We start from the raw sequence: 72,089 nt of genomic DNA on the forward strand, positions 1-72,089 counted from the left end.
GCCGCCCCGTGCCCACTGCGGCCCAGCGCATTCAGCAGCTTCCCGCTCATGACAGGCAGCTCAGGCCGCGCCGCTGCTGGGACGCTCTGTCACTCAGTCTGTACTTGGATCCAGACTTGGTCCAAGAGCCATTTCTCGAAAGAGGAACTGTCTGTCGAAGAGAGCATGTTTCGCTCGAAAACCCCAACAGTTGCACTGTAATTCTCTTATCTGGCTTTGTCAGAGGCTTAATACAGCATTTCCATTTGCAGCAAGTGACCTTCCTGCACTGGTACAGAGAAGAAAGCCTTTGCCAGACCAATAGTGGCGTGACTGGATGCCAGAGGATGTGTTAATTTGCTCCAGAAAAGATAGCATGTTTGAGAGAGTAGTTGTAATTAGTGTCACAACCTGATTAAGTTTATGATAATGTACTGTTTCTCTCCAAACTTCATCATTCTTCTGCACAAGACAAACAGGAGACATTTATTGGAATGCGATAGGAATCATCACCCTGTATCTTTCAAGCTTTTGGTGATAATGTTAATCTCTGAAAATTCCCCAGGGTTGTAGCATTATTAACTTACTACTTTTAGAAAGGGGACAGTCCCAGGGACTTCCTCTTGGCCCTCCCCACCATAATTACCCTTGCGTGAACACCCAAGAAGTAAGAGTTCGACCAGTTGCCAAATATGCATTTGGAACCTTGGGAAATGACCACAAGGCTAGGTTTACAGACCCTCTGAGCCCTCTGGGAGGAAAACTCAAGCCCCACTTCCATTCATCATCGGCATTCCTAAGTCCCCACACTCATTGCTGGGACCTAAAATGTGGGGGTCATCTCAGAGCTAGTGTCCAAAATTCTGCAATATCTGGAGATTTTCCTTTCTCCAGAGTATATAATCACCCTGATAAATGAATGCATTTCCTTTTGGGAAAGTTAGCAGAAAATTTTACAGTTTTACATTTTTGTTACAATTGCACTGGGTTCGCTCTTTCGCTCAGGCCCGTGGTGCCAGCAGGATGGGCAAGTGTCGCGGTCTTCGTACTGCCAGGAAGCTCCGTAGCCACCGACGAGACCAGAAATGGCATGATAAACAGTACGAGAAGGCCCATTTGGGCACAGCCCTGAAGGCCAACCCTTTTGGCGGCGCCTCTCACGCCAAGGGAATTGTGCTGGAAAAAGTAGGAGTTGAAGCCAAACAGCCAAATTCTGCCATCAGGAAGTGTGTCAGGGTTCAGCTAATCAAGAATGGTAAAAAAATCACTGCTTTTGTACCCAATGATGGTTGCTTGAATTTTATTGAGGAAAATGATGAAGTTCTGGTTGCTGGATTTGGTCTCAAAGGTCATGCTGTTGGTGACATTCCTGGAGTCCGCTTTAAGGTTGTCAAAGTAGCCAATGTCTCTCTTTTGGCTTTATACAAAGGCAAGAAGGAAAGACCAAGATCATAAATTTTGATGATGAAAGCACGATAGTAATAAATTTTCATATACCAAAAAAAAAAAAAAAAAAACAAAACAGTCGCACTGGGTTCTTCCTCAAAGGTCCCAGCCTCCTTTTCTTTTAAGGGATCTTGTAAACTAGTTTAGATCTGAGGACTAAGTCCATGACTCTCTACTGTGAATATTTAAATCAGATACCTGTTCAACTAGATTTAAGTTTTTTACATTTTGCAAATGGACTAAGGATTTATTAGCCTGGCAATCCATTTTGGTCCCAGGGACACTATGATCAAAAGTCTCTGCCAAAGATCTCTGTGGATGGAGTCCTTCGGGTCAGAGCTGTGGCCTGCTGTCCAGCACAACAACCTTGGCTGCCTCATTTCTCTGGTGGCTAAGTGCTATGTCACTGGCTTCTGCAATCCCCAGTGACCTTCTGTTACTATGACACTTTCATGTCTAATCCGAAAAGGGACAGACTTCACTGAGATGGTCAAGGATGCTGGTGCTTCCCTTACTAACATATTTTCAATAATTTCAAGATGAGATTGTCCTCTTGACTCTGCTCAGGACCCTGGTAAGAGGTGGATGAGCCAGTGAAAAATGGAACACCAGTAGTTCACAGAAAGCAGTGGCAAAATAATTACAGTTTTCTGGAATGAAGTGTTTGTTTGCCGGAAAAACCTTCAAGAGACTACTAACTGCTACAGTAGGATTTCTGGAGGGAACAGGGACTATAAGATCATAGTATGGGCTGGGCAGCACGGAGATCAAAACAGTCCATCCTAAAGGAGATCAGTCCTGGGTGTTCACTGGAAGGACTGATGCCGAAGCTGAAGCTCCAGTACTTTGGCCACCGGATGCAAAGAGCTGACTCACTGGAAAAGACCCTGATGCTGGGAAAGATTGAGGGCAGGAGGAGAAGGGGACAACAGAGGATGAGATGGTTGGATGGCATCACCAACTCGATGGACATGGGTTTGGGTAAACTCCAGGAGTTGGTGATGGACAGGGCATGCTGCAGTCCATGGGGTCACAGAGTCGGACACAATTGAGCGACTGAACTGAACTGAACTGAAGGGCTGGTGGGTAGGACTTCAGGTTCTCAGTTCAAGGCACAGAGAACCAGAGATCTTCTAAGACTGCCCTAAAAATATCTCATAGCCATGTGGCTGGTGTATAAATATTTTTTATTCTATAGGCTGCACAATTATAACCCAAATGGAATTCACAGGTGTCTTATGTAAAAGTTTGTGGATTGATTGAGAAAAGCAAAAATTGGAATGAGGACATTTGGGTGAATTCCAGTGACTCTGAGACTCACCAGCTACTGAGTCCTGCTGAGATGCCCTCCCCCCCCAGCTTAAAGGTACTGATGATCCCGCTTTCACAGGGATCCAGATTCTCTTCCTGGCCCAGCTCCACCGCTCATTTATAACTAGGGTCAGAGCCTGGCAGGTCCTGCGAGGACATCAGAAACCTGAGAAACATCACTGGGAATGGGAACTAATGGTTTTAGATGCGAGATGGAGAAACGTCACTTTGAGAACAGGCAAAGGTATTAGCTCGGGTGTAACTACCATTGACGGACAGGACCGTAGCTATTCTAGATTCATGGTTCAGTTTGAGTGACTGCAAAGAGCCCCAAGAAGAGCTCGCCTGATTGGTTAACTGAAGTGAGGACCCAGCAGTGGTCTTCATTAAAGAGAATTTGTATAATAAGAAGAAATTCAAAGAATTAAGAAGATAAAATTGTTGGCATGGATTAATCATCAGTCCTTATTCCCTCTAAACATTCTATTGTAACAACAGTCTCTTGAAGGATTTTCCGCAAAAAACACTTCATTCCAGAAAACTGTAGATAATTATTTTGCCACTGCTTTCTATAGACTACTGGTATTCCATTTTTCACTGGCAATGAAGTCTTAACTGCTTTCTAATCTAAGGATGTCAGAGAACTAATCCAAGATTCCTGTTTTTGGGGTTCTGCATCCGGGAACTCAGAAACCAAACACTGCTTCGTCAGTCAGGTTTCTGCCAGGGAAGCACTTTCCTCTACAGTTTACAGAAGAAGGTGTGGTTTAACATAAAGGGAATTACAAACTTACAACATTTCTAGGAGAACTACAAGGTTCATGGAAACACACTGATGGCTTTAAGGAAATTTGGAAATCCGGGTATGATAGTAGGTGACTGGTGATTACAGCCCCATAAAGAATCCAGGTAGAAAATTCACAAGAGCTCACCCAGAAGCATCTGTAAGGTTCATGTCCATGATCAACTCAGACATCTAACAGCCACTCAGGGGGAGAATAATGGCTGTCTCCTCTTTCACCTTCCAAATTTTGTGCAAGATGCCTTTTATTGGTAGAATCTAAAGGATGCAGTGAGGGAGCTTAAGCGTTGTGTTTTCCAGACTTCCAGGCACTATAATACAGGGAAGAGTTTAGATGGATGGAGATCACGCTGAGTATAAAACAGTCAATATTTGACACAGCATATAACCACCAGCTTCTCAAAGAGACTTTAAATGTGGCAACAAAAATTAGTATATGAACTTTCAACTTTTCCAACTGCCTTTCCAATAAATAGAGGATTATAGCTTTCCCGTGATCTGTTTCTTCTTTCTCCTCACATTTCTGAACCAGTTATTTCGCGCCTTTAGGATGAGTCTAAGTAGGTAAGAGGTAGATAGAGAAGGATTAAAGGATCAGGGCAGTGACTGGGGAGGGAGACTTCGGGAGACCGGAGAGGAAGGCTCAAAAGTAGCAGCAACATGAGAGCTTGGGGTGGAAGGAGAAAAGGACGCTTAGAAGCACTTAGTGAAATATATGTGCATTTCACAAATGAAGGACTTTAATCGTGCTGAGATTCCCATGTCTGCTGCGTTTTGTTTGTATGCTTGTTTGCCGCAGAGACTCTCCAAGTGAGAGCCACAGGCTCCTGAAGCTCCCCAAAAGCTTTTCAGCATTATTTTTGTAGTAATACCAAAACATTGTTTGGATTTTTCACCATGATGAAATTTCTACAGATGTGCAAAAGCAACGGTGGGTAAAACTGCTGGCAATTTAGCAAGATTCAAAGCAGGCACCAAGCTGTTCTTGCCTGAGTCAGTATACTCTTCACCACCATGTACCCGCATTCTAAAAATAAAATGCAAATGCCACTTCCACTTAATAATATCCTTGATGAAGTGATAAATATGTTAATTTATTAAATATTAATCCTTGCATATATATCATTTTCATATTCTGTGTAACAAAATGCCAAGTACATCTGGAAAGTGCTTCTGCTGCATACAGAAGCATGATGCTGCCTCGAGGAGAAGCACTTCTGTCACTGAGTGCTGAGCTGAACTAACCGGTATTTTACAAAGAACATCATTTTTACTTGAAAGAATGACTGACAAACCATCATTATTCAGACTTGAGTATTTGGCAGATATGATCTCCAAAATGAACAAAATGAGCGTGTCATTTCAAGAAAAACAATTTACACTGTATGTTGCCAATGACAAAAATTCAAGGCTTTATGTAAAAATTAACATTTTGAAAATCTTTACTCCAAACCATGAACTTGGTAGTTTCCCCAATATGTATTTGAAGACTTTTCTAAAGTAATTGGTAGGTGAAAAAAAAAAAAACACTAAAAAAAAGTAGGGAAAACCACTAGACCATTCAGATATGACCTAAATCAAACCCCTTGTGACTATACAGTGGAAGTGAGAAATAGATTTAAGGGGCTAGATCTGATAGACAGAGAGCCTGATGAACCATGGATGGAGGTTTGTGACATTGTACAGGAGACAGGGATCAAGACCATCCCCAAGAAAAAAATGCAAAAAAGCAAAATGTCTGTCTGAGGAGGCCTTACAAATAGCTGAGAAAAGAAGAGAAGTGAAAAGTAAAGGAAAAAAGGAAAGATATTCCCATCTGACATGACTGGGCAACTTCACTTTCACTTTCACTTTCTTTCAAATAACAGGGAGGGAACACAGCCCCACCCATCAACAGAAAACTGGATTAAAGATTTATTGAACATGGCCGGGTCCACCAGAACAAGACCCAATTTCCCCCTCAGTCAGTCTCTCCCATCAGGAAGCTTTCATAAGCGTCTTATCCTTCTCCATCAGTGGGCAAACAGGTTGAAAACCACAGTCACAGGAAACTAACCAATCTGATCATGTGGACCACAGCCTTATCTAACTCAGTGAAACTATGAGCCATGCCATGTAGAGCCACCCAAGACGGCAGGGTCATGGTGGAGAGTTCTGACAAAATGTGGTCCACTGGAGAAGGGAATGGCAAACCACTTCAGGATTCTTGCCTTGAGAACCCCATGAATAGTATGAAAAGGCAAAAAGATATGACACTGAAAGATGAACTCCCCAGGTTGGTAGGTGCCCAATATGCTACTGGAGAAGAGTGGAGAAATAACTCCAGAAAGAATGAAGAGATGGAGCCAAAGCAAAAACAATACCCAGTTGTGGATGTGACTGGTGATAGAAGCAAGGTCCAATGCTGTAAAGAGCAATATTGCATAGGAACCTGGAATGTTAGGTCCATGAATCAAGGCAAATTGGAAGTGATTAAATAGGACATGACAAGAATGAACATTGACATTTTAGGAACCAGTGAACTAAGATGGACTGGAATGGGTGAATTTAACTCAGATGACCATCATATCTACTACTGTGTGCAAGAATCCCTTAGAAGAAATGGAGTAGCCATCATAGTCAACAAAAGAGTCTGAAATGCAGTACTTGGATGCAATCTCAAAAATGACAGGATGATCTCTGTTCGTTTCCAGGGCAAACCATTCAATATCACAGTAATCCAAGTCTGGGCCCCTACCAGTAATGTTAATGAAGCCGAAGTTGAATGGTTCTATGAAGAACTACAAGATCTTCTAGAACTAACACCCAAAAAAGATGTCCTTTTCATTATAGGGGACTGGGATGCAAAAGTAGGAAGTCAAGAAACACCTAGAGTAACAGGCAAATTTGGCCTTGGTGTACAGAATGAAGCAGGGCAAAGGCTAATAGACTTTTCGCAAGAGAACGCACTGGTCATAGCAAACACCCTCTTCCAACAACACAAGAGAAGACTCTACACATGGACATCACCAGATGGTCAACACCGAAATCAGATTGATTGTATTCTTTGCAGCCAAAGATTGAAAAGCTCTATACAGTCAGCAAAAACAAGACCGGGAGCTGACTGTGGCTCAGATCATGAACTCCTTATTGCCAAATTCAGACTTAAATTGAAGAAAGTAGGGAAAACCAGTAGATCATTCAGGTATGATCTAAATCAAATACCTTACCATTATACCATGGAAGTGACAAATAGATTCAAGGGATTAGATCTGATAGACAGAGTGCCTGAAGAACTATGGACAGAGGTTCATGACATTGTACAGGAGGCAGGGATCAAGACCATCCCCAAGGAGAAGAAAGGCAAAAAAAAAAATAAAATAAAAAAATCCTTACTCTCACTAATTCAAATTTTATTTCAAAAATACAGATGATCTTAATTAAAAGGTTATTCATGGTAACATACGATGAGTTTAATCATTTTTCAATAAATTAATCAATAATTATTTTTAAAATGCCTCAGTTTTCTTTTCAGATACAATAAATTATGGTAGATATAACTCACATAAACAAAAGATTCCTGGGGTCCTCAAGGTATTATTAGTGGAAAGGAGTTGTGAGGCTAAAAAGTTTGAGAATTATTGGTTCAAAGCAATACCACTCTAAGACCAAGTGAAATGGCTTATAGAATTAGATATGTAACATGAAATCTGAGACACATTTGTGTATAAGTGCTTTTCTTATGTTAAAATGTGTTGTACACATCTGTTGGCATAAAAATCTAGGATACCTTAAAGATTGCCATGACTTCTTTTAAGAAAGACAGATTGAGTCATGTTATATATACAAATTAAGTTAGAAACAGATAAACAATATAGGATACTGGGAAAGTACCTGACTTTGGAGCCAAATATAAACTTAAATCCCAGTTCAGTTATTTTACTCTATTATTGTATATTTTTATACTCATACTTTTACTTAACCTCTTAGTTTTAATTTCCTTATTGTAAAACAGAAATAATAATACAGATATCATGGGAATTAATATGTTTAGGCAGAATTATGCTTAGATATTACTTAGAATATAGGCTAACATGCTTAAGTGCGTGATAAAAATTACAGGAGTTCAAACAAGATTAGTTTATTTCTACTTCTGTTAAAAGTCTAGTTGGTCCAGAATAACTAGATATTTCTGTCCAACACAGAGAGTCAGGAGCCCAGATAATCTTCATGGTGTTGCTTCTGCATTCCCTGGGTTCTTATTCTATATGTGTGGCCAAGCTAGTTTATGGACACATCTGCATGTCATCCAGCAGGAAAAGGGCAAGAGTGAGACAACAAAGGAAAAGAAAATTTTATTTAAGTGATGTGATTAAATAGTTTTATTTATTAATGTGCAGAAATTGCACTTTGCACCGCCCACATTCTTGTAAAAAGAACTTAGTTGCACGGTCACCTACCTTGCTTAAGGAAGGCTGAGAAACATTCTCAGGGTGGAAAACCATGTGCTCGTCTGAAACTTCATTACTATTGAAGAAGGAGAGAATACACTGGAAACCAACTATCAGTTTGCAGAAGCTAATTTTTTTAAATACCAAGTGTAGCACCTGCTAATTCAGAGGTGCTCAGCAATTGGTGTCTATCTTATTAGAAGAATAATACCATAAACAAATGTTAATAAGTTAAAAGTTCTCAGAGTGCTTTCCTGCAAAGCCTTGTTTTTAAGTGGAAACAGAAGCTTGGCATAAATATACATTTCTTGTCTTAATATCAAGGTTCATAGCCCTAGGTTGCGCTTCTTCCATTCTCTTGCAATGTTTGAAAATTTTACCATTAGGGTCTAATTTCTTTGAATACATGGAGAGTGAGCAATACAATGTTATTATGAGCTATTGCCATCTTCCTCCTGTCCCACTCCCCTCCCTCTTTCCCTGTATTCTTATAAAAGTCCAAAAGAATACATATGGAGAAGCAAGAATTTCACACTTGGTAGGAGAAGTGAGGAAAGTAAGCAAGGTAGGCCAGGACCCCCTTTATTAACTCAAGACAGATACTTGTCAGAACAAGACAGGAGTCAGTCTGAGTGGGAAGCGGGGGAACTGAGCCATAGTTCAGCCCTTAGAGGGTATGTTTTAGCAAAACTACATGAGTGTTAGACACAAATGGCCAACTGGCTCACGAAAGGATGTTCAACATCACTAATCATTGGGGAAATGCAAATCAAAACCACAATTAAATACCACCTTACCCCTGTCAGAATGGCTATTACCAAAAAGGAAACAAATAAAAGTGTTATAGAGGAGGAAGAGAAAAGGGAACTCTTGTGCAGAATTGATAGGAATGCAAATTGCTGCCGCTACTATGCAAAACAATATGAAGGTTCCTCAAAAAATTAAAACTAGAACTACCACATGATCCAGCATTTCCTACTTCTGGATATTTATCCAAAGAAAACAAAAATGCTAATCTAAAAAGATATATGCACCTCCACGTTCATTGTAGATTATTTATGAAAGTCCAGATACAGAAACATTTTAAGTGTCAACTGCCAGATGAATGCATGGAGAAGATGTGGTATACACACACACAGCGGAATATTGCTCATCTATAAAAGGAGGATGAAATCTTGCCATTTGCGACAACATGGGTGTAGCCTGAGGGTATTACACTAAGTGAAATAAGTCAGACAGAGAAAGACAAATACCATATGATTTCATTTCTATGTGGAATCTAAGAAAGAAAACAAGTGAACAAACAAAACAAAACACACAGGCACGGAACACAGAATGGCGGCTGCCGGGGACTGAAGACGTTAGCGGGCCGGGGAGAAGGGTGAGGGGCCAGGAGGCGCAGACGGACAATAAAACGAGGTCACGAGGACGCAGCGGGCAGCACGGTGGCTGCAGTCAGTGACAGCGCGGTGCACACTTTAACGGTGCTCAGACAGCAAGCCTCAAATGTCCCCATCACAAGAGAAAAAAAATCCTTTGTAACTTTGTATGGTGATGGATGGTAACTAGACACTGTGGCGATTTTAGCTATATATATATATAAATAGTCATTATGTGGTACACCTAAAAGTAATATAATGTTATACGTCAATTATACCTCAATTAAGAAAAAGAATATCAGGTGCTCCTGAGGGGAGAGAAGGCAACAAAGGGGACCCTAGAAGTGCTGAAATCAAAGTAGCTATTTCACGACTTTTTTCCCCAGAGATGGCCATACCTCAGAGGCTTTGCTGTAGCCACATTTAACTAGAGACAAATAAGGTATATGAAACCTCCCAGGGCTTCGAGCTCTTAAAAAGCTTGTGCATTTTCTGGTTCTGCAGTTATTTAATTATGGCAAGCAAGAGGGTTATAAATTCAACAACTTTGTGATTGAGATTAATGTGCTCAGAAGTTAACCCTTGTCCTTCACGAGCAACTGCAAAGTGAACAGTAGACATGCAACATTCTCTAAATTAAATCTGCCTGCTTGGTGGCCTAGAATTTAACCTTTCCAATGGTTGATGCCAGAGCCAGATTAAGCGGTGGCCAGTTAGGATATTATCTGAGAGTTGAAATCTGTAAAGGGTGGTAAATCATTAGTAATAATGCAACAAAATGGGCAAACATGATTTTGCATTCAAGCGAAATTTCTTTCAGGAAGGTTATTCGGCTATTACAAGGAATAATTTGAATATGCTATTCAGGGTTGATGTCAACGCCAAAGACTTTGCTTAGAAGTCTTTCCATCTTCGTTTAAACTGAGGCTTCAAAAGCTGAGACTAAAACAAAGGCTACAGGTTTCAAGTTGTGCTCACAGTCCAAAAGTCCACAGTTATAAAAGTCCATCTTTTATAACTATATGGGACATTTAAGGTTTACTGTCTGAGCAACTTTAAAGTATGCAATGCAGTATTATTGACTACAGTCACCATGCTGTACATTATATCCATGACCTTTGTTTTATTATCAGTCTATACCTCTTGACCCCCTCAACCTTTTCTCCTGCCTGGTAACATCTTTTATAAGTTCTAAGCCAGCGTGCAAAGAAGGCTGACCAGTTTTGCAGACAGGCACACACCTGAGGATATAAACAAGTTTGGGTTGAAGGTGTTGGGGAGTGGACGGCTGTGGTGGGAAAGCGGGAGCCCTGGGGCCTCACACTCAGTCATGCTGGGGTGTGCCACTCCGACCTCAAGGAGGAACTGCAGGAAAACTGCTTAGAAAGTTTGACTTGTATCACTGAAGTCTGTCAGGAACAGAGACTGGAGAAGTATAGAGACGAGAGAGTGCAGCTGGCTTGTTCTGTCCAGCAGTTACGCAGCCTCTGGGTAGCGGCAGGTGAGCAGAAGCCCTAGGGTCACCACGGAAACCGCCAGACTGGCTTGCCGCACTTCCGGAGATCTGGCGGGCAGCATGACAGTGAGCCCCAGGGGATTCAGATACACAGATTCTGATCGCGCAGCAAAGCCAGGGCCACCACGGTGTCGGCCCTCCAGCCCTCTCTTCCACAGGACAGGAGATGACACCAAATAAGAAGGGTGATGTGGGTAGCAGCCAATCTAGTGCTAAGGAGTCAACCCTGAACTGTAGCCAAACGGTGTTATGGACTAACACAGGAGAGTGAAAAAGCTGGCTTAAAACTCAACATTCAGAAAACTAAGATGATGGCATCTGGTTCCATGACATCATGTCAAATAGACGGGGAAACAGTGGAAACAGTGAGAGACCTTATTCTCTTGGGCTCCAATATCACTGCAGATGGTGACTGCAGCCATGAAATTAAAAGACGCTTACTCCTTGGAAGAGAAGCTATGATGAACCTACACAGCATATTAAAAAGTAGAGACATTACTTTGCTGACAAAGGTCCATCTAGTCAAGGCTATGGTTTTACCAGTTGTCATCTATGGATATGAGAGTTGGACTATAAAGAAAGCTGAGAGCCAAAGAACTGATGTTTTTGAACTGTGATGTTGGAGAAGACTCTTGAGAGTCCCTTTGATGGCAAAGAGATCAAAGTAGTCAATCCTAAAGGAAATTAATCCTAAATATTCATTGGAAGGACTGATGCTGAAGCTGAAACTACAATACTTTGGCCACCTGATGTGAAGAGCTGACTCACTGAAAAAGACACTGATGCTGGGAAAGACTGAGGGCAGGAGGAGAAGGGGACGACAGAGGATGAGACGGTTGGATGGCATCACTGACTCAATGGACGGGAGTTTGAGTAAGCTCCGGGAGTTGGTGATGGACAGGGAGGCCTGGCGTGCTGCAGTCCATGGGGTTGCCAAGGGTTGGACACGACTGAGAGGCTGAACTGAAGGAGGGAGAAGAGAAGCGGTAGAAAGCCCTGTTCTTGGCTGAAATCAGGGAGTTGGATGAGAAACAGTCTTATGGAAGTTTCTCACAAGACAGGAAGGCAGATGAAAAAATGTGTTGGACGGTTCTTCACATGACTGTTTATCTCCCCTTGTTCTCAGAACCACAGGGCATTCGGCCAAGACTTGGATAAGACTGTGATCAAGCCTTTGCCCATGTGGCCTATGTGGAGAACAGGCTGTCAGGGTGCTGAAGTGAAGCTTACCCAACTGTGCCTTGGTATGACACATAAAAGAAGGCTGCTTTGGGAACTGCTTTGGATTTTGCCTAAAAAGACAGCTTGCAGGATGGATGAGATTCCCAAGAGTAGAGATAAACAATGTGAAAATGATCAGGAATCATGAGATGCAAGTGGGAAGAGACTCATCCCCAAATTAAGTGAAAGACAGTTGGATATTTTCAGTATGTAAATATCAGAAAAACATTCCGAAGCACCCAGCAGGGGGAAAGTCAGCTGTGAGCATGAAGGAAGCCCAGAGACCACACGACGTCCTATCACCCAGCAGCAACACAGACCTTCCCTACTGCCTCGTGTTTCTGTCTAACCCCACCCCCAGAGCAGAAGTCAGAGTCAGGCTGGCTGAATCGGAGAGCTTTAAAATAAGAAGTCAGAACATAAAGAGTCTGATTGTGCATACATTTCACCACCATCGGCATTCAGCTGGAAGTAGCCCAATACAGAGGAAGAGAAGCTTTCCATTTGATTGAAGTTTGCAGCTTTGACTGCTATATTGGAATAAACATTTTAATTACTGATATTGTGCTTTGACTAGAAGTTCCTGGAGGACTTTAAAACATTGTCTACAAGTGAACATAAAAGCCAAGATTTCATCAATTGATAGGGAAAGAACTAATGCACACAAAGGATTTAAGGGAACTTGAGGGGAAAAAACCACTATTTTCTCTTTGTGTCTTATTGGGTTCTACCTGTTTTAGCATCAAGGCTATATCCAAGAGAATGCCTGAGTAACAGGAGATGGTGCAAAGTCGACTTTAGTGCAAGGTAAGTGTCTTTCTGCCAAGTTGGGTGTGTAAGTTTGGGCAGGGACTGAATTACCCAGGGAGACAGGAAGGACGGAGCCTGCCCCCAGGCCAACCTTGTCCACCTTTTCCCCAATAATCTTCAAAGAGGAAAATGATATTTAGGAAATACAGATTTGATCAAAACTACAATGAGATGTCACCTCAGACCAGCCAGAAGGGCTATCATCAAAAAGCCACCAACAATCAATGCTGGATAGGGCATGGAAATAAGGGAGCCCTCCTACACTGTTGGTGGGAATGTGAATGGGCACAGCCACTATGGAGAACAGTGTGGAGGTTCCTTAAAAACTAAAAATAGGGCTACTGTACGACCCTTCAATCCCATTCCTGGGCTTACATCTAGAGAAAAACATGATCTGAAAGGATACACACACCCCAATATTCATTGCAGCACTGCTTACACTGGGCAAGACAAGGAGGCAACCTAAATGTCCGTTGACAGAAGAATGGATAAAGAAGATGGGGTACATACACACAATGGAATATTACTCAGCCATTAAAAAGAATGAAATAATGCCATGTGCACCAATATGGATGGACTAGAGCGTATCATGCTGGGTGAGATGGGTCAGGCAGAGAGGGAGAAATGTTGCATGATGCCCCTTATATGTGGAGTCTAGAAAGAAATGTTACAAATGAGCTTACTTACCAGGCAGAGGCAGACTCACCGCCTTAGACAACAAGCTTATGGCTCCCTGGGGGCAGAATGGGGAAGGACTAGTTAGGGCTGGGGATGGATGGACAGGGATGCACGGCTGTATCTAAAATGGATCACCAGCGAGGACCTCCTGTACGCACGTGGGACTCTGCTCAATGTTCTGTGGGAGCCTGGATGAGGGTGGAGTTTGGGGGAGGATGGATACATGGATGGCTGAGTCCCTTCAGTGTTCACCTGAAACTGTCACTTCGTTTGTTAATCAGCTATGCCCCAATACAAAATTAAAAGCATGAAAAATGAAACACAGATTTGAAGGAGTGCCAAATTATTAGTTTCTTAGCTGTAGCACATAAATTGGTCCAACACTGGACCAGGACTTTTCCTCCGAGCTGGACGAAGAATCAGGTTGGAGGTAGCTACGTGGAATAAGAAGAGCCAGAGCCCCCGCTTTTCCAAACTTCGCTGCCTCTATGGACAAGTCACCTGGGCTTTCAGAAACTCGGGGAACAGTGCTCTCTTCCTTGGAAGGCCGCAACCCCAGTACAGAGAAGGTGTGTTATCTGGACGCATGGTATCCAGCAGGTTTCAGTGCTTTTAAAAATATGAAACAACTGTCACACACAGCTTCAGGTTTCATGTGACGATATGGTCGACTGCTTTGAAAAGACTATTTGTTTAAACTAAGAGAACAATTTGTTATAATCAGGCATCATTTAATGATTCTTAGCTCTGGAAAAACTTGTGCCTAGGTAAACACTGGTAGGTGTTTCATGGCTGAATGAAAACCTTTTTTTTTTTTTAGTCCTGAAATCTATTTTTAGGCCACTAAAATAGTGTTTACAAGTCTCAAAAGATCTTATCATTGTCAGGATGCTTTTCTCTTCATTCCATATAACCAATATAACTATTCAACATTCGTTTTCTAAATGCCAAGACTAATATACCTCAAATAAAATAGAAGCTAAATATTGACACAAATTTATTAGAATATTAGAACTAAAAAGAGACTTGACTCACTTGTTTGGTTCATGCAAGTGAATGCCCCAGACCAGGAATTTTCATTTATTTTTGTGACATCCATTTAATTGAGGGAATCACAAGAGGATTTCAAAATATACTCTAATTTAATTAACTTTAAAGAGACATGCCTTAACATACTCTTAGCAAAATGCTTTGCTATAATAAAATAAAGCAAATAGAGAAGGTATCTACAGTCCAAAAGGTTGGATCTCGGTGTCCGAAACCTGTCAAGGTGGAAAGTTGTCTACGTATGGTTTCCAGAAGAGGAGAGCCAAGAGGTTAACCCTTTTCAGTAATTTATTAGGTGCCTATTGGAAAAGCAGATAGTCCCCAGGGTAGACGCTTTGTCTAGTCTCCCAAGTGCTGCCCAGAGGAAAATTCACACACTGCATTCAGATATAACGGGGATAGACAGACGCCTGTCTGGGGCATGGTAACCCAGAGCCATCACCACACCCTTTCAGGTGAGGATGGGGGCACGGTGCTGACCGCTGGGGAGGGGCAGGAGAAGGGCCCCCGTCGACTTGTGCTCACAAGGAGGAGAGGTTTGGACAGGAGGCAGGCTGGGGGCTGGGAGCTGGGACTCTTCACTGGAGCATTCGAACCTAAACACATGTCTCTGTGAGCAACAGAATAAAAAGAAGCTGTAAGAGGCTAAAATAACTGTGTGCGTATGAAGAAGAAGACACAGAATGCCAGGAGCAGGGCAGACCCTGCACACAGCACCGCCAAGAGGCCCGCCCCACCGTTCTCCCCGCCGGCAGCCCACTGGATTAACCCGCGGCCTTCCCCGGGGAGGGAGCAGGGGACTCTGTGTGGTTTTGCTCCCTCGTGTTGCAGCAGTCCCAGTGGAGCCTCCCCTGAATTCCTCATCAGTGTATATTGATTAAAGGATCCGAGACCCAAGTCAGTATCAAACACACAACACCCATCAAATTGCATGCATACTACCACAGTGAACCTCAGGAGACTCCATCCTGTGTCAGACACTGCTTCTGTTCTTTCAGACGCGTCCTTGATGTTAACACGACGTTGCTGCGTGAACACTGTTTCCAGGCCCCGAGTCCCTGGACCATTGGTTCTGGATCTGGACTCACTTGGATCACTCTGGACCTCCTCCTACCTGGAAACAATTACAAGGAAAGGAACCGAGTCATCTAAACCTCTCCCCAAATTCAGGCTCTTTCTCCTTGTTACTGGAAGGCAATTGTAACTCATCTAATGCCTTATCACCATATTCACAGTGTCCGCACTGTCCCAACTGTATGTCTCCAGGAATCCTCTGAATTTCCCTTCTGAATTCTCGTTGGATGTTTATACTCTGTTCGCTGCACCAAACCTTCACAGAGCCACTTCTTACTAACTTCTGCAAACCCACCAGGTGTGATGATTCTGGGGGGGTTTCCTGAAGACCTGTGGGCTCTGAGGAGAAAACCCACTCACATCGGGGCCATCCCACCACCCACACAGCCCCCGCCCTGCCTGGCTTCCTTTTTCTCAGACTCTCCTCTAGCTGTCATTCCCGAGCCTGCCTTCCTTCCATGGGACACGCTCCATGCTGCGTGGAGCCCAGGACTAGCTCGAGTCCTCCATGCCCGTCCTGACTCCTTATTCTCCGTGTCCCTCTCTTTCAGTATCAATGCCTCTGTTTCCCTTCCCGGACCCACTGCAGGCCGGTTCAGGGGCCCTGGAGGCCCTGGGGGAAGAGCCTCAGAGCTCACCCGGCCGGTCATCCACCCTCTTCCGCTAGCTCAGGTGGCTGGAGCGCTCCCTCCGGAGCTGCAAACCCGAGAAGTCGCCTGTGAGGCTCTCTCCTTCCTTTCCTTTCTAACGTGTTTCCCCTCCATTCTCTCAGCTCCACATTTACTCCCTTTCTACTTAAGTCACTAGTAAGTCAGAGAGGCTCCAACCACGGGAACCCGGGAGACACCGAAACACATCTGCTCTCGTCTCACTCAGTGCCTGGCAGAACCATTTTCTCCGGAATTCTGACAACTTTTTTTTTTTTTTTTTTTGCACTGAAGTATAGTTAATTTACAGGCTTCCCTGGTGGCTCAGTGGTGAAGAATCCACCTGTCAAGCTGGAGACGCGAGTTTGATTCCTGGGTCAGGAAAATCCCCTGGAGGAGGAAATGGCAACCCACTCCAGTGTTCTTGCCTGGAGAATCCTACGGACAGAGGAGCCTGGCGGGCTACAGTCCATGGGGTGCAAAGAGTCAGACTCGACGGAGCAACTAAACAGAAACATAGTTAACTTACAATGTTAACTTCTGCTGTAGAGCAGAGTGATTCAGTTATACACATATATATATATATATATATTCTTTTTTCATATTCTTTCCATTATGGTTTATCACAGCTTATTGAATGCAGTTCCCTGTGCAGTACGGACCTTGCTGTGTATCCATTCTATATATAATAGTTTACATATGCTAACCCCAAACTCCCAGGGAGTTTTGGGAGTCTGACAAATATGTTTTTCATCTTGTTATATAAATATCAGGAAAATTATCACAGTTCTCAAAATTAGCAGGTCTTCTTTTTTTTTTTTTTTAAGAAGGGTAAGAGGAGAAAAAAAATCCCTCAACTATTATTTATGAGCTTTCCACAGGCAGAGGGAAGGAGTGAAAGTTGGTATATAAACCACAGGTAAATATATTTAAAGTTGCCCACAGGACTTTAGTATTTGTCCAAGGTGGGCTGAGATACGCAACTGAGAGGTATCCTAAAGGCATGATTCCCTGAACGATGGAAAGATTTTCCTTGAAGTTAAACAGTGGTTTGGACACAATTGTTCTTTTCTACTTGAAGCGTCGGCCCGCTGGCCCTCATTACTCTGTACAGCCTTCCTTTTTGTCATGTGATTAATCCAAACAACTTAATTGCATCTTCCTGTCAGCCAGGAAAATCCCTTGTTAATATGTTAGTGACTTCATTGTCCTCAATTTCTCTCTATGTAACTAGGTTTCTGAGTAGAAATTATCAATCAGGTTAACTGAAAATTGTGTCAAAGAAAATATTATGCAACTCTCATCAAACGATCATCCACTTTTCCTGCAAGAGTTCTAATACTAAAGCTAGGTTTTCATTTGGTCTTGCATAAAAATACACTGAGAAACTTAACAGAATTCCAAAATTTTGGCCTGGCAAGTGTCATCAAGGAAATATTTCCAAGAAAAGGAAATGTTCAAGCAATATTTATCCATGAGATATGGTTGTGCATAAGTGGTGAGATGGTAGTTGCCAGATGAAGCAAGTTATTTGTGTTTTCACATAATGTGAAAGGCGTACTATGAAGAGAAATTATTATATAAATATGATGTACTCAATAAAAATGGAAATTGGCTTGAATTACACTTCAAGTTGGTCTAATATTGTGATTGATTATCTTGACTGTAACAGAACTGAGTCTTACAGAGTTAAGGCGTTCTAAAGCAGTCTATAGGTTGCCATGGAAACTCACCAAAATATATTCCGACACTACTTGGGGGCATTTCCATTGCACCAATTGACAAGTGCCTGATAGAGAAAGGCTGTTCAGTCAGTGGCTTACCAAAGTAGTTTGGGATTGGACCTCAGAAGAAAAGATAATTATTAATAAGAATGTATATCTTACTTGCATTTTTCAAACTATTTAAGACACTCAAGTTTGATATTCTTCAAAAACTTATGAAGTAGGTCAATACTATGACTGCCCTCTTTATTTAGCTGAGAAAACATGGAAAAAATAGAATTATGTGGCTAGAAAGCATTTTCAGGCCATGGTCCTTAGGCAAGATTATAATTAAGTCATCACAAATAAACCGTCCGGCATTTTATTCTGAGAAATTTCTAGCTTATTCACAACATCCTAATTAAAAAGAATTTTCCTTAATTAGTCAGTCTATATCTTTCCAAGTAAAATGTAAGCACATTTGTTAACAACAATAAAGATAAATAACAGAATTTCCATGTACTAAGCACTGTGTATATGTTAAATAATCTGCTAAACTCTTCCTCCATTATAGTATGTTTGTCTTAAAGAGTTCTGCGAAGCAGGCCTTGTTACTGCCATTTATGGAAGTGAAATCAGACACAGAGAGGGTAACTAATTTGCCCAAGTTCACTATTAAGTGAAAGAAGCAAATTTGAAACCAGATCTGATCGGCTCCTAAGCCTCCTGAGAATTTAATCATTTTGCCCCACTTCCTGTTGCCATTTTATACTTGCATCCAACACGTACTTGCTCTGCATTGCACAGTTACAGGCAACACATACATAACATCTTCTGAAAGAGCAGTGGGCTAAAAATAAAGGTCCTGGGGTTAGAGAGCGCTGGGTTCAAACTCAGACAGAAACCAGTTTGTACTTACTGCTCTCTGGTTATGGGAAGGATTTCAGAAGAGTAAATAATGAGGTCAGCCTTGGGGCTTAGTGTAGGGACTCAGAACAGGTGAGTGGTCAACCCATCCTCCCCAGCTCTCACATCCCCTAGGCCACCCTTGACCCTTCAAGCAGTAAGCCAGCCCAAAATGCAAACAGTCATTCATGCACTCATTCCTTCATTGAGCAACGCCTACTGAAGTCTTACTGCTGGACACTGCCCTGGGCACTGCTGATGTGATATTCAACAGCTCAGATCAAACTCTAGCTCTTCCAGGGCCGTTTCCTTGCTAGAAACTTTCCAGGGCTCCACCCCACCTACAGGATAATATTTGCATCCATCATCAGGGAACACTGAGTCATTCCTGACTAGGACTCTGGAATGCAGAGATTTACAATAAAGCCCATCACCAACTCAATGGACATGAGTTTGGGTAAATTCCGGGAGTTGGTGATGGACAGGGAGGCCTGGTGTGCTGTGGTCCATGGGGTTGCAAAGAGTCGGACACGACTGAGTGACTGGACTGAACTGCACTGAACCATAAAGTCTGGGGCACCTGGAATGTTGGGAGGAGGTAGGCAGGACAGGAGAGAGCCAGAAGGAAGGCAGGCGTCTGCAGGGCCCGGCAGGACCGCGGGCTGGATTGAGGACGTGGACTTCCGGCCCCAGCAGTGAGCTCCACAAGCCCTCCCCTCCCGGCCGGGGCTCCCTACACCCGCGCCAGCGCCAAGGGGAAGGACGGCGCCATGCACCCTCACCTGCTCCCCTAGGCCCGACGCAGGCCCGCACACAGGAACAGGGTCATAGACCTTCCAACACAACGGTCCTAAGATCTGTGCAAACTTAAGTTTCTAAGTCCAGTTTGGGTCAGATTTTTCTCTTTTGGAAATGAGGTCATCTTGCAACACCAAATATGGCCCAGAGACATGCAGCATTGACTACATCTTGGTCAAAATAAAGACTCCCAGGTCTCACCCAGAACAACTGACTCAGAGTCTGCGTTTTAACAAGATCCTCAAGTGATATATATGCACATTAATGTCTGAGATGTGCTGGCCCAGATCATGTTTATAACTGATAATAATTTTAAGACAAAATATAAGGAACTCTAGAACGTTACACTCCAGCCGTGCCCACTGTTTTCCGTAAATATCAGGGGATAAATACAAGGCCGGGGCCTCCCGTAAGCCGCCACAGGATAGGTTCTGAAATCCTGTAAACCTCCTTGGAAATATTGGCACCCGAGAGGGGAGGGCTTTATAGCTCCTGACAAAGTTAGGAGGCTGTAGACAGAACATATTGCATTTGTCAACCTGGAAACATTAAAGAAAGTTTGTTCTTTTGTGCAATCATTTAGCAATAAGGTAAGGCTTGCCAGCTAGATTTATTGGGATATTGGATTTTATGTTTCTTGTATCGAATAATATTTTTTACATTGTTTATGTCTAAATAAATCTGTCTTCTATTTTACATTGCCCTGTTGTATTCTGCCTACAGATAAAGGGTTCAGGGAGCATAATTTGCTCTGCCCTTGGGACATGCAGCCGTACGTTAAAACCCAGTCACGTGGCGACTGCAGCAGAGAATTTCAATGTGCTCTGAAAAGTTGCACAGAAATAGTGAAGGAATAAACCTCAATGAGAAGATGTGGTTTCTGATCTTGTCTATCTAGTCTGTGCCTGGCAGACACTGATTATCAGCAATATTCACATCCAAAGATGATAATTTTAAAGTAAAATGTAAATGCGCTAAAAACCGCACTTACGATCTAATCCTCGAAGCAGCTGCTTTGTGACATCCATGGCTGTATGACCATCAGTCTATGCTTTTGACCTTTATTTTTTGGTATATATACAAGAATTGAACCAGTAAGCAACTGTGAACATTAAAAAAAATATGATCGGATTAGAGTTTTAAAATTACTTAGAATATTGCAAAAGAAGTCATGACTATTGTGAGGCAAATTAATGTAGGTCCTTCTTTGTGCTCATAAAAGAAATAGAAATATGCTCTCATCGTGAACAGACAGGATAAAATATGTCCATTTGTGTTACAGTCTTTATCCGTTAGTCTGCTTTATGATTTGATTTCATGTTTTCATTGTTCCAAAGCAATTTTCCAGATTGAATCTTAAAAGGATTATAAACCACAGAAGTCATTTTAAATTCCACATGGACTTAATACACCTCCTGCAATTCTGTGCATTTGTCTTTTAAATTTTATTAAAAATTTTGTTGACACTTTCCCTTTCACTTGTTTCTTACAATCCATTTTGTGTAAAAAACTGTCAAACACTGATGGCTGTCTTATTTATGTGTTTAAAAATATATGCCAATCAGCATAATTTCAAACGTCAAATATGCTAGAGTTTTATATTTTTTCTATATTAAAATATTCCCCCAAATTGAAATCATTTGGTGATGCAACAGAAATAAATAAAAGCTTAAGTTCAGAAAACGGTGTCTAGAGGATTTTTTTTTGCTCCAAAATCTCCTTCTGACGAAAGGATGGATGTGTCTTTCCTTTCTGTTCTAAAGTAGAGCTACTGTTGACAGCACTGGGGAATTTAAGGGATCAGTCTTCTTGGGCCCCTCTGAAAGACAGTCTGTGTTTGAACTGGAAGGGGAAAGCTGAAGAGTAATGAATTCTTCCATGTGGAGAAATAAGGGCAGGTATAATAGTATTTCAACAGACCTAGGACATTTAAGCAAGTTGACCAAGAGGGCCACTAATTTTTAAACTAAAAGCTTAGCCTTTTCAAGATAAAATGAATAACCAGTATTTCCGTCAACTCTTCTCCTCTCCAGAGTTCAGGCACAGGAATTCATGACTCAGTTACTCTCCTATTCTTACTGTGTGTCCGAGGCCCCAGTATGAGTCCAGCCCATGGCTGGGGGCTCAGCCACGTCCAGGAGGCGGCTGGGCTTTCCAGAGGAAATGCAGGAGCCTCAGGGGACTAACTTCATTGTGAAGAATGGACATTGTGAAGAAGGACAGCGGACAGAACCTTCATGAGGAGGACTTCACGGAAGTCCGCACTGGGCGCACACGTTGCCCTGAAGACAAGTCTTACAGGAAACGGCGCGCGTGCACGACCGAGCCTGTCCTCTTGCCGCTCCAACACCGGCCTCCACCCCTGTCTCTTCCGGAGGTTTACCCAAGGCCCGAGGAGGAGTCAGCCCTCGGGAGGATGGGGGAGCCGCGCCTCCGGCCGCGGAGCGGAGGAGCACCCGAACAGGAGCAGGGCACTTTCCTCCCTCCAGGTGAGTGGGTGTTGGAGGACGGTGGTGGGCAAAGCGGAACACTGGCCGGGAGTTCAAGGCAGCAACAAGCTGGGTCTCTTTTAAAGACAGCTTTCTGAATGTTTTCTATTCTGAATGTCTTATTTGAATTATTTACTGGCTGCACTGGGTCTTCGCTGTTGCTCAGGCTTTTCTCTAGCTGCCTTGCACAAGCCTCTCATGGCGATGGCCCCACGTGCAGCAGAGCTCGGGCCCTAGCGTGCCGGCTCAGCAGATGTGGTGCACGGGCGCAGCTGCCTCCGGGCACGCGGGGTCTTCCCAGACCAGGAGTCGAACCCGCATATCTTGCGCTGGCAGGCAGATTCTTTACCACTGCGCCACTAGGGAAGCCCAAGGTATGTCTCTGCGGTGGCCAAGGGTCCATGGAGCCAGTGTCAGAGGCAGAAGAGGCCCGCTGAGCTTCTGTCTCATTTTAGAGCAGTAGATTTGCATGTCTTACTTGCTAGCTTGTTGAACACAAAAATGGAGTAAAGCCAGATATTCAATCTGCACTCTGCAGTTCTCAAAGCCAATATCTTATGTAGGGAATAGGCGGGCTAGTCCACTGTGGATTCTGTTACCCTTGTGGGGAAAAAATCTTTCAGGAATAGTGTTAGTTTATTTGTGACTTTATTGGCCTTTATTCAGCCTTTGGTGCAGAAGCCAGCAGATGGTTTTTTAGGTATAATGTAGAAACCTGATTATTGACACAACACCTGCATATTCACACTGCTCTGAGAGTCCGCTTTGATAAAAACCTGCTATATGAAACAAAAATTTCCAGTAGAGGAAAATACACTTGTGTTCTGTTCTCCTGTCTCACCTTCTTTTTAATTTTTAAACACCATGTTTGCACGGATTCTTGCAGCCCATGTAAGAGAGTGCACTTCTCTGATCTTGACAGCAGACAGTTTCCAAATTGATAGCCCAGCTGTCTGACACAAGCCAGAAGCGGGCTTTTGTTCTGTCTTGGACTAGATCGTCCCAGTTTTTCCAGCCCCTCTGATGGACATTGTTCTCAGCAGTGCTACTTGTTCAGTCGTAAGTCACATCCGACTCTCTGAGACCTTACGGACTGCAGCAGGCCAGGCTTCCCCGTCCTTCACTGTCTCCCGGAGTGTGCTCAAACTCATGTCGGTTGAGATGGTGATGCTGTTTAACCATCTCCTCCTCTGCCACCAGCGCGTCTAATGGTACCCAAATAAGTCCCAGCAGACTTTACAATGGAGGTGAGGCTGTCTAGGATGTGATTATGCAGTAAGTGTTTTTATTTGATAAAGAGTCTCTATCAAATAAGCAAAAATCAGAGCTTATTTTCTACTTTGAACTTGTACCTACTAATACATGCATTGTTTTTCTCAGATACTAGAGACATTTTTTCTGCTTTAAAAATAAAACTTAAAATTAGAGCAGTTGTAGGAGTAACCTTTTTGCTATGTTTTCACAAAAGATAAGATTTTTCTAAAAATATGAAAAGCACAGTCAAAATATTGAACTCACTACTGATGTTCATATACTCCCACAGTATTCCACACGTGTTCACCCCTTAAATTTGCCCTTTCTCCACAGGACAGAACTGAGGGCACTCCTTTGCACATGCCTGGTATGGATGGTGAGGGGACCAAACACAAGTCTCTGCTAGGATGGGCAACTGCCTCCAGCTGGTCACACCTCACTGCCACCCCACTGCCCGGACACCAGTTGAGAGGTGGTGCTCGCCAGCATCACAGCCCCAGGACCACCGGGAGGCCAGCCTCTGTGCACGTGGGAGGGGATGAAAAGTGCTGTTCATCCACAATTAGACGCTCAGGGGACCGTGTGGTTGGTATCTCCTGCACAGTTAGGAGACTTGAGGTTGCCCTGCTTTAAAGGTGGGCTTTAAGAGGAAGCCGGTTCACTTAATGTAAGAAAGTCATTCTTCACCAATTAGCAATGATCTCATTTTGTTTAATGTCCGAGGACAAGATTGTGAATATTTTCCAGGAAGCAGAATCATCTCCTACAGAGTTTCCACGGTAGAAGCCGTAAGAATAGACATCAATCTGACTGTCCAACTCCCAGAGGCACCATCGTGCTGCAGCCTTTTCCAAGGGAGATGGCTCTCACAAAAGGACCTCAGTATAGGTAGCATTTTAGAGCCAGGATGAGAAGGATCTTAGAGCTTATCTGGTCTTATCCCTCATTTTACATCTGAAGAAACTGAAGTAGTATAGATGATCAAATAAGGTAATTCATGCAGATTGCTTACCACCCTAACATGTGCTTAACCAATATAGCTATTATTGTATTGGTCTGCTGTTTGCTCTCTCTTTAAATATATATCCTTAAGAATATATATATCATGGACCTTTTTTGGATCTATTTCATTTACTTATATGAAAGCATCACCATTTTCTAAAGTAGTTCTTAACTGATGAGCATTTATGTTATTTCTGATGTTTTAAATTTCAAACAATGTGTAATGAGCATCCTTACAGAAGTATATTTCCATACCCATGTATTATTTCTGCAGGCTAGATACCTAGAGGTGGGATCCTTAATGTGTGTACTTAAGGTTTAAAAATTATTGCCAAATATTTCTCTAGGCCTATTCTATTACTTTCTATTCCATCAACCATATGTAGGAAGAATTCCCCACAACCTTACTTGCACTGGAAATAGTCAGTCAGCCATTTAAACTTTTTTTTTTCAATCCAGAGGTTAAAAAAACAATGTGGTTTTAATTTGTATTTCTACCATTATTACTGAGATTGAGCCTCTTTCCATGTATTTGCACAGTGCATTTTCCTGTGTGTTTCCTACCATACCCTTTGCTTATTTTTCTGAGGCGTGGACCGAGGAGCCTGGTGGGCTGCAGCCCACAGGGTCACAAAGGGTCAGACACAACTGAACGACTGAGCACAAGCTCATACACCCTTTCCTTATTCGTCTGTAGCAGCGATGTATTCAGTAAACACGTGTTGGGTGTCCTTATGTGCCGAATGCCCTCGGACTGGGGATGGACCAGAAGCAGTGACTACGTACAATGAACACTGTCTATGCACCGGACAATGCTCGGTGACTCAGAGAAGTGCTGTGAGCTCAGTACTGCTGCCATCCCCGCCGCAAGCTTAGTACTCCTGCTGTCCCCGTGAGCTCAGTACTCCTGCTGTCCCCGCCGCGGGCTCAGTGCTCCTGCCGTCCCCGCGAGCTCAGTACTCCTGCCGTCTCCACCGCGGGCTCAGTGCTCCTGCCGTCCCCGCGAGCTCAGTACTCCTGCCGTCCCCACTGCGAGCTCAGTGCCCCCGCCGTCCCCACGAGCTCAGTACTCCTGTCGTCCCCGTGAGCTCAGAACTGCTGCCGTCCCCGCTGTGAGCTCAGTACTCCTGCCGTCCCCGCGAGCTCAGTACTCCTGCCGTCCCCGCCGCAGGCTCAGTGCTCCTGCCGTCCCCGCGAGCTCAGTACTCCTGCCGTCCCCACTGTGAGCTCAGTGCCCCTGCCGTCCCCACGAGCTCAGTACTCCTGTCGTCCCCGCGAGCTCAGAACTGCTGCTGTCCCCGCTGTGAGCTCAGTACTCCTGCCGTCCCTGTGAGCTCAGTACTCCTGCCGTCCCCGCGAGCTCAGAACTGCTGCCGTCCCCGCTCCTGCCATCCCCGCGAGCGCAGTACTCCTGCCATCCCCACAGTGAGCTCAGTGCCCCTGCCATCCCGCCGCGGGCTCAGTGCCCCTGCCGTCCCCACTGCAGGCTCAGTGCTCCTGCCGTCCCCACTGCAGGCTCAGTGCTCCTGCCGTCCCGCCGCAGGCTCAGTGCCCCTGCCGTCCCGCCGCGGGCTCAGTGCCCCTGCCGTCCCCGCGGGCTCAGTGCCCCTGCCGTCCCCACTGCAGGCTCAGTGCCTCTGCTGTCCCCACTGCAGGCTCAGTGCCCCTGCCGTCCCCGCAGGCTCAGTGCTCCTGCCGTCCCCATGAGCTCAGAACTGCTGGCGTCCCCGCCGCGGGCTGAGTGTCCCTGCCGTCCCCACTGCAGGCTCAGTGCTCCTGCCGTCCCCACTGCAGGCTCAGTGCCCCTGCTGTCCCGCCGCGGGCTCAGTGCCCCTGCCGTCCCTCCGCGGGCTCAGTGCCCCTGCCGTCCCGCCGCGGGCTCAGTGCCCCTGCCATCCCCACTGCAGGCTCAGTGCCCCTGCCGTCCCGCCGCGGGCTCAGTGCCCCTGCCGTCCCCGCAGGCTCAGTGCCCCTGCCGTCCCCACTGCAGGCTCAGTGCCCCTGCCGTCCCCGCAGGCTCAGTGCTCCTGCCGTCCCCATGAGCTCAGAACTGCTGGCGTCCCCGCCGCGGGCTCAGTGCCCCTGCCATCCCCACTGCAGGCTCAGTGCCCCTGCCGTCCCGCCGCGGGCTCAGTGCCCCTGCCATCCCCACTGCAGGCTCAGTGCCCCTGCCGTCCCGCCGTGGGCTCAGTGCCCCTGCCGTCCCTCCGCGGGCTCAGTGCCCCTGCCGTCCCGCCGCGGGCTCAGTGCCCCTGCCATCCCCACTGCAGGCTCAGTGCCCCTGCCGTCCCGCCGCGGGCTCAGTGCCCCTGCCGTCCCGCCGCGGGCTCAGTGCCCCTGCCGTCCCGCCGCGGGCTCAGTGCTCCTGCCGTCCCCACTGCAGGCTCAGTGCCCCCGCCGTCCCGCCGCAGGCTCAGTGCCCCTGCCGTCCCCACTGCAGGCTCAGTGCCCCTGCCGTCCCCACTGCAGGCTCAGTGCCCCTGCCGTCCCGCCGCGGGCTCAGTGCCCCCGCCGTCCCCACTGCGGGCTCAGTGCCCCCGCCGTCCCCACTGCGGGCTCAGTGCCCCTGCCGTCCTGCCGCGGGCTCAGTGCCCCTGCCATCCCCACTGCAGGCTCAGTGCCCCTGCCGTCCCGCCGCGGGCTCAGTGCCCCTGCCGTCCCTCCGCGGGCTCAGTGCCCCTGCCGTCCCGCCGCGGGCTCAGTGCCCCCGCCGTCCCCACTGCGGGCTCAGTGCCCCTGCCGTCCTGCCGCGGGCTCAGTGCCCCTGCCATCCCCACTGCAGGCTCAGTGCCCCTGCCGTCCCGCCGCGGGCTCAGTGCCCCTGCCGTCCCTCCGCGGGCTCAGTGCCCCTGCCGTCCCGCCGCGGGCTCAGTGCTCCTGCCGTCCCCACTGCAGGCTCAGTGCCCCCGCCGTCCCGCCGCGGGCTCAGTGCCCCTGCCGTCCCCACTGCAGGCTCAGTGCCCCTGCCGTCCCCACTGCAGGCTCAGTGCCCCTGCCGTCCCCACTGCAGGCTCAGTGCTCCTGCCGTCCCGCCGCGGGCTCAGTGCCCCTGCCGTCCCCACTGCGGGCTCAGTGCCCCTGCCGTCCCCACTGCGGGCTCAGTGCCCCTGCCGTCCCCACTGCGGGCTCAGTGCCCCCGCCGTCCCCACTGCGGGCTCAGTGCCCCTGCCGTCCCCACTGCGGGCTCAGTGCCCCCGCCGTCCCGCCGCGGGCTCAGTGCCCCTGCCGTCCCCACTGCGGGCTCAGTGCCCCTGCCGTCCCCACTGCGGGCTCAGTGCCCCTGCCGTCCCCACTGCGGGCTCAGTGCCCCTGCCGTCCCCGCGGGCTCAGTGCTCCTGCCGTCCCGCCGCGGGCTCAGTGCCCCTGCCATCCCCACTGCAGGCTCAGTGCTCCTGCCGTCCCCACTGCGGGCTCAGTGCCCCTGCCGTCCCCGCGGGCTCAGTGCCCCCGCCGTCCCGCCGCGGGCTCAGTGCCCCTGCCATCCCCACTGCAGGCTCAGTGCCCCTGCCGTCCCCACTGTGGGCTCAGTGCCCCTGCCGTCCCCGCGGGCTCAGTGCCCCCGCCGTCCCGCCGCGGGCTCAGTGCCCCTGCCGTCCCCACTGCAGGCTCAGTGCTCCTGCCGTCCCCACTGCAGGCTCAGTGCCCCTGCCGTCCCCACTGCAGGCTCAGTGCTCCTGCCGTCCCCGCGAGCTCAGAACTGCTGGCGTCCCCACTGCGAGCTTAGTGCTCCTGCCGTCCCCGCCGCGGGGTCAGCGCCCCTGCCGTCCCCACGGGCTCAGTGCTCCTGCCGTCCCCACTGCGGGCTCAGTGCCCCTGCCATCCCCACTGCGGGCTCAGTGCCCCTGCCGTCCCCGCGGGCTCAGTGCTCCTGCCGTCCCGCCGCGGGCTCAGTGCCCCTGCCATCCCCACTGCGAGCTCAGTGCTCCTGCCGTCCCCGCGAGCTCAGAACTGCTGGCGTCCCCACTGCGAGCTTAGTGCTCCTGCCGTCCCCGCCGCGGGGTCAGCGCCCCTGCCGTCCCCACGGGCTCAGTGCTCCTGCCGTCCCCACTGCGGGCTCAGTGCCCCTGCCGTCCCTCCGCGGGCTCAGTGCCCCTGCCGTCCCGCCGCGGGCTCAGTGCTCCTGCCGTCCCCACTGCAGGCTCAGTGCCCCCGCCGTCCCGCCGCGGGCTCAGTGCCCCTGCCGTCCCCACTGCAGGCTCAGTGCTCCTGCCGTCCCCACTGCAGGCTCAGTGCCCCTGCCGTCCCCACTGCAGGCTCAGTGCTCCTGCCGTCCCCACTGCGGGCTCAGTGCCCCTGCCGTCCCCACTGCGGGCTCAGTGCTCCTGCCGTCCCGCCGCGGGCTCAGTGCCCCTGCCGTCCCCACTGCGGGCTCAGTGCCCCTGCCGTCCCCACTGCGGGCTCAGTGCCCCTGCCGTCCCCACTGCGGGCTCAGTGCCCCCGCCGTCCCCACTGCGGGCTCAGTGCCCCCGCCGTCCCGCCGCGGGCTCAGTGCCCCTGCCGTCCCCACTGCAGGCTCAGTGCCCCTGCCGTCCCCACTGCAGGCTCAGTGCCCCTGCCGTCCCCACTGCGGGCTCAGTGCCCCTGCCGTCCCCACTGCGGGCTCAGTGCCCCTGCCGTCCCCGCGGGCTCAGTGCTCCTGCCGTCCCGCCGCGGGCTCAGTGCCCCTGCCATCCCCACTGCGAGCTCAGTGCTCCTGCCGTCCCCGCGAGCTCAGAACTGCTGGCGTCCCCACTGCGAGCTTAGTGCTCCTGCCGTCCCCGCCGCGGGGTCAGCGCCCCTGCCGTCCCCACGGGCTCAGTGCTCCTGCCGTCCCCACTGCGGGCTCAGTGCCCCTGCCGTCCCCACTGCGGGCTCAGTGCTCCTGCCGTCCCGCCGCGGGCTCAGTGCCCCTGCCGTCCCCACTGCAGGCTCAGTGCCCCCGCCGTCCCGCCGCGGGCTCAGTGCCCCTGCCGTCCCCACTGCGGGCTCAGTGCCCCTGCCGTCCCCACTGCGGGCTCAGTGCCCCTGCCGTCCCCACTGCGGGCTCAGTGCCCCTGCCGTCCCCACTGCGGGCTCAGTGCCCCTGCCGTCCCCACTGCGGGCTCAGTGCCCCTGCCGTCCCCACTGCGGGCTCAGTGCCCCTGCCGTCCCCACTGCGGGCTCAGTGCCCCTGCCGTCCCCACTGCGGGCTCAGTGCCCCTGCCGTCCCCACTGCGGGCTCAGTGCCCCTGCCGTCCCCACTGCGGGCTCAGTGCCCCTGCCGTCCCCACTGCGGGCTCAGTGCCCCTGCCGTCCCCGCGGGCTCAGTGCCCCTGCCGTCCCGCCGCGGGCTCAGTGCCCCTGCCATCCCCACTGCGAGCTCAGTGCTCCTGCCGTCCCCGCGAGCTCAGAACTGCTGGCGTCCCCACTGCGAGCTTAGTGCTCCTGCCGTCCCCGCCGCGGGGTCAGCGCCCCTGCCGTCCCCACGGGCTCAGTACTCCTGCCGTCCCCACTGCAGGCTCAGTGCTCCTGCCATCCCCGCTGCGAGCTCAGAACTGCTGCCGTCCCCGCTGTGCCGTTACCCTGAGACACGAAGAGGCTGCAGGACGTGCCCAGGGCCACCCAGCTTGTGAAGAGCAGAACCAGAGCGCCCGCCCAGACCCGGGGAGCTCTCCTCACGGTCCTGGGAACTCTGGATGCAGACAGACTCAGGAACGTAAGCAGGGGTGGTTGCTTGAGGGAAACCGTTCTCCACGGGAAGGGCCCCAGTTTGAAACTGATGCTGAGGGCCATGAGGGAGTAAAGCTGAGCACAGCCCAGCTAAGAACATTAGCTGCTTGTTAACAATGGCCACAAATACCTCCCAGTTGGGCTGTTTGAGCTGTTTGGGGGGAATTCTTGGAATATTTTTGGCGAAGATGTAAATCAAAAAATTATATCATCATATCTATCAGTTATTTTCATTTATGGTTTCCAGATTTTGTTTCTTAGAAGAGCATCTACGAAATTCAGATTTTAAAAATTTACCTAATTTCATTTTGATACTTTGTTACCTTTTTATGCATAGATATTTAATTTATATGGCATTTATTTGGGGGCTGACTCCAGAGAAACCAAATAAGCTTTTTTCTAAGTAGAAATGAGTTCCATCTCATTCACTGCCTTTATTACTTGTAGTTGCTAAGTTATTTGCTGCTTAAAGAATTTAAGGTTGAAAGAAAGGCATTGATAAAAAATTCTACCTCAAAGGGTTTTGATACTGCAGTTTCTTTGAGAAAATTTTAATATGTCTTTCTACAGTTGGGCATACTACTGAGTACATGTAGGAAAATCTAGAAATCAGCAACCAGTTGATTTCTTCTTGGGCCAATATGTTGAAGAGAAAGAATTTGGACTTTGGAATCAGACAACTTGAGTCCCTTGGACTGCAAGGAGATCCAACCAGTCCATCCTAAAGGAGATCAGTCCTGAATATTCATTGGAAGGACTGATACTGAAGCTGAAACTCCAATACTTTGGCCACCTGATGTGAAGAGCTGACTCATTGGAAAAGTCCGTGATGCTATGAAAGATTGAGGGCAGGAGGAGAAGGGGACGACAGAGGATGAGATGGTTGGATGGCATCATCGACTCGATGGACATGGGTTTGGGTGGACTCTGGGAGTTGGTGATGGACAGGGAGCCCTGGCGTGCTGCAGTCCATGGGGTCGCAGAGTTGGACACGACTGAGCGACGGAACAGGACTGAACTGAACTCGAGTTTAGATCCTGGCTACAGAAGCCTGGAACACTGCAGTTCGTGTGGTGGCAAAGAATCAGACACAACTTAGCGACTGAACAACATCACTTATTGGCCAAAGGACGTTTAGGGATTATTTACCCTTTGTGTGCATGTCTGCTCAGTCGCCTCTGTCGTGTCTGACTCTCTGTGACGCCTTGGACTCTAGCCCACCAGCCTTCTCTCTCCATGGGATTCTCCATGGCAAGAATCCTGGAGTGGGTTGCCATGCCATTCTCTAAGAGATCTTCCCAATCCAGGGATCGAACCCGTGGAGTCTCCTACATCCTCTGGATCACAGGCAGATTCTTTACCACTGAGCCACCTGGGAAGCCCAGAAACTCAATTTCCTGGACTGCAAAAATAAGGTGGGGGATATCTACTTTATGAGATAAAGATAATCAAGATAATGTGGAGGGAAAAAAGAACAACCAGTTCGGTACTTGGGCAATAACAAGCCCCTCAATAAACAGTAGTTTGGTTATATTTACAATGTTGATTGTCATATTATATATAATACAGAAATATTTGTCTCCTAATCCATTCAGATGTTTTTGTCAATTAGACAAGGACATTAACTATTACACACTTAATCAAATAAATGAATTCATACACATATATCTTATTTGACTGATAAAAAATCAGTACCAACTTAAAAGCTCTGGTGCTGTAAACAATTAGTGTAGCTGACACATATGTAACAAATGTGAGGGGGAACCCAGGGGAAGAGAGGCATCAGCTAAGTGGTGAAGTCAGGAAACAAAGGCCTTAGGGAAATAATACACATGCCAAATCATATTGTTAATGTCTAAAGTAACTCCCAGGGATTGATACAAAAGCTAGATACAAATGGTCATATCTCAGACTTTCCACAGACTGTACTCAAGGGTGAAGGGCTACGTAACCTGTCAGTTAAACAAAAATAACCAGAGTAGATTTAACAAGAAATGGTAGAGGCTTCCACTTTCACCCAACATAGAGGGACAGGGACCAGAGATACTCTCCACATTAAACAACCAGAAAAGGAACATAGATGAAGAACTCTGGATGTGCGGTGCCCAAGGACAGCGACCCTTGAGAGATGGGCAGCCCAGCTTACTGCCTTGAGGGCGTTTCCAGGCCATGGTGCAGGGAGGGGACCAGCGAGACTCCGGCGGCTCCCTGGAGTTGAAGAGATGGAGCTGGGAGTCCAGAGACGCCAAGGTAATCAGCTGACGTAGGCGCGTGCACCCGGGGAGAGTTGCACAGGTGGAAAGTCCAGAAATGTGGAGAGGGTCTTCCTCAGATGAGGTTTTCGCAGAGCATGCTTGTGCAGAAATATTTGAGTGAAGAGAACCGTTCAAAAAGATTAGAAGTAAGAGAGTCTGGCACTCGTGTAGATCTGGAAATAGTGTCTGTTCTTATTACCAGATTGGAAAACCTCAGAATTCATGGAGAACTAGACAATACACAAGAAAGCCTTGCCTCAGGACTGGGGTAAGTACCCCTAGATTGGATGCTGTCTACTAAACCTTAGGAGTGGGGATAAATACCCCTAGATTGGACGCTGTCTACTAAACCTTAGGAGTGGGGATAAGTACCCCTAGATTGGTCGCTGTCTACTAAACCTTAGGAGTGGGGATGAACACCCCTAGATTGGACGCTGTCTACTAAATCTTAGGAGTGGGGATGAACACCCCTAGATTGGTCGCTGTCTACTAAACCTTAGGAGTGGGGATAAACACCCCTAGATTGGATGCTGTCTACTAAACCTTAGGAGTGGGGATAAACACCCCTAGATTGGTCGCTGTCTACTAAACCTTAGGAGTGGGGATGAACACCCCTAGATTGGACGCTGTCTACTAAATCTTAGGAGTGGGGATGAACACCCCTAGATTGGTCGCTGTCTACTAAACCTTAGGAGTGGGGATAAACACCCCTAGATTGGTCGCTGTCTACTAAATCTTAGGAGTGGGGATAAACACCCCTAGATTGGTCGCTGTCTACTAAACCTTAGGAGTGGGGATAAACACCCATAGATTGGATGCTGTCTACTAAACCTTAGGAGTGGGGATAAACACCCCTAGATTGGTCGCTGTCTACTAAATCTTAGGAGTGGGGATAAATACCCCTAGATTGGTCGCTGTCTACTAAACCTTAGGAGTGGGGATAAACACCCATAGATTGGATGCTGTCTACTAAACCTTAGGAGTGGGGATAAACACCCCTAGATTGGTCGCTGTCTACTAAACCTTAGGAGTGGGGATAAACACCCCTAGATTGGACGCTGTCTACTAAATCTTAGGAGTGGGGATAAATACCCCTAGATTGGACGCTGTCTACTAAATCTTAGGAGTGGGGATAAATACCCCTAGATTGGACGCTGTCTACTAAAACTTAGGAGTGGGGATAAATATCCCTAGATTGGACACTGTCTACTAAATCTTAGGAGTGGGGATAAATACCCCTAGATTGGACGCTGTCTACTAAATCTTAGGAGCAAGACCAGAAAGGATCAAACAATTGTCAAACAACTACATTCCAGAATAAAGCTCAAGTATTCTTGTAAGTATACCAAAATATCCAGCACCCATAAAAATAAAATTCATGAGATCTGGCATATATACAAAACTGCCAGGCATAAAAAAAAAAAAAAAAAAGAAAAAAAACCCAGAAAAATACTATCCATATACTGTCCAAAATAAGGAGAAAAATCAATCCACCTAAACTGATACAGGTATTAGAATTAGCAGATGAGGACATTAAAACAGGTGTGATTCTATTCCATATGTTCAAAAAGTTAAGATACAAAAAAGACCCAAATCAAATTTTTAGAGATTATACTACAATGTGTAAGTTAGAAAATATACTGGCTGGGGTTACTGGCAGATGAGACATCGAAGAAGAAAAGATTAGTGAATCCAAATATCTAACCATAGAAACTATCCAAAATGAAACCCAGAGAAAAAGGATAATTTTTCTTTTTTTAATGAGCAGAGCATCATTGAGCTATGGAATAATTTCAAGCAGATTAATACTCATGTAATTGGAATCTCTGAAGGTGAAGGTGGAAGGACAAAAATATTTGAGGAAATAACGGTTGGAAATTTTCTAAATTTAATGAAAATTATAGATCCAAGAAGTTCAATGGACCTCAGATACAAGAAACATGAAAAAAATGATACCAGGACACATCATAACTGATTTGCTCAAAAGCAATGATAATGAGAAAAATTAAAAGTGGCCAGAGAAAGAAGGTACATTATGTAGAGTGGAACAAAGATAAAGATAATAGAGTCCTCATTAGAAATAATCAAGTGAGAAAACAGTGGAGCCACATATGCGAAGTACTGAAGGAAAAAAAAACTATCAACACAGAATTCTATACTCAGTGAAAAAAATCTCTCAAAAACAAAGGCAAGTATTATTATTATTATACATACAAAAGCTAAAAGTATAATATTAACCTGAAGACATACCCTGAAAGAAAATTTAAAGTTCAGGCAGAAAGCAAATAATAATGGATGGAAGTACAGATGTACAGAAAGGAAGCGAGAATACCAGGAATGATAATTATGTGGGTAAATATATAATTTATTTCCTTATTATCTACATTTCTTTAAAAGATAAGTGAGTATTTAAACAGAAATAATTACAGTATATTGTGTAGCTTATACAAGAAATAAAATGTGTGCCAACCAAAGCACAGAGACCAGAGAGGAAGGAATGGCAGCGTGCTGCTTAGAGGCTCTCACGCAGTATATGAACTGGAATGATGCCAGCTGACAGTAGCCTGTGACAAGTTAAAGAGGGGTGCTGTAACCCTGAGCCAGCCACTGAAATAACAAAATAGAGTCATAGCTAACAATGAAACTAAGGAGATAAACTGAAATCATAAGAAATGTAAATAATCTACCATAAGGCGAAAAAGAAGAAAAAAGAGAACAAGGAGAGATGGTAAGAATAGAACACAAATTACAAGATGATGCATGTGAACCTAGCCATGTCAACAATCACATTAAATGCTCCAATTAAAAGGCAAAGCTTGTTGAACTTAAATAAGTGTTGCCTCACAGGAGACTTACCTTAAATATAAAGACATGCATGAGTTAAACTTAAAAGGATAGAAAAAGATACACCAAGATTAAAGCTATACAAAGAAAAGTTGGAGTAATAACCATCTACTATACTGCTTTTGCTCTGATACTTTGGCCACCTGATGTGAAGAGCTGACTCACTTGAAAAGACCCTGATGCTGGGAAAGATTGAGGGCAGGAGGAGAAGGGGACGACAGAGGATGAGATGGTTGGATGGCATCACTGACTCAATGGACATGGGTTTGGGTGGACTCTGGGAGTTGGTGATGGACAGGGAGGCCTGGCATGCTGCGGTTCATGGGGTCGCAAAGAGTCGGACACGACTGAGTGATTAAACTGAACTGAACTGAACTACACTACTATATTACTACCAACTGAGGTGGATTTCAGAGCAGCAAAATACTACTTGGAATACTACTAAGCTCATTTTGTAATTATAAAGAGATCAATTTATTCGGATGACATAAGCATCCTAAACATGAATGAACCTAATTACAGAGCATCAAAATACATGGAGCAAAAACTGATAGAATTTCAAGCCAAAATAGAAAAATCCACAGTTATAGTGGTCATTTCAGTATCCATCTTTCAGTAATTGATGGAACAAGATGACAAAGTTTAGCAAGTATTCGAAATATTTAAAAACAGTATTAACCAACTTGACCTACTGACCTTTATAAAATGCCAGAAAACATATTCAGGACCTGTAGACCGTATTCTGGGTCATAAAACAAGTCTCAGTAAAGTTAAAAATGATCCAGTTATACAAAATATGACAGAATATTTCTGGAAATTTGTCCCAAAATTTGGAAATTAAGTAAAAACAGTTCCAAATAACTTATGGGCCAAGGAAGAAATCAAAAGGAAAATTAGGAAGCATTCTGAACTGAATAAAAAAAGAAAAACTACAGTTTATATAAGTTCACTTCCGGGAAATCTATGGTATTAATCATCTATATTATAAAAAAATAAATGTAAGGCGATGAATATTAAGTAGACTTGTTGTGTAATCATTTTGCAATGTATGTGTGTGTGTGAAAGTTGCTCAGTCACATCTGATTCTTTGCAACCCCATGGACTATAGCCTGTCAGACTCCTCCGTCCATGGAATTCTCCAGGCCAGAATCCTGGAGTGGGTAGCCTGTCCCCTCTCCAGGGGATCTTCCCAACCCAGGAATTAAACCGGAGTTTCTTGCATTCCAGGTGGATTCTTTACCAGCTGAGTGATCATTTTGTAATGTATACAAATATGAAATGACTTTTCTTTATACGTGAAACTAGTACAATGTTATAGATCAATTATATCTCAACTGAACTGTTAAAAAGTAAATAAAGGGATACACAAAGAGGGGAAAAGGGCTATAAATTCCAAGATCAGTGTATAGGGTAAGCTAAAGTCTGGGTTAGAAAACATAAAAATGAATTTATTTATTAATGAGCCAGACTGTCTCTAGTGCCTAAGTAACCCTCTTATAGGAAGTTCGGTGCATAGGGTTGAAAACTATCTTTTTTCTGAAAATCAGGGTCCCATTGAGGGACTCTTTAGAAACCAGCCACACCGTGCAGTGAGGCACGGATCGCCCAGAGGGAGCCAGGGACTCCCTGGGGATTCAGCACAGCGCCCAGGGCATGCGACGCACGACCAGAGGTTTCAGCAGCCTGCGGAGAGAGTGACGTGGGATCCTCAATGCTCTGTCCTAGGGACACCCTGTCCTAACCAAAATACGTTACCAATTTCCCAGCTTTCCCACCTGTGTCCTGGGCTATCTCTCAGCCTGCCCACTGGGCAGAGCTGGTAACAGTGAGCGGTGAGGTGACAGGTCCTCACCGCACAGCGTTTACTGAGCACCTGTCTCGTCCCAGCCTTGCGTGCAAAGCTCAGAGCACGGCCTCTTCGGAGCGGGCGCAGGGCCGCCGGTGACAGTCTCTGCCGCGGCTCCCCAGGCGAAGCAGACCCCTTGTCCCAGTGTGGTATGCTGGGACAGACCTTGGCTCCAGGCACTTTGCAACTCTTTTTCTTAGCCAAGTCTTTCTCAAGGTTAAAATACAAAAGTAAGTGTTAGTACCAAGCTTATCTCCTTGTCTCAATCTATCTTGCCCATTAAAATGACCTGTGGCTGTGTGTGTGTGCAATTTGGATATCATCTATCGAGTTTTTTCATGAGTCACACACCATCTTAAAAACGTAGTGTGGATTAACACATTTAATCCACATAGGAACTCTATGGAATAGCAACAATAGTACTACTGTCCTCATTTAAAATGAGGAAATTGAGGCATAGAGGGGCAAACTAATCTGTCCAACTCTGCAGATTTAGTAAGAAATGATGGAGACAGGGTCTGGGTCTCGGTGTTATAATTCAGGAGCCCACGCCAGCTGATCAGGAGACTAATGACGCTGGACAGGGTGAGGACATGACTGGCTGAGAGCCAGTTGACTTTGCCAAGTGAAAAATATTCTGTTTTGTGGTCAAGAGTCCTTAAAATCTTTGTTTATTGGTGACAAGCAGTATCAAGTCAAGGAAATAGAATGGTTCATTGTAAAGAACGTTCTGGTGACTTGAAAAATAGCCCCCAACTCAGTGAGTACCAGCAGTGCCAGCTCACCCAGAGGGCCTGAGTGGTCTTCCCTCTCATCTCTGCCAAAATCTGCTCCAGTTCAGAGATGGGGCTGCAGAGTCATTGAGAAGGGCGGGCCTCGGAGCCCTAGGCGAAGCAGAACCACTGCCCATTGCCAGAAGCAGTCAGAGAACAGAGAGATGCCACCGAGCCTCACCCTCGGAGACTCTGAGGGAGAGACACTCAGGAGTCATGTTTCAAAGTGTGGTGAGGAAGCAGCAGGAGGAAACACTAATATTTCAAAAGCATGTATCTCTAGTTGCTGGTGTTAGCTCTATTATGAATTTTTCCTCTTTATGGATCTATATTTTCCATATTTTCTACCAGAAAGCCTACAGTTAGTGTTACAGCCTTTAAAATGATACATGGTAGGAAAACATAAGAAAGGATTTACTGGCAGAGTTGCCGATGGATAGAGTAGTCTAGAAATACCCGTAGCAGGACTTAGGAAGCACACTGACATACACTGTTCACCAGGAGGGATAAAGTTTGAATGCGCCTCACCAGAGGGGAAGAGATTCGTTTCTTAGAAGATGCTCGAGTGGAGGTCGGACAACTGTTTGATGGAATACCGTTGAGAAGACTGATGCGTCTGCTGGGCAGTCAGTCTCCGACCCTGCTGCTCAGGTGTGGTCCATGAACCGGCCGCACAGCAGTTAGGACTGAAGACCCTCTGGGCCTGCCCCAAGCCAGAAGAATCCCCTGAGAAGTATTTAAACGCCCGGCCTGCCTCCAACCTGGGCACTTACTCGGTACTGCTAGACCAGCGGCCGTGAGTGGGGACCCTGGGCTTGAGGACCTTTCATAGCTGCTGGCGGGTCTGAGCATCTCAGCTTTGCAGCCCCGGGGTCCCCTGAGAGGCAGGGGCTCCCTCCTCCCGAAGCTGTCGCGTTCCGCCAGGCCGGCCACGCCGGGCCTCCTCTGCCCTTGGGGACACTTCCTGACCTGGCCCTTACCCCACGAGACACCCGGCCCTGCGGTCCGCGTGGCGTTGAGGCCTTCCCAGCATCCTCTGCCGTCTTTGCCACAGCCGCACCCAGGGGCCAAACGGATGACCGCCCGCCTGCCCCGGGTCCACCGTCAGCCCGCCCTGCTGGAGTGGGCGTGAGAGTTACCACCTCAGTCCCGAGGTCTGCGGGAAGGAGGCGTTCATGTCTGAACGTCCCACCTAACTCACCACAAGAAGGGGTCAGCCTGCCGTTCATCAGAGGGTCCTGGGGTGACCTACGAATCTTTGTGCTGTCCACCCCCACCCCGCCCTGAGTGCAGGAAGTGCTGCCCTCCTTTCTCTCACATTAGCCCGAGTGACTCTCTTGGGTCTGGGGCCGAGGTGTGATTATATACCCCAGAATCTCTCCAGAACCTGAAGGAAATGAACCAGTCATATTTGTGCATCTATTCAGTCAGTTCAGCCACTCAGTTGTGTCCAATTCTTTGTGACCCCATGGACCACAGCATGCCAGGCCTCCCTGTCCATCACCAGCTCCTGGAGTTTACCCAAACTCATGTCCATGGAGTTGGTGATGCCATCCAACCCTCTCATCCTATTGTCCCCTTCTCCTCCTGCCCTCAATCTTTACTGAGCTGGAAACTTTGTTGTCACATTTGAATTTTACCCTCATATTAAAAGGATGATCCTAATGGCTCCATTTTTCAGATGAGGAAAATGAAGGCATAGGAAGATGAAGGAACCCGGTCAAGGCTACACAACAAGCAAGAGCAAGAGAGATTTGACCCCAGAGCTGGCTGACACCAATTTCCATATTGACCCCATTGTCCTCTCCATCATCCTAAACTTCCAGTGGAAGATCTGCCATGTCCTAGTTCCATAGCACTGAGGAATCCTGTGTAACAAGGTGGAGACATTTATGCCTGCCGTGATTCCAAGGCTGGAGGATCCTGAAAGACAGAGCAAACCGGAGAGGCCGTGGATGTCACATGTCAGAGCACAGGTGTCAGAGAGTTGCAGAGCATCACAGAGTGGTCTAAGTGGAAGAGGCGGGTGGAACGGCTAGGGAACCAGAAGGTGGCAGGAGGTCACAGCCTCCTTGGAGTTTATCACCTATCTCACTCATCAGATTGGAAACTCCAGACAGCCAAACTGTCTTATTCACTGCTGTATCTGTAAAACATAGTAGGTGCTCAGTAAACAGGTAGATGTGATTGCCCACGGCCCCTTGTCACAACAAATATTCAATAAAGCTACAAAACTTGTGATGTACTCTTTGTGATTCTCTGTCTTATGAACGCTGATAAGGGGTTGGGGGTATTGCACCTGAGTTAGACCTTTGGTTTGATGAGGACCTATTAATACATTGTAAAATGGATGCAGGAGAGGAAATAGAGAATAAAAACAAGCCTGGAAATTAATAGCAATTGTGCTGAGTCCGCAGTAACCTCCAGTTGTGAGCATAGGGATTTGAGCAAAGTTTACCAAAATCTCAGAGGGTAGAAAAGCTCCCAGGTGATGCCTGGAAAACCTCAAAGAGACAGTGTTCCAGACGACAACTATATTCTTCTTCATTTAAAATACCAACCAAAATCCTTGCCCCACATGCGCACTGGACCAAGACCAGGAGTTTTCGACACAAGAACTAACACTGCTTTTTCTTGGGCTCAGGTCTCCCGTTTCCCTGATGCCCACACCAGGGTTCACCCTCCAGAAGAGCTAATACGGTCCAGTCGCTGTCCAACTCTGATCCACAGGCTGTGTGCTCAAATCCATGTTGTTTCCTAGTGATCCGTATGTCTCTAGCCCAAAGAATCCAGGAATATGACATAAATCCTCATTCTTCTCTGGCTTTTGTCTTGGCTCCAGAAACCCTAATCGAAGGTCTCTATGCCTTATCTCTTGCTGCTCACAGCCTGATTACAAAGCACTCCTAGGACGCAGGGGCTCCCTGTTCATATTCCTCACGATTTCTGTGCATACACATAGCATGTGCTTGATAAACGTGGCTGACCAAGGAGATGTTTGATCACTCTAAACTTTCAAGTCCTATAGGAGAGTAGTGGTTTTTATATAACTTGACTCTAAGTAGGGGGATCCTGAAGGGAGGGTAGGAGATGTAAATTTCCTTAGTTAGGCCTCAGAATAACTTCTGTGCTATCAAGTTTTTTTTTTCCTATACCAAAGATTCCACTTTCACTTAAATTCAGTGAGACCTTCGTAAAAAGCAAGGCATAGAGAGACATTCCAGAGAAGCCTAGAAACATAGTCTGTGACTTTGAAAAAGGAAAGTGAAGTCATTATTTATTTTCTTCTTCTTATGTTCTATAGAGTAAGTCCACAGTGATGATAACCAATAACAATGTTAGTGAAATTAGGTGTAAACAATGAACTATTATGGACAATTGCCATGGTTATTGTGATTTGCCTGGTTTTACAGTTGATACCTAGTAATTAAGAGATTCATATTCAACTGTAAGGTACTGAGTATTGAGGAGAAAACATCACAGAGGAAAGCAGGAAAGAGCAGCTCGGTTTTCAAACTGTGGAGGGTCTTTGAACAGGTGTGCTTTGAGCAGCTAACAAGCTATGCAGACCTTACGGGGAGGCACTTGCACAGTGTTGGGGATTCAGCAGTGAGCAAGACAGAAAAGATCCCTGTCTGCAAGGCTTCTGCGGGATTCCAGGTAGAGTGACAAAGGGGCAGAGGGTCTTGGGGATGATCAACTGCAGACTGCATGGAGCCCTGCTCTTCCCATTGAGGGACAGACTGGGCGGCCTCTGTCTTCAGCCTACACGTCCTGGTATCCCGTGACTGCCCGGAGACGCTCTCATTCCAGTCCGCTTTTTCCTTCTCGAGTCTCTGCCTCCCCACCCCGTTCCCGCGGCCTCCTTCCGTTTCCTTCATCCCTGAAACACAGCTCCTCTCCCGCGCTGCTCTGCTCAGCCCTCTGCCCTTTTCTTTCTGTATCTCCCCTCAGAGACCTTGCTCACTGCCAAGGGGTGAACCACCACTTCTAAGCTGTTAACTCCCAAATCTTTATTTCTTCTCCTAGCCCCTCTTTCAGCCAAGGGCATATATTACCTACCTGATTTCATATTTTACTCCCAAATGCTCTGTCACTTAAAGCTCAGGATGCTCCGAATTGAACTCCGCTCAAACCAGCTCCTTTCCCAAAGTCTCTTTCTAAGTCAGCATCTCTATTCCCGTAATTTCCAGCTGTCCCTCAGCCTCCGTATCTAATCAGTCCGCAAGTTACATGCCCCTGATCTTCCCAGTTCTCTCACGTACCCCACACACCCATGCCCATTTGCCACTGCCAGAGTTCAGCACCCTTATATGGACTATCCAAGTAGTCTCTTAATTAATCTCCCTGCCCTTAATTTCATACTGCCTTCTTCCATCTTAAAATCTGCTGTCAAACTAACTTTTTTTTTTTTTTATTTTACTACCCCATTAGAATTCATCTCCTTACTCAAAAATCGTATAGTTCCTCATTATCCACTGACTAAAGAACAGCCCACTCCAGTATTCCTGCCTGGAGAATTTCATGGACACAGGAGCCTGGTGGGATACAGTCTATGGGGTCTCCTTACTCAAAAATCTTATAGTTCCTCATTATCCACTGACTAAAGAACAGCCCACTCCAGTATTCCTGCCTGGAGAATTTCATGGACAGAGAATCCTGGTGGGCTACAGTCCATGGGGTCAGAAAGAGTCAGACGCAACTGAAGTGACTGACACACAAATATAAAGAAATGCTCCAAAACAGTAAAATTAAGAAACTCTAACAAATCCATGGCTTATTGGGCTTCCCTGGTGGCTCAGCTGGTAAAGAATCCGCCTGCAATGCAGGAGACCCTGGTTCAATTCCTGGGTCAGGAAGATCCCCTGGAGAACGGATAGGCTACCCACTCCAGTATTCTTGGGCTTCCCTAGTGGCTCAAATGGTAAAGAATCTGCCTGAAGTGCGGGAGACCTGGGCCCAATCACTGGGCGGGGAAGACCCCCTGGAGAAGGCATGGCAACCCACTCCAGTATCCTTGTCTGGAGAATCCCACGGACAGAGGAGCCTGGCGGGCTGAAGTCCATGGGGTCACAGAGAGTTGGACATGACCAAGTGACTAAGCACAGCACAATAAATCCATATTCTATCCCAGAGCTGTTCAAATGTTATTTTTAAGCGCCCTGAAAATACATACCTGCATTTCCCACTGCATAAAGCATAAAGGCAGGGCTAGGCTGGTCAAATCAGGGAGAGGAGGTCAGGGAGTCCCCCGCTCAGCTTACTTGCCTCTGAAAGGCACGGGTCCTGCACCTCCATCCCCCACCTCCCCTCACTGAGCCCCGAGACCTCTGGGGAACTCCCTAATGCTTCCAGGGCATGATTTAATAATGTATAGTCTTACCTAACCTGCAGCAAGTGTAAATCGATTCAGCTCTGAGGCCACTGCCATAGGGCTTACAGAAAAGCGCTAGCCAGATTACAGAGCTTCTGAGGTCCTGTCGGCACTCACCTTTGTTTAGCCAACTCCCCCTTTCCCGCTGAGTCTCGGATCCGCGCCACTCACTCCTGTGGACTCCCGCTGGTCCCAGGCCTGGCTGAGACTCCCCCGCTGGTGGCTTGCACATCGCCCTGCCCTGTCCCGACAGAGCTCACGGCGCCTGCCTGCGTCACTGGTAAGCAGCAGCGGCCCCCGGAGTTTCGTGAGCTCCCGGTGAGCAGCAGCGCGCCCGTCCTGTCCACCGCAGACGTCCCAGGGCCAACAGTGCACGTCTCGAGGTAGGTGCTCTGGTGTCCGGGGAACGGATGGACAGACGGAGGGGCTAAGAAAGGCAAGGAGAGAAGACAAGGACCAGGGCCTTGCCGGCCAGAGCCCGCCTGCAGGCACCCTGAGGCCAAGTAGGCAGTGGGTAACCTGCTCTGTTCAGGACCGCTGCTGAGGGTCCCTCACACCTATTTTTCTTTCCTTCTGAACTAAAAGCTTATTGGGAGGCTCAATTGCAGCCACACCCATGCCCCTTTGGGGAATATTTAATGTTTTCTATGCAGTATTCATCTCCTTTTCACAGCCCTTTTTGGCAAGTGTTTCTGGCATCCCGCATCCAGCTGCTGTCAATGCACTGGCCACGCTTCCAGCTCCAGTGTGCTGAGTTGCTTCAGTCACGTCCGACTCTCTGTGACCCTGAAGACTGCAGACCACCCGCCTCCTCTGTCCATGACTCTCCAGACAAGAATAATGGAGTGGGTTGCCATTTCCTTTTCCAGGGGATCTTCCTGACCCAGGGGTCAAACCCCGGTCTCCTGTGCCTTCCGCATTGGCAAGTAGGTTCTTAACCACTAGCGCAACCAGCTCCAGTTCAGTTCAGTTGCTCAGTCGTGTCTGATTCTTCACAACCCCACGGACTGCAGCACACCAGGCCTCCCTGTCCACCACCAACTCCCAGAGTTTACTCAAATTCATGTCCATCCAGTCAGTGATGCCATCCAATAATCTCATCCTCTGTCATCCCCTTCTCCTCCTGCCTTCAATCTTTCCCAGCATCAGGGTCTTTCTAATGAGTCAGCTCTTCGAATCAGGTGGCCAGAGTATTGGAGTTTCAGCTTCAGCATCAGTCCTTCCAATGAATATTCAGGACTAATTTCCTTTAGGATGGACTGTCTCCTTGCAGTCCAAGGGACTCTCAAGAGTCTTCTCCAACAGCACAGTTCAAAGGCATCAATTCTTCTGTGCTCAGCTTTCTTTATAATCCAACTCTTGCATCCATACATGACCACCGGGAAAACCATAGCTTTGACTAGATGGACCTTTGTTGGCAAAGTGATGTCTCTGCTTTTTAATATGCCATCTAGGTTGCTCATAATTTTTCCTGCAAGGAGTAAGATGTTGTACATCTTAAATATATACAAGAACGGACTTAAATATATACAAGAAGGAAAAAAGAAAATTAAAGACACCTAACACACAGATCAACTGCTACTGTTTCCATTGCTGTCTTTTTTGTTATTGCTCCACAGGGGCTGTAGAGATACACAGCTTTGGGCTGGAGCCATCGAACCAAGGGGTCTGCTCCCCCCTGTTAGTTCTGCTTGTGCTGTGTCATTTAACCTTCATTGTGACCTCTAAGGTAGTCTCTGTGACAGGTTTATCCCTTTTGTGTGGATGTGGAAACCGAGGCTTAGAGGAATTAAGTGATTTGCCCAAGGTCTAGAGACAGTTAGGGGTGGATTTGAGCCCTCCACCTTCTGACACAAAGGCCAGTGTTCTTTCTACCACACCCTCTGCCTCTTCTCAAAGGAGGAAGACGAGATCGGGCTCCAAAGGATAAAGGCGCCATATTTAGGTACTTGAAAAAAAAATCATGGAGTGAAATTCAGCACTTCTTGATTTTCATCTTTTCTTGGAATCATGTAATAAGACTCAATCCCAGAGATAACCAGATGTTTAGAGAATCAATAATCTAATTTTACAAAAGGGAATCAATTCCATACTCACATTTTTAGGCTGCAGATCTCAGCTTTTAGAACTACTCTAACCTGGCTAAGAATTAAAAATGGACAAGTTCGTGAAATTGGTGTGCAGAGGGTTTTTTCTTGTCTTTTCTTTTTCCCTTTCCTACTTTTTAACCCCAGGCTGTAGACGGATGACAATCCTAATTAGAAAATGACTTCCTTTCAATTAATTGTAGGTGGCCACAGTTACACTACAGGCTATAATCCACAACTCAATATATGTACCTTGGGCCAAAATTTTATGTCCACAAATGTTCCTGTGGTGAATTGTGATTGTCCTGTTTTTAACAGCTATTTCCCTCCTGCTCTCTGTAGAATTAACCTTTTGTGAATCCACTTACAAACTGTTATCAGGAAATTTTAATTGTGAAGAAAACTATCGGTTCTGGGCTACTTCCTGACACCCACTCTGCACACACCATTCTCTGCGTGGTGGGGCAGAGCCTGCGCTGGGGGGTCGAAGCTCTGCCTACACGGCGGGGTGAAGGCTGCCAGTGATCCAAAGAGGGCTTTGCGGCCATCCTGACCCTCCAGTGAAGGTCTCTAGGACTTCTGCCACTCCTGTTTGCAATTCTTTATTCCTGATGTCACTGCAGTGTTTCACTTTTGCAAAAGTGGGAATTGCAAAATACTCATCCATTGCTAGGATAAGCTCTTTACCCTATGATACCCCAAGTGAAGAAATGCAAATATCATGAAAGCAAGCATAAAAGTAATTTTTAAACTAACAACTTATAAAACAGAGTATTGATAGGTGCAACTTCCCAGGAATGTAGTCTAATTCTTCCAGCACAGCTTCTCTCAGTGTGATGCCGCTGTGCTCTGTGCTTGTAGTTTGAAAGAATTAATTCTGTATAAACAGGCAATGGGAGAGGAGGAACCCCTTCCCTGCGATCACTTTGGGGCTTTTATTTCAAGGTAAACTGGAGAACACGTTTAGCAACCACTTAACACACACTTTTGGCCACAATGAGAATTCTTTCCTACTCTGATACAAACCAGTGAAAGTTTATCAGGCACGGTTTGTGGAAATGGAAGCGTGCTGGAGAGGGTTCACGGGACACTTCATGTCATTTTCTCGCCCAGAGTTTAGGACAAAAATGTCACTTAACAGTGGGGCCGGGGGAAGAGGGAGGCCTGAGGAACTGTAGGCCTTCTCCCTTCTCTTCCAAGGCTTATACCTGGGGGTTGCATACTGAATGAAGCATCACATTTAGGATGAAATTCTCACACAGAAAGTGGAACGATTGTAGCATCATCAGCTATGTTTGCCCACTGAATGCCAGCCTGTTGTGCAAACGGTACAGAAAGGTCTGGGGCAATATGTCAGAAAAGGCAATCAAAAATCTGTTTGTTGAGCTGCGCTCCCTGTGGCCTGTGAGCATGCCTTATCAGGGCAGCCGCTCTGTCACACCCCTGATCCTGAACGGGCGGCCGCGTCTCTGTAGCCGGGGCCTGCCGCCCCGTCCAAGGCAGGAAGCTGGTGGGATGGGCAGAGGGCCTTTCTTACTGGCCCGTGGACTGGTGGATCCTTTATGTCTGGTCCTGACTTCCTCCATCTTCCACTCCAGAAGAGCCAAGTGTGTCTGTTGACCAGGGATGGGGTGTAAGAATACAGCAGAGAGGCGCATCCCCAGGCAAATGTTGCCAAGATTCCTAGGAGCTATTATTGGTTCTGCACCTTAGATTAAAGTAATATCACCGCCTGGACAGAGTCCACAGTGCGGCCTCTCTAGTCTGACTAACTCATTTCTGTGTCTCATCAACAGGCATGGGGACACATGTCCAGGTTTTCAGGGAGCTGTGCTTGTCTATCCTGATAATCGTTGACAGATTCTCACACCCTTGCCCATGCCATCCGAAGCATCCGGCTCGCCTCCTGCTTGCCTTTTCAGCCTAAGGCCCAGTCAGTCTCAACACAGGATTGACAGCAGGGAGGTGAAGTCTGGAGGCTGCGGTGGTGGGTCATCGAATGGTCTGACCTGAGGCTGAAATCGCTTTCTAAAAACCTTACTTACACTGTCAATGTTACACAGCCTTCTGTTTTTTTCCCCCAGATACTCGCCAGCTGCTTTAGCTCAACTGTTTATATCTGTACATGTCCAATTAACAGTGACCGTCTTTGCATGTTTCTGCTGCTCTTCTGCAAGTGTTCCTATCTATTTTCATTTGTAGCTGTCCCATTTTCTGGCCTGTGTATTTTATTCCTTCCATTAGACTTCAAACTCCTAAAAGGAAGGGGCCATGCCTTCTATTTCATTTTAATTCCCTAAATTCTCTACAAACAGGGCTTAATGGAAGCTCTTGGCTGCCTGATACGCCTTAACAAATAGCTTTGATTCTGCGGGTGCCCTGGGCTTTTCACGGGAAGCTTGTCACGCGAAGGTGTCCCTTTTGACCTTGAGCAAATCTCTTAAATCCTAGTCAGCTGCGTGTTTTCCTTTCATCATAAACTTGCTGCCAAGGAGTTGTGGCCCAACATGGACTCAGGAACCAGACCCCAGATTCGACCCCACTGTTGGTAGTGAGGACTGCAAGTCAGCCCCTGGACCCTGCTTTTCTGGCTCTAGGGAAATCGTGGGTCATGAATGGCTCTGCGGATGTAAATTCAACCACTCCCTTCCTCTGAAAAGAGAACAGGGTGCCTGACAGGCTTGTAAAGAGATTCTTTTTGTCCCTTTCTTGTATTCTAAAAAATAAAAACAAGGCCATCCGCAGAATAATGACATCAAAATAACACTAGGCTTGTGAATGAGCATAATGAGTGCAGAGAAAACTGCAGGCAACCAAGGCTGAGCCCTTGGCTGTCTTTCCAGGCACAGCAGCGTCTTTCCCAGACTGTTTTCCTTCTCCATCCTGCCCAGGGTTTCTGAGGACATTTAGACATGTGGTCATTTTAGCCCCTGTTCTGATTTTCACTCGTTGTTTGCTGAGTCTGTTGTTTGCTCTTTCAGTGTTCAGACTTCCTGCATGAACTGGGATTTTCAAGGAGGAAGGTGAGGGATCAAACAGAGGACCACGTTTGACAAGCTCCTACAGGGACAGATAACAATGACTCTGGTGAGATGGGAAACAGAAAGAACAGAAATTGAGCCTGGGGTCTGAGGGAGATCAGTGTTCAAAGCTCAGGACAGGAAGCCGTGGTCATTAGGTCAGGCACTCAGAAACCAGACATGGGCTGCCATCTGCGCCGGTGGTGAGGACCACAGGTCAGGATGCAGATGGCCTCCTGTTTGATGTGGGAATGCTGGAGCTGATGCCTATATTTTGACCGATTATGCTTTGTTACCAAAGCAGTCAGTGATGGGCTCGATCGGTTACCACGTAAGTCTGGTCTGAGAAACCAGGACGCAGCACTCCTGTACCTCTGACTTTGTCTTCAGGTCACTCTCTTGAGCTTCATTAGCTGTTAATCCAGGGAAAAGTGAGGGATATCCAAAATTTTAATTTTCTTATTTGTTTAGAAGAGCATTGCCTTCTCTCTGCACCTGACTTTCAAATTCTCCTTTTCATTTCATTGTAATTCACTCTCCCTTGCGTGTGTGCTGAGTTGCTCCAGTCGTGTCTGACTCTGTGTGACCCTATGGGCCCAAAGGACCCACCAGGCTCCTTTGTTCATTGGATTCTCCGGGCAAGAATACTGGAGTGGGATGCCATTTCCTCCTCCGGGGGATCTTCCTGAACTAGGGATCGAACACACTTTCTTGCGTCTCCTGCAATGGCAGGTGGGCTCTTTACCACTAGCGCCACTCATGTACAGTCTTGAGAGGAAATTCCATATATATTTATGAGAACCAGTTCTCCCATAAGGAGGAAATTCAAGCTTGCTCTGTGTTATTCCAGACCAGGGAGGAGTCCCTTTAAACACTAACTTTGCCTCTACTTACTTACACTAACTTTGCCTCCCTCACTGCCCTTTTTACAACGTATGCTGGCACTCCTCAGCCTATCTTGAATTATCTTTTTGCTTCCACGCCTTTATGCCCTGACCTGCTTTGACATGAAGACCCATGCTTTTACTTTCTTTTGATGCCCCTGATGCTTGAAATCACGCTGAGAATCTTTCTAATTTAATAAACAGAGAAGTATGATGTATTCACCTTTACACCCGTAGCTCCCCAGGTCTGTGTCACAAAGAAAATCAACGCGTCTCTAAAGCTCAGGGCTCCCCGGCTGCTTCCGAGCCCCGCGCTCTCCCGCACGGACGTGGACGCACACACACACACAGGGCTTGGGGATGGAGCCCCTCGCGTGCTGCTGCAGCTGGGGATCCTTTTCAGCTCACGATGGCTCTCCTCCAAGTTTCAGCCATCACACCGCCTGTCTTAAAACACTGATTCAGCCTCCAGGGAACATACAGATTCCTGCAGGGGGGCAGCGGGGAAGGAAGGTACAGTCCTCCCACGGTCCAGAGGATGCCTGCCCCCGCCTCCTGAGGGACGAGTGAAAGCAGAGGAGAGAGTCGGCACTTTCTTCATTTATTCTGCACTTACCCTCTGGCAGTCGCTAAAGTCAATATCAAAAACTGATTGAAAGTAAAGCCGGGGAAAGAGTACAGTGACCCGCCATATCTTCAGGCTCCGTATCTTTGGAATTAACAAACCAAGGACTGAAGTCCTTTAAAAAAATTCCAGAAAGTTCCAAGAAGCAGAACTTGACTGTGCTGTGTGCCTGCAACTACTTGGGCTTCCCAGGCGGGTCAGTGGTAAAGAACCCGCCTGTCACTGCAGGAGACACGAGCTTGATCCCTGGCCTAGGAACACCCCCAGAGGAGGGAATGGCAACCCAACCCAATCTGCCTGCCTGGGAAATCCCACGGACAGAGGAGCCTGGTGGGCTACAGACCATGAGGCCTCAAAGAGTCAGACCGGACTTAGCAACTCAACAACAACAACAAAACAGAAGCAACTGCTTACAAAGCCTTTGCGTTGCATTTACAGCTCTTTACCTAGCATTTGCACTGTGTTAGGCATTACAAACAATCTAAAGATGACTGCAAGCACACAGGGTGATGTGCCTAGGTTGTCAGCAAGCTCTGTGCCATGTTACACAAGGGACAGGAGAGCTGTCAGACTCTGCTATCACAGGCGCACGTGGAACCAGTCCCCCACGGATACCAAGGGACCGCTGTAAAGATGGTTGAAAGAAAGCTAGCTCTGACTATGTGATATTAATAAAGACAGCCCTAATCTTTCCCACTGCATTTCCATTGTAAAGACAGGTCAACCAAGAAAGGACAATTCGGTTGGTTTAAAAAGTTCCCTTCTAAGGAACACAAATTTCAAAGACATGAGGGGTAAGCAAATCCCATTCTGAAACTGCAGCACCAAAGGCAAGGCTTTGAACTAACTCCTGTTCTGAGGAATATTCTAAGCAGAGCAAAGGACCCGTCCACAGAGTGTTCTTCCTCTCCCTAACACATCGGGTTTGGTTTTAAAGGGAGACATCAGAGAGGGCTTACAAGTGTTCATTCACTCTGGGCACTACAACGCTCATCTGCCCAGGTTCCTCTGTTTTACTGGCCGTGCCTACAGTCATTGGTCAGGCATACATCAGCAGGTTTTTAGGGAACAGCAGCCAAACTGGGAAGGGTGCATGTGTGTATAAACATAAAATTCAAATATTATTATCAGCACTGAAGTGTGAAAGCCTGAGAAACTGGCTCCCTGCCCTGTCATGATCTGCAGTTGGTCTGCTGATGCATAAGCTTTGGTTGGAGGAAAACAAGTCCTCTAACAATAATTCTAAACATTAATCTTAAGTGTTCTCCTATAGATTTACTTAACTCCCCCAAAATACCATGCTTCAAATTAATGGTACACTTGTTTGAAAAGAATGGATACAAAAATGGTGAGAATGATACTCAAACTATCAGCTCAGAGACAGCACACCTGGTTACCTGTCTAGGGTACCCTGGGAATGAGGAGAGGAGTGTACACCAAAGTCACTGTCAACATTCTTCACCCCAGAATCAGAGAAGTGCAAGTGCCTGAATCAAGATATATGGCAATACTTTTTAAAACAAAGAAGAAAGACATATTTAAAGTTACTTTCTGGTAAACTTACATAATAATGGCTTTGCATGGTTTGTTCTATTTTTTGAGAAATTCAGCCTCTTCCCACCTATTCTCCTTGCTCTCCCAAAATAAATGAGAGTTGAGAGAGTGGTTTTATTATCCTGGGTTAGGACTGACCCTCAATGGGTATCCCTGGTGGCACAGAGGGTAAAGAATCTGCCTGCAGTGCAGGAGACCCAGGTTCGACACCTGGGTTCGGAAGAACCTCGGGTGAAGGAAAGGGCTGCCCACTCCAGTATTCTTACCTGGAGAATCTCATGGACAGAGGAGCCTGGCCGGCTAAAGTCCATGGGGTCGCAAAGAGTCAGACACGACTGAGCGAGTAACACACATACACATCCAGGGACAAAAATGCCCCTCATTCTTTCATTGAACAAATATTTATTGAGGGCAAGTCACAGGGCAGGTTCCATGACAGATGTTAAGGACAGAACGGAGAGTGAGTAGAAGATCCTGTCTCTGTCCCTTGATGAGTTTAGAGTCCTGGGGGAGACAGACAGGTTAGCAGGTCACTGTAGCCTAGAAGGACGCAGATCACCATGAGGGTGAGTAAGGGATGCTTCCATGCTCAGTTGCTGAGTCACGGCCAGCTCTTCACGACCCTGGGCTGTAACCACCAGGCTCCTCTGTCCACGGGACTCTCCAGGCAAGAACACTGGAGTGGGTTGCCATGCTTTCCTCCAGGGGAGCTTCCCATCACAGGTATCAAAACCAAATTTCCTGCATTGCAGGTGGATTTTTATCCACCAGACCATGTGGGAATCCCTTAATAAGGGGGTTCTTGGGAGCAAATGGGAAGGAAACCCAACCCAGTATGTTCCAGGAAGAGGTCAGGGAATATTATCTGGAAGAAGAGATGTGCAGGCTAAGACCAGAAGAATCAGGAGTTAGGTGGAAAGAGTGGCAAGTTGGGGTATGTGGGAGACTTTTCAGGAAAACAGTGGGTTCAACTCTGCTGCAGTGAGGGCGGGGTGAGCGTCCCGCTAACAGAGCAGACAAACTGCAATCACTGTCTTTGCTCGTGTTCTCCAGTGTGGGCGTGGTCAACAACGAATATTTCTACAGAGCTGGTAAATATGTGCAACAACCTGGCTCCGCACTTGTTCTCATGGAGGTAGAAGGCACACCAGCGGGCCATTTTGCCTTAAGACGGGATTTGAATGTCATAGACATCTGTATTTGTCCAAATTTTGATACTACAAACACTTCGGCAGCAGTAACTTATATATTTCTGTGGGTTAAATTTTTAGAAGGTGCATTGCTGAACCAAATGATATGTGATTGTCAGGTATTGATAACTTGCCTTCCAAAGGTGTCAATCTGCAATTCCATTGCTATTGTATGAGTACCTGTTTCCCCGTATTCTGTATACTTTTTGGATCTTTACCAGTCTGATAGATTTTTAAAAATATATATCAGAATAACTTCAATTTGCACTTTTCTTATAAGAGAAGTTGATCATTTTCCATCTTTTCTATTAACAAAGAGTCATTTTGTGAACTGTCTGTGCATAACCTTTGACCCCATTTCTAATACGTTCGACTTTCTCTTATTGGTTTGATGGAACTCTTTCTATAGACAGATAGTATATGCATGAAAAATAGTTTTTTAAAATATTCTGCTCTGTGTGTGCTAAGTCGCTTCAGTCATGTCGGACTCTGTGCGACCCCATGGACTCTATCCCGCCAGGCTCCTCTATCCATGGGCTTCTCCAGGCAAGAATCCTTGAGTGGGTTGCCGTGCCCTCTCCAGGGCATCTTCCCAACTGAGGGATCAAACCCAGGTCTCCCGCAGCTCCTGCATTGCAGGCAGAATCTTTACCACGGAATCATCAGGGAAGCCTTTTGTCTAAGCCTAAATAGTTTTGAGGTCCAAACTTATTTTAGCTTACTCTTCAGTGTGGAAAAGGGGGTCTCAGGCATTGGTTCAAGTGTTAAAGGGAATGCAGAACAGCTCCCTGAGAAATATCTTGATTTGGATTTCAAATATCCCTGACCTTCCACATAGAGGCAAATCTGCCTAAACACATTATTGACCAGGAGATTTTTATAGAAACCAGCGCCTGTGACCATAAGTTTGCTTATTTATAGGAATGAAGTAAGAATTGACACAGACATCTTTGAGGTTCTTCCATTATTCAATTCTTCAGTTGCTCAGTCGTGTCCGACTCTTTGCGACCCCATGAATCGAAGCATGCCAGGCCTCCCTGTCTGTCACCAACTCCCAGAGTTTACCTAAACTCATGTCCATCGAGTCAGTGATGCCATCCAGCCATCTCATCCTCTGTCGTCCCCTTCTCCTCCTGCCCCCAGCCCTTCCAAGCATTAGGGTCTTTTCCATTATTGGGACCAATCAATTGGAATATAATAAGAAGAAGTTAGAGGAAGGCTTGACACCAAAGAAAATCTTCTGAAACAGTTGGGGTTTTAGTTGATGCAAAGGGTAGAAGAAAGTGAACTTTCAAGTGCCAGAGTACCCCCCTAAATGAAATGAGATGAGGAGGTTCTTGTTTGGAGTGGGTAGAGAGAAGGAACCCCTTTTAAAAACCTAGATTGAAATAACATGTGATGTACTTACGGAACCTATAATTCTGCTATCATATGATTAATGATGAATTGGATAAAGGGCTTTTCCTGGGCACAACTCAGAAATGCGTTAAGAGAAACTTGGAAGAAGGGTGGAATCGGTGACTTGGACGTAGGACAAGCATTTTCTCTCCTAATCTGAGGAAGCAGCCTCAGAGACCAGTCCAGCAGGAAGCACTGGTTCTGAAAGCCCAAGGCCAGGACAGAGGTCTTAGGCCTGTCAGCTTCTGTGCTTTGGTACTCGTTTGCTCTTGACTTTGTTTTGCAGTGACAAACTCTTTTTGGAAAGAAAAAAAGGATGCTGGGTCCCGGCGCTGCGCCCACCTAGGCTCAGACACTGGGCGACTTCGCAGAGGCTGGTATATGGGGTGAGATCCGCAGAGCACTTTGCCGGGGACTTAAGGCTGATTTGTGGGGAAGGGTCGGGGGCGGGGGGGCGGGGATGGGGCAGCTGCGCAGGAGGAAAGCGCGTGGTCAGGGAAGGCGGAGACCCTCCGGAGGCAGCATGGACCTTATGAAGCCCACTTCTAAGACGAGCGTGCAAATCCTGTGAACTGCCGCGGCGAGCTCCAGCCTGCTCGTTGTGCCTGTCACTGTAACTCGGTAAACCAGGCCCCATTCCGGGGACTCAGAGGGAAACTGCATTATACTTCCAGCAGTGTTAAGGGAAACCGAGGCTTTCAACCGAATGAAGCCCACTTGCTGTAGATACGAGGCTCCATCTTCCCAGCTAGTGGCTTTATCGCATATAAAACCAGCCTTCCTTTCTGCAGTTAAACCAGCACAAGATGAATGTGTCTCATTCCCTGACGGAAAGGCCTTGAGGTGCCGGAGGGAAGCACTCTAATAAACGTTTATCTCAGATACTGACCAACCCCCAGCACTGGCTGCGCTGAGAATGGTGAGCTACTGCCCCAAGCCTTTAGCATGACCCAGAAAGAAACTTCGGTGTCCAAACTAGGCAATGAAGAGATTGGGATGAGCTGTGAGACCTGCGGGGATGGGAGAAACACGATTACATCCGGTCTGAGCCCCTCACCTCCCCATCTCAGAGAAGGCATTTCTGACCTCTCTGTCTAGAGGTCTCCCGAGACTTCCTACACCCCGGTCAACCCACCTACAGTGGTTGGAAGATGAATAGCAGGGTCTGCGGCCTCTTTCTCCTATGAGAGCCGTGTGATAGAACAGGGCTTCACTATTTCTCATGCTGCAACCGAGCTCTTTAAAAGTAAAACCCCTTTTAATCTCTAAAAGAAGGGAAACGAAGTCCTTGAGCAGCCATAAAGAAAATCCTAAGATGTGCTCAGACAGAAAAGTACTCCTAAGAAACGCATCTCTCAGCACTAAAACAGCACTTTCAACGTGGATGGAAAGGTGACCAGCATTTCCTCACACGGTGTCCCCAGGAATCATGATGTTTCCAAGTCCTGCCTCCTATAACAACTGCATCCCAAACGTCAGGCCCAGTTCACATACATCCACCGCTTCTCAACCCTGTCGCCTCTGTGGGGGACTAGGAATTGACTGATCCTTATTTCATTCGGTGCAGTCAAGGGACACGATGGTGTTTGAGATTCAGAAACAATAAGCAAGCCACCTTAACCTTAAAGGAAGCTAGGAAACTTGGATATACTGGGTAGTCATTTTCATGTACACAAAGATTACTTGGTATCTTTAGTTTTATTTACCAAGAAGCAGAGTTTACACTGAAATTTAACCATCAAAAATGGAATTTGATCACTAAATTTATTTCCTGCTGTTCTCCTTTGGTTGCAAACACCACCTCGTACCAGTGCTGTGATCTGATCAGAGTGCTGGGAAAAGCCATGTTTGTTTAAACAACAGCCGCTGTTCTTGGACTTTGGAAACTCATCCAGCCTTAAGTCACCGCCATGCACTTTCAAGTAAGTCCCCATCTGAGTAGATACCAGTTTGGATCTCTGTCTCACAAGCTCCCAGTTACACGACCAAGGGTGAGTTATACACTTTTCAACTGCTCAGTTGTTTCATCAGGGAAAAGGAAGCGACCTCATCAGTGTGCTGAGAGGAGAAATTCAGATAAGGGTTATAGGTGCTGGTGGGTTTCCGTGGTGACTCAGGTGGTAAACATCTGCCTGCAATGCCAGAAACCAGGGTTTGATCCCTGGAGAAGCGAACAGCGACCCACTCCAGTGCTCCTGCCTGGGACGTCCCAAGGATGGAGGAGCCTGGTGGGCTCCAGTCCACGGGGTCACGGAGAGTTGGACACGGCTGAGTGACTCACACACACACACAGGAGGTGGTATCAGACCCTGGGCAAGTGCTCCGTGGAGGGTAGGTGTTAGTGGTAGTGGGATAATAGCATTGCTGAGGGTGTGTAAACCAGGCAGAAGAGGCTGGGGCTGGAGCAGGCACTGTGTCTTCAGTTTTGATTTGCTTGCTGCCCTCTCTGGCAATGAAAGGGCATCAGTGGGGCTTTTGAGAGAGTGGATCCAATTTTTTTTTCCCCTATTTTCAAGTGTTGCCCTCTTTGTTTGGTCATAAACACACTGCCACGATGAATAATGAAAATTCCATAATGTTTCCAGTCAACTTCTGCCTCTTGGCAGCCACGGCCAGACTCGCCCTGCCGCTGTCATTTACAACAGGGCCCCCAGCCTGTCACTTGCAGTGACCCCGCTGTGGGGGCAGCTGCTCACAGGCGTTTCAAGCAGGAAGAGAGTGGCCGAGCCAGGTGCTACCAGGAGGCCCTCCACGCGGTCGGGGCGCTGGGAAACAGTAAGCCCCCCCAAAGGATGGAGACTTCTGCTTCGAACCCAGGCCAAGCAGCTAAACACAGGATCTTAGTAATTACATATTAAAAAAAAAAAACCACTGAGATCTTAGTAATTACAACAAAGGCCCAGGTCACTCACAGCGCTTGGAGACCTGCACAGTGAGTAGGAAACCAGAGAAGCACAGGAAGGTTTCAGGAAAGGTGGTCCGTTTGGCCAGTCCTTTACACCTTTCCTGTAGGAGCTGAGGATTTCTCAATGCAAGCACACTGGATAACAATGCATAGCTGGGGCTCATATACAACTCCGTCAAATATATAACACAGTATCTCCTTAAAGACTCCAAATTCAATAACCTATCTGGGAAATCTGAGAACTCTTCCTCCACCAGAATGGGGAAGATGTTCAGAAAAGTATCTTCCCACGGGTTGTTTGAGAAATGCTAGTTTCTTGGACTGTCAATAGCTTTTACACAAAAGGTATATCTAAATCCATCCGAATCAAAATAATAAGATAAATAATTTGTAAGTTAAATAATTGAATAAAATTAAATAAGATTCTTTATCCCCCCAAACTCAGAGCTTTTAATATGTTGATATACCCTGTGTATAGCATTTTCCAAATATGTTTAATTAGAGACAGAGAGACTTAGAGAGAGACCGCGGGGAGTAAGACGATTGTAAGAACGTGTTTTCTCTGGGAACACTTTGGGAAAAGCCCTGGAAACATAAGCATCCTGAGAACAGGGACATTTTAGTTTTCTGTATTACTCCTAGACCTCCAGCATAATGCCTGCAATGGAATAGGTATTCAATAAATCATTTATTAAATGAATTAATGAACACTAAAGCAATTCTTCAAATTTATTGAGAAATTCTTATACAGCAAGAAAACAGTTTCTGGTCAGGCCAAAGAATGGTTGCTGAGATATTTCACTTGCTAAAGGGCACAATCAATTTTCTGGTAAAATTCACAATAATTCAGAAAATAAGAAAGAAAGTGATATTTCAGGGAATGAAAACATATCACATATCTAGTAAAAGAAGTTACTTGAATACAGGAAATTCAATGAGTGATGCTTTTGCAAGTGAGCTCTACAGGATTCTGTCTTTCATCCGCTCACACACTGCGACCCAAAGGCCCGCCTGGCCCCAAGACAGGCACTTCCGTTTGTCCTCCGCAGCGGAGCCCCAGGGAGGTGAGGGCCCATTGTGTGGCTCCCTCTTGGTGTTGGCGGGAGGGGAGGGAACTGGGTGAAGGAGGAACGTTCCTCCGTCTGGACCGCCTTTCTGCAGCCCTGACACTCAGCGCGCCCCACCTCACACACCTGGCCGCCACAGCCCTGGCTGCAGCCTCTGTGACCGCTCAGCGCGGTACAGACCATCCGACCTCTGCCTGAGGGCAGCGTGGGTAACGAGGGCCCCGCTGAGGACCCCACCGAGGAGCTGCAGACGCGGTGAGGAGCCGCACAGGGGCGCCAGGAGGCCCGTTGCCAGCCTGGCCCCTGTCCCCGTGGAGCAGAGACTTACAGGATGCCAGGCTGGGGAGCTGGGGCCGTCCACACCTGGCAGGATGCTGATATAGGGAAGTACAACATTTCAGCTATCAGGGGGAAAGATCAAAGGGTTTGATAACCACCTACATCAACGCATTTATGTATTCTGAGAAGACTAGGCTGGTGAAGAACTTTGGGGAGACCAGCAAATTATCAGCATTCTCTATTGAAGGCAAAGAAGGTGTTACTATCTAAAGCAAGATGATTAAGTTGCAGTTCTTCAATGTACAAAAATACTTTTAAATCTCTAGCAGAATATCTACAATCAAGCATAGGCTCTGCTTCCTATGCCAGCAGCTGCTACATTTTAAGTGCTTTCCTAGGAATTCTATGTTGCCAAAAATACAATTATTATATTTTTCAGTTACTTCAGAAAAGTTTACAACAAACTGTTGCAAAATGTCAGAATCTGAAATAAGAATCTGCAAAGAAACTTGTTTCAATCACATTCATCTTAGCCTGAGGTGCAAGCTTGGTGATCCCATCTTGGTAGATTGGGTTTCGTCTGCCTTGTAAGCACTGTGTAATTTATTTCCACAGTTGGATTCTATCACTGGAAACCTGAGCCCTGAGGGACTGGCTGTTGAGTTGTTTTCTGTGTGAGGAAGACCTAGGATGTGTCTTCTGGGTGAAGCCGCTGTTCTCTTAGATCAGCCGCACACCGGCAGTAAGGACAGTCATCTCCAAACTGATCTCAGGTGATTCAGAGTAACAGGGGGCATTAGGGACCTCTAGACTTCAGACTGCCTTTACCTTCTATGTGCTATGGCTATTTTAAAATAAGAAGACTATAGCCATTTCACAAATATTAACAGTTTTCAAAAAACAGCTGTTGTTCAGTCGCTATGTTCAACTCTTGTTTGTGACTCCATAGAATGCAGCATGCCAGGCTTCCCTGTCCTTCACTATCTCCCAGAGTTTGTTCAAATTCAAGTCCACTGAGTTGGTGATGCTATCTAATCATCTTATCGTCTGCCGCCCCCTTCTCCTTTTGCTTCTAATTTTTTCCAGCATCAGGGTCTTTTCCAGTGAGTTAGCCCTTCACGTCAGGGGGCCAAAGTATTGGAGCTTCAGCTTCAGCATCAGTCCTTCCAATGAATATTCAGGATTGATCTACTTTAGGATTGATTGGTTTGATCTCCTTATTGTCCAAGGTACTCTCAAGAGTTCTCCAGCACCACAGTTTGAAAGTATCTATTCTTCAGTGCTCAGCCTTTATGGTCCAACTCTCACAACCAAACACGATTACTGGAAAAACCATAGCTTTGAGTATGCGGACCTTTGACAGCAAAGTGATATCTCTGATTTTAATAAAACAGAAGGCTGTGCCTAAACACCAGACTATGCCAGGGCCTTAGCTGATCTCTGGAAAGGAGAGGAAAACTCTGACTGAAGGAGTGCCTACTGTATGCTATTAACTTGGCTTCAAATGATCACATCTATGGTCTTCTTTAATAGTCACAAATCCCTGCTATGTTATTTTCTCCATGTTCCAAGAAGGGATGCTCAGATATTAAGAAATTCATTCAGGCAACTTAGGTCCTATAACCCATGAATTATGTCGCAGAGCCAGCATTTGAAACCCGATTTGCCTAAAACCAAAGTCCAGGCTCTTTCCACCAAATAATCAGGAAAGATTACATTAATTTGGTCAGTTTATTAAGATAATATTTGAAATGCTCTTGAGCTACTCTGCCCAACAGGAAGTTATCAGAACAGTTTACCAACTCTCTTATTATCAGTTCAGTTCAGTACAGTCAGTCAGTCGTGTCCAACTGTTTGCGACCCCATGGACTGCAGCACGCCAGGCCTCCCTGTCCACCACCAACTCCCAGAGTTCACTCAAACTCATGACTGTTGAGTCGCTGATGCCATCCAACCATCTCATCCTCTGTCATTCCCTTCGCCTCCCGCCTTCAATCTTTCCCAGCATCAGGGTCTTTTCCAATGAGACAGTTCTTTGCATCAGGTGGTCAAGTACTGAAGTTTCAGCTTCAGCATCAGTCTTTCCAATAAATATTCAGGACTGATTTCCTTTAGGATGGACTGGTTGGATCTCCTTGCAGTCCAAGAGACTCTCAAGAGTCTTCTCCAACACCACAGTTCAAAAGCATCAGTTCTTCGGCACTCAGCTTTCTTTATAGTCTAAATCTCACATCCATATATGACTATTGGAAAAACCATAGCTTTGACTAGATGGACTTTGTTGGCAAAATAATGTCTCTGCTTTTTAATATGCTGTCTAGGTTGATCATAGCTTTTCTTCGAAGGAGTAAGCATCTTTTAATTTCTCTGCAGTGATTTTGGAGCCCCCCAAAATAAAGTCTGCCACTTTTTCCATTGTTTCCCCATCTATTTGCCATGAAGTGATGGGACTGGATGCCACGATCTTAGTTTTCTGAATGCTGAGTTTTAAGCCAACTTTTTCACTCTCCTCTTTCACTTTCATCAAGAGACTCTTTAGTTCCTCTTCGCTTTCTGCCATAAGGGTGGTGTCATCTGCATATCTGAGGTTATTGATATTTCCCCTCGTGCTCGTGATTCCAGCTTGTGCTTCATCCAGCCTGGTATTTCTCATGACGTACTCTGCATATAAGTTAAATAAGCAGGGTGACAATATACAGCCTTGATGTACTCCTTTCCCAATATGGAACCAGTCTGTTGTTTCATGTCCAGTTGTAACTGTTACTTTCTGATCTGAATACAGATTTCTCAAGAGGCAGGTAAAGTGGTCTGGTATGCCCATCTCTTTCAGAATTTTCCACAGTTTATTGTGATCCACAGAGTCAAAGGCTTTGGCATAGTCAATAAAGCAGAAGCAGATGTTTTTCTGGAACTCTCTTGCTTTTTCAGTGATCCAATGGATGTTGGCAATTTGATCTCCGGTTCTTCTGCCTTTTCTAAAACCAGCTTGAACATTTGGAAGTTCACAGGTCACACACTGTTGAAGCCTGGCTTAGAGAATTTTAAGCATTACTTTGCTAGCATGTGAGATGAGTGCAATTGTGTGGTAGTTTGAACATTCTCTGGCATTGCCTTTCTTTGGGATTGGAATGAAAACTAACCTTTTCCAGTCCTGTGGCCACTGCTGAGTTTTCTAAATTTGCTGGCATAATGAGTGCAGCACTTTCACAGCATCATCTTTCAGGATTCGAAATAGCTCAACTGGAATTCCATCACCTCCACTAGCTTTGTTCATGGTGATGCTTCCTAAGGCCCACTTGACTTCGCATTCCAGGATGTCTGGCTCTAGGTTGGTGATCACATCATTGTGGTTTTCTGGATCATGAAGATCTTTTTTGTGTAGTTCTTCTGCGTATTCTTGCCACCTCTTCTTAATATCTTCTGCTTCTGTTAGGTCCATACTGTTTCTGTCCTTTATTGAGCCCATTTTTGCATGAAATGTTTCCTTGGTATCTCTAATTTTCTTGAAGAGATCTCTAGTCTTTCCCATTCTATTGTGGATGTTAGTGGTAAATAGATGTTGATAAGCTATTGTATTGAAATATTGACACCATTAATGTCACAGTGAAACTTCATTTTCTTTTGATTTACCCCCATCTTTTCAGTTTCTGTTACAGACATGGGATCATCCTGAAATCCAGTCACATCCATGTTTTGGGTTTTTTTGGGGGGGGGTTATGGTGGTCATTGTTTATCAAGTAAAAATCTTAAACTACTGAATCTTATAGTCTGTATTAAAAAAGAATTAAATATATTGTTGTTATTAACTCATTTGACCAATTTATTCATTATGAATTTACAACACTTTCTGATTACTAAACACCTTCAGGCATTACACAAACAATTTCCAATTGAGTATGTCTTCAGGTATTCTGATATAGTACCAAATAGCACTTGTAATGATTTTCTTCCTTAGATGGGAAAAAGTGTTGTACTATCACTGAAAAGCAATCTGGAGACAGACACTTTATTGCATTTAGAAAGAACCGTCTCATACCACGGTTAAAAAAATAATAAATAATTAAAATGTGCAAAATGTGAAGCATTTTGGTGGGTGATTTCACACATGCTGCTAAGTCCTGCAGGGTATGGCCAAGACTAGTCTTTAATCTCTATGGGGGCCATAACTGCCATAAATTCTTATTTTCTGTCAAATGTCTTTTGCAGGGGTATTAGAAAAGATAGGCGGTAGGAAATCCTTCCAAAATACCTTTTTAACGACTTTAAGGTTACATTCTCAGCAAAACGCAGGCCACCGTGATCTACTGCTCCACATTCGTGGATCACCCTGTTACCTCTCACAGCTAGAGACCTTTCATGAGGAGCTGGGCCTGCAGCCATGGAGAAGCAGACTCACTGAAGGGTTCCCCTCCTGCAGTGGGTGCGCCCTCCAGGGTCTTTCGCTGGCTCTCAATATGCGCGGCTTTTGTTTCTATCGCGCCCACAGACATGCTTGGTAGGGTGACTTGATTCCTTGGGCCTCACTTCTGTCGCTCTGGGCAGAAAACCAAACTACCCCATATTTCCCAACTTCGATGCTACTGTCCTAGTGCTGGACACACACTCCTAGTTTTAAAACCTTTCGGAATTTGTGTATGTGCACGTAATCTTTTGCTCAGTTGGGTCCAACTCTGTGACCCCATGAACTATAACCCTCCAGGCTCCTCTGTCCATGGGATTTCCCAGGCAGGAATACTGGAGTGGGTTGCCATTTCCTTCTCCAGGGGACCTTCTCAACCCAGGGATTGAACCCACATCTCCTGCATTAGCAGGCGGACCCTTTACCACTGAGCCCCCTCAGAACTCCTGAGGAGTAGTAATCGGTCCTGTTACTATGTAGCAGCAGGGCGGAGAAAACGGGAGGTAGATTTGGTGCTGTGCTGAGCCTGGAGAACTGAGTATCAGACATTCAGGAATTCTGTGAGTCAAGGACATTACCTTGGCAACTTAGTATCAGCCACAGGTGGGAATGACTCGGACAAACTTAGGGGAACTAGCTGTCCCCCTCTTGCCGCCAGCTGCTTCGGGGAGAGCAGGACTGGCGTGTGGCCACATTCCCGCCACACCAGACGTTCTGTGTCCGGCTCTCCTGTCTCCGTCGCGTTCACTTTTGGATCCCCTTGTCTGGCGCACGTTACAGACTCACCAAGTGTGTGTTGAATGAGTGAATGAGTTGGAGACAGAAGAGATGTTCCACACAGTATGTAAAATTTGTTTTGGTCTTTACTGAAATGTCAAAAAAAAAAGTGCAGGTCTGTTTCCTCCTGGCCCCACTTTGCCTGCCTCTTAGCAGTAGCTGCCTCCTAGCCACTCATTCTGTGACTTTAATTCCTGTAGCTGGAGTTCACTATGTGCTCAACTCCTGTCTCACACCCATAGCCTCATCCATTTAGTTCTGTCAGATAGCTTCATGAATACCCTACAGAATATATTCTTAAAAAGTTAGGGGGAAACAAAGAACTTCAAGTGTTTTAGTCTATTCAGGCTGCTGTAATACATTACCATAGACTGAGAGCTTAAAAACAACAGAAATGGATGTCTCCTAGTTCTCCAGACCAAGTACACAGTCAAGGCGCCAGCAGACACAGTGTCTTAGGAGAGCCTGCTTCCTGGTTCATAGCCTGCCATCTTCTCTCTGTCCTCGCATTGACAAAAGAGCCGAGAGAGCTCTTTTGGGGGTCTCTTTTATGAGGGCGCTAATTTTATCCATGAGGGTCCCACCCTCATGATGTCAGCACCTCCCAAAGGCTCCATCTCCTAGAACCATCACATTTAGGGTTAGGTTTCAACATATGAATTTGGGCAGAAGAAACATTCACTTCGTAACATTAACTTTTCAGAAAACTTGACTTCCAGGATGGTTTAGCCACATGATTCCTGTGTTGTTCCAGGAGAACATGCAACTCCCAGGTTATTTGGAGTCTTCATGTGTAAGCAAAAATGTTATTAGTGCTATGCCTACCTCAGGGAGTTCATGAAGAATCGAAGGAGGTGATACAAGCACTTTTCCAGCCACAACAGTAGAAGACTAGAAAGCAATTATAGGAAGAAAAATAGGAAAAGCACAAACCTGTGGAAACTAAACAACATTTCAGTAAAAAATTCAAAGGGTCAATGAAGAAATCAGAAAATACCTTGAAATAAATGAAAATAAAAACACAACTTTTCAAAATCTATGGGACATAACAAACACATTCCCAGAGGAAAGTTTATAATGATACAGGTCTTCCTCAAGAAACAAGAAAAACCTCAAATAAACACCTAACCTACTACCTAAAGAAACTAGAAAAAAAGAAAGCTCCAAGTCAGGATAAGGAAGGGAATAATAAAGATCAGAGAGAAACAAATAAAATAGAGACCACAAAATAATAAAGATCAATGAAAGCAGAAGCTGGCTTTTTGGAAAGATAAACAAACTGATAAGCTTTCAGCCAGGCTCATCAAGAAAGAAAGAAAAGACCCAAACAAACAAAATAAGAAATGAGAGGGAGAAGCAATAACTGATATCACAGAGATACAAAAATCATAAGAGAATATTATAAACAGTTATATGCAAACAAATTGGACAAGTGAGAAAAAACAGATGTATTTCTAGAACCATACAATCTTCTAAGACTGAATCAGGAAGAAATAGACAATCTGAACTGACCACTCACTAGTAGTGAAAAGGAATCTGTTAAAAAAAACAAAAAAACACCCAGCTAACTAGAGTCCAAGACCAGGCATAGTCACAGAGGAATTCTACCAAACATATAAAGAAGAGTTAATACCTATCATTCTCAAATTATTCTAAAATACTGAAGAGTAGGGAACACTTCCCAATTCATTCTGCCAGGTAAATATTACTCTGATACCAAAGCCAGATAAAGACACTACAAGAAAAGAAAACTATAAGCCAATATACTGATGAAGATAGATGTAAAAATTCTCAAGAAAATGCTAGCAAACCAAATTGAATAGCACATTATACCACGATCAAGTGGAACTTATCCCTTGGATATAAAAGATGATTCAACACACACAAATCAATAAATGTAATATACTATATCAACAGAATGAAAGATTAAAACTATGGTATTTTCAGCTCTATCCTGGGATATTTATATCCTGAATATAACTGGGAATGTTGTCCACTCTATATTAAGTTCAAAATGCTAGTTTGTGTCAGGAGGTGTATTTGACCAGCTGCTTCAAATTCTGTGCAAAAAAAGGTCCTAGAAAGTTTAATAAAGAACCAAATGGAATGAAAACGAATTTTGCTTATTTTTAGTAACCAGTTAAGAATTTAAAATCTGAGCTGCCAAAAACTGGTTCCAGAAATTAAGCTTTAGTGTGTCATCAGTTCTCCCAGAGACGATGCCAGAAATGAACATCAAATAATAAAGTCATATCTTGCATGTTTAAATGTTTCCATGTTTACCAAGTCACTATTTTTCATTCTGATAGAGTCCCTGATCCTCTCTCTTATCAGTGTCTCAGAATCAGTTTTAACCATGATAAGGAAGACTGAACACTGTGGTAAACTCCTGGCTGTGACTGTCCTTTCACGCCCTTTAGCATTTGACTTTTTGGTATTCTCTAGGATTTCTGTCATGCAGAGGATCTTACTCTTGGAAGCACGACACCAGATGAGTCTTTTTCCTTCAGACAGGCTGGTGCTGGCAGAATTCCCTGTGCTCCTTACACATACTCTCCACACATAATAACAGGACCAAGGAAGGGCTCTGTTACAGCTCTGGGGACCAGACCATGCGACCAGGAGCAGCCGTCTGCACTCATTCTTCTGATGCAGCCCTTTCCCTCTATGGCAGGACTGAAGTTCATGTCAGGGGTGAATTTCAAGGGGAAAGATCTTCTGGCTGCATGGTCTTTTCAGAGTTCACTGATGTGCATCATTGATTTGAGGTTCTATATACTCAAAAAAAAAAAAAACATTATATATTGTGACTCTTGTCAAACTGTACCTTCTGAGTAAACGTAGCCCAAAGTATATTTTAAGGGTAATTTTAATAACCATCCTCATTTCTATTAGATCTGAATTTCTTCTAGCCCTATAGGTATTCAATGTGCCACACAAAGGTCAAAGACTGTACATCTCTGAATTTTATGGCATCTCAATTTTAAAAACTAAATTTCCACACATCAATGGTAGACTAAAAATCTGCATGTGCTCCCCTCGATAAATTAAACTCAATTTTTAAAATAGGAAAAAAAAAAACTCAAAGCAATTAATTCAGGATCTGGTGGCAGTAGGGCCTAGATCTGGGTATTTTTCTTTTCAAAACTTTTGAGGTGATTTTAATGTGCAAGGAGAACTTCCAGATGCTCATGTTGGATTTAGAAAAGGCAAAGGAACCAGAGATTAAATTGCCAACATCTGTTGGATCATTGAAAAAGCAAGAGAGTTCCAGAGAAACATCTACTTCTGCTTTATTGACTATGCCAAAGCCTTTGATTGTGTAGATCACAACAAACTGTGGAAAATTCTTAAAGAGATGGGAATATCAGACCATCTGACCTGCCTCCTGAGAAACCTGTATGCAAGTTAAGAAGCAATAGTTACAACTGGACATGGAACAGCAGACTACTTTCAAATTGGGAAAGCAGCATGTCAAGGCTGGATATTGTCACCCTGCTTATTTAACTTACATGCAGAGTACATTATGTGAAATGCTGAGCTGGATGAAGCACAAGCTGGAATCAAGATTGCTGGGAAAAATATCAATAAACTCAGATACACAGATGACACCATCCTTATGGCAGAAAGTGAAGAGGAGCTAACAAACCTCTTGATGAAACTCAAAGAGGAGAGTGAAAAAGTTGGCTTAAAACTCAACATTCAGAAAACTAAGATCATGGTATCCAGTCCCATCACTTCATGGCAAATAGATGGGGAAACAATGGAAAAAGTGGCAGACTTTATTTTGGGGGGATCCAAAATCACTGAAGATGGTGACTGCAACCATGAAATTAAAAGACACTTGCTTCTTGGAAGAAAAGTTATGACCAACCTAGACAGCTTATTAAAAAGCAGACACATTACTTTGCCAACAAAGTCCATCTAGTCAAAGCTATGTTTTTTCCAGTAGTCATGTATAGATGTGAGAGTTGGACTATAAAGAAAGCTGAGCACTGAAGAATTGATGCTTTTGAACTGTGGTGTTGGAGAAGACTCTCGAGAGTCTCTTGGACTGCAAGGAGATCCAACCAGTCCATCCTAAAGGAAATCAGTCCTGAATATTCATTGGAAGGACTGATGTTGAAGCTGAAACTCTAATACTTTGTCTACCTGATGTGAAGAACTGACTCATTTGAAAAGACCCTGATGCTGGGAAAGATTGAAGGCGGGAGGAGAAGGGGCTAACAGAGGATGAGATGTTTGGATGGCATCACGGACTCAATGGACATGAGTTTGAGTAAACTCTGGGACTTGGTGATGGACAGGGAGGCCTGGCATGCTGCAGTCCATGGGGTTGCAAAGAGCCGGACACGACTGAGTGACTGGGCTGAACAGATAGGACAATCGAAGGTAGTTTAGGTGTCGGCTTTGGGCAGTCCTACAATATCTGGAGAAGGAAATGGCAACCCACACCAGTACTCTCGCCTGGAAAATCCAATGGACGGAGGAGCCTGGTAGGCTACAGTCCATGGGGTCTCAAAGAGTTGGATACAACTGAGCAACCTACCTTTCACTTCACTTTCATGCATTGGAGAAGGAGATGGCAACCCACTCCAGTGTTCTTGCTTGGAGAATCCCAGGGACAGAGGAGCCTGGTGGGCTGCTGTCGATGGGGTCGCACAGAGTCGGACACGACTGATGTGACTTAGCAGCAGTAGCAATATCTGGGCACATCTATGTCTGCAGTACTCCTACACTCAACCTCTAATCATATGCTACAGGAGCTTCGATAATTCCATGCCCTTTTAAGTTCTCTACTCCTCCCCACCTACAGCTACTAAAACTTTGGTAACATATGTGTTTTTAAAAGGCATTTATGAAGTTGCCATGACCTTAGAGTCTCTTCTCTCACTCATCCCCTCACAATGAAATTTTGTCTTACTGTGAGATTTAAAAAAAAAAAAATGCACAAAATGCTGAGCTTTCTCTTATCCGTAATTTTTTAATATTTCTTTTTAGTGGAGGATAACTGCTTTACTACTCCTGTCCTTTAAGCAGAGAGTAAAATCATTGTTGTCACTGCAGTGTAACTAGTTTAAATCTCCCCTTTCTCTTGCTTCACTGTCAGCCACAGAAGTACTTCCTCATGACACATTTAGAACTAAGAAGGAAGTGTGCACCTCACACAGGAAGGAGTGAGCGTGTTCACAGACCACAGAAAGCATAACTGGCAGTTTCCTGGGCCAACCCAGAAGTGTGGCTTGCAGTGGGAATGACAGAAGAGCTTGCATCTCTTCCCTCTGAACCCTACTGGCAGAATGCTTTTCTGAAAGATGACACTGATCATCTATCTCATGTCCTTAATTAGAATTTTCCAGTGGTCTTCTGGATGCAGGAGAAAGGCAGCCTCTGCAGTCTACCACTGAAGAGCCACACTCCTCAGGCCCACAGCTGCTAGTTCCAGCCCCTTTCCCATTACTTACCAGCACTGCTGCTTGCACTTCCCCTGGTGAATCCTTCCCTTCCCACCCCACACCCTTCACTGTGCTTTATTCCTGCAGCATCCTCTATCCCACCCAACCAAAATTTGCAGTGACCTTCTCCTCTCCAGAAAGTATCAGACTGTGTTCCTACAAGAAGAACTATGGGCTTTGGACTCAGACAGATTCACTTTAAAATTCCATGACCTTCAGCAATTTCTTCATTTTTTTAGCAAAAAAAAAAAAAAAGCAATGATAGTAATACTCTTTGGGGAGGATGGCCGTAAGAATTGTGAATGCATTTAGGTGATCAATACATATTTCCTTTCCTTTATCACTGAAATAACATTGTTCTCTATTGTGGATTTTTGAAAGCAGGTCTTAACTGTTTCCGTAAGACGATAGGGTCCTTGAAAGCAAGCGTCTTTTCTTACATGCATTTAAATATTCTCTAACACTAAGAGGAGTGCCTTGCACATAGAAAAGTGAAAGTGAAAGTGTCAGTCACTCGGTCGTATCCGCCTCTTTGTGACCCCATGGGCTGTAGCCTGCCAGGCTCCTCTAGCCACAAAATTTCCCAGGCAAGAATACTGGAGTGGGTTGCCATTTCCTTCTCCCTTGCTAAATTTCTGACCCAGGGATTGAACTTATGTTTCATGATTGGCAGGAAGATTCTGTACCACAGAGCCATTTGGCAAGCCCAATGCATGTAGAAAGTCATCCATAAACATATTTGATGGCAGAATAAATAAATAAAATTTCTTGCCCTCTGTTGGATAAAAGATAATGGCTTTGAGGAAAATGGGGCCTACAAGCTGGTGGAGAAGAAGGACACACGCTCATCGTAAATGCAGAGTCCAAAGGAGAGCAAGGAGAGACCCGAGAGCCTTCCTCAGTGATCAGTGCAAAGAGACAGAGGAACACGATAGGATGGGGAAGACTAGAGATCCGTTCAAGAAAATTAGAGATAGCAAGGGAACATTTCACGCAAAGATGGGCAAAATAAAGGACAGAAATGGTATGGACATAACAGAAGCAGAAGATACTAAGAAGAGGTGGCAAGATTACACAGAAGAACTACACAAAAAAGATCTTCACAACCCAGATAATCACGATGGTGTGATCACTCACCTACAGCCAGACATCCTGGAATGTGAAGTCAAGTGGGCCTTAGAAAGCATCACTATGAACAAAGCTAGTGGAGATGATGGAATTCCAGTTGAGCTATTTCAACTCCTAAAAGATGATGCTGTGAAAGTACTGCAGTCCATATAACAGCAAATTTGGAAAGCTCAGCAGTGGCCACAGGACTGGAAAAGGTCAGTTTTCATTCCAATCCCAAAGAAAGGCAATGCCAAAGAATGTCCAAACTACCACACAATTGCTCTCATCTCACACACTAGTAAAGTAATGCTCAAAATTCTCCAAGCCAGGCTTCAACAGTATGTGAAACATGAACTTCCAGATGTTAAAGCTGGATTTAGAAAAGGCAGAGGAACCAGAGATGAAATTGTTAACATCCACTGGATCATCAAAAAAGCATGAGAGTTCCAGAAAAACATCTACTTCTGCTTTATTGACTACACCAAAGCCTTTGACTGTGTAGATCACCGCAAACTGTGGAAAATTCTTCAAGAGATGGTAATACCAGACCACCTGACCTGCCTCCTGAGAAAGCAACAGTTAGAACTGGACATGGAACAACAGACTGCTTCCATATCGGGAAAGGAGTACACCAAGACTGCATATTGTCACCCTGCTTACTTAACTGATATGCAGAGTACATCATGAGAAATGCTGGGCTGGATGAAGCACAAGCTGGAATCAAGATGGCTGGGAGAAATATCAATAACTTCAGATACACATATGACACCACCATTATGGCAGAGAGTGAAGAAGAACTAAAGAGCCTCTTGATGAAAGTGAAAGAGTTGGCTTAAAACTCAACATTCAGAAAACTAATATCATGGCATCCGGTTCCATCACTTCATGGCAAACAGACAGGGAAACAGTGGAAACAGTGGCTGACTTTATTTTTTGGGCTCCAAAATCACTGCAGATGGTGACTGCAGCCACGAAATAAAAAGACGCTTACTCCTTTGAAGAAAAGTTATGACCAACCTAGAAAGCATATTAAAAAGCAGAGACATTACTTTGTCAGCAAAGCTCTGTCTAGTCAAGGCTATGGTTTTTCCTGTGGTCATGAATGGATGTGAGAGTTGGACTATAGAGAAAGCTGAGCACCGAAGAATTGATACTTTTGAACTGTGGTGTTGGAGAAGACTCTTGAGAGCCCCTTGGACTGCAAGGAGATCCAGCCCATCAATCCTAAAGGAAATCAGCCCTGAATATTCATTGGAAGGACTGATGTTGAAGGTGAAGCTCCAATACTTTGGCCACCTGATGAGAAGAGCTGACTCATTTGAAAAGATCCTAATGCTGGGAAAGATTGAAGGCAGGAAGAAAAGGGGATGACAGAGGATGAGATGGTTGGATGCATCACGGACTCGATGGACATGAGTTTGAGTAAACTCTGGGAGTCGGTGATGGACATGGAGGCCTGGCATGCTTCAGTCCATGGGGTCGCAGAGAGTCGGACACAACTGAGCGACTGAACTGAGCTGAAATGAACCAGAGGAAAATATGAAGAAAAGTGTCAACCTAATAAAATAGAGTGCTTTCACAAAATGTTTCAATGATCAGAATTAATGGTAATTATGGAAAATGCACTCAATAACTTATCTAGCTGTAGCCAAGCCTGTCTAGGCTTCCTGGGCATGGACATGAGAATTTCCACTTCACAGAAAAATTGTTGGGCTTATGTTCTGCACAAAAAGGGACCCAGTATCACAGAAAAATAAATTCATTGACATTTGATGTCCTTACATTTGCAATGTGGAGAATAAAATAGGCTCTTAACAGTTTCCTTTAAAACTTCTCTTTAATAAACTGCCCACTACTGTGGAGTCCAGATGGCTGTTGAGTGTATCAATGTAAAGAATGCTTTAACTTCCACAAAAACAGGAAGGATGCACATGAAAGGGATGTTTTATGGAGAGTCCAGGCAGGACATAGTGTCTCTTTCACAACAGGGACAGAAAAAAAAACCATATTTGAAAAGAAGATTCAGTGTATAGAAAGGTCCGTGTTTCCTTAGGAAGAGAGCTGTT

At 45.9% G+C, this 72,089-nt stretch overlaps 1 protein-coding gene across 1 annotated transcript; it reads left to right on the plus strand.

Moving 5' to 3' along the window:
• The first annotated feature begins 974 nt into the window (after positions 1–974).
• On the plus strand, positions 975–1,501 carry LOC133061512 (small ribosomal subunit protein uS12-like). The gene has a single exon (XM_061149506.1). The coding sequence runs from the start codon at positions 1,003–1,005 to the stop codon at positions 1,432–1,434; it is 432 nt and encodes a 143-aa protein (XP_061005489.1). The 5' UTR covers positions 975–1,002; the 3' UTR covers positions 1,435–1,501.
• The last annotated feature ends 70,588 nt before the right edge of the window (positions 1,502–72,089 follow it).

This window comes from Dama dama, chromosome 9, assembly GCF_033118175.1.
Source record: "Dama dama isolate Ldn47 chromosome 9, ASM3311817v1, whole genome shotgun sequence".
Taxonomy (NCBI): Eukaryota; Metazoa; Chordata; class Mammalia; order Artiodactyla; family Cervidae; genus Dama; species Dama dama.

Excerpts from the sequence above, each read along its gene's own strand:
- LOC133061512 (XM_061149506.1), top strand. The coding sequence starts at position 1,003 with ATGGGCAAGTGTCGCGGTCTTCGTACTGCCAGGAAGCTCCGTAGCCAC.